The sequence below is a fragment of the Dysidea avara genome, chromosome 4 (assembly GCF_963678975.1).
Source record: "Dysidea avara chromosome 4, odDysAvar1.4, whole genome shotgun sequence".
NCBI classification, from domain to species: Eukaryota; Metazoa; Porifera; class Demospongiae; order Dictyoceratida; family Dysideidae; genus Dysidea; species Dysidea avara.
Window position 1 is genome coordinate 11,221,937 of NC_089275.1, and position 72,089 is coordinate 11,294,025.

The 72,089-nt window shown below is 36.9% G+C and overlaps 3 protein-coding genes and 1 long non-coding RNA gene across 4 annotated transcripts; all 4 read right to left on the bottom strand.

Moving 5' to 3' along the window:
• Positions 1 to 1,642: 1,642 nt before the first annotated feature.
• LOC136253550 (extracellular serine proteinase-like) lies at positions 1,643 to 4,555 on the bottom strand. Its single transcript, XM_066046218.1, has 3 exons — positions 4,529 to 4,555; positions 3,114 to 3,506; positions 1,643 to 2,930 (listed from the first exon to the last, which is right to left on the bottom strand). The coding sequence occupies exons 1-3, from the start codon at positions 4,553 to 4,555 to the stop codon at positions 1,782 to 1,784; spliced, it is 1,569 nt and encodes a 522-aa protein (XP_065902290.1). The 3' UTR covers positions 1,643 to 1,781.
• Positions 4,556 to 10,672: 6,117 nt separating this feature from the next.
• On the bottom strand, positions 10,673 to 11,043 carry LOC136252031 (uncharacterized). Its single transcript, XR_010699322.1, has 2 exons — positions 10,962 to 11,043; positions 10,673 to 10,918 (listed from the first exon to the last, which is right to left on the bottom strand). It is a non-coding gene; the product is annotated as an uncharacterized lncRNA (long non-coding RNA).
• A 20,840-nt stretch (positions 11,044 to 31,883) lies between these two features.
• On the bottom strand, positions 31,884 to 33,744 carry LOC136254072 (extracellular serine proteinase-like). Its single transcript, XM_066046730.1, has 3 exons — positions 33,671 to 33,744; positions 33,298 to 33,601; positions 31,884 to 33,149 (listed from the first exon to the last, which is right to left on the bottom strand). The coding sequence occupies exons 2-3, from the start codon at positions 33,592 to 33,594 to the stop codon at positions 32,001 to 32,003; spliced, it is 1,446 nt and encodes a 481-aa protein (XP_065902802.1). The 5' UTR covers positions 33,595 to 33,601; positions 33,671 to 33,744; the 3' UTR covers positions 31,884 to 32,000.
• Positions 33,745 to 49,126: 15,382 nt separating this feature from the next.
• LOC136254049 (extracellular serine proteinase-like) lies at positions 49,127 to 51,222 on the bottom strand. Its single transcript, XM_066046701.1, has 3 exons — positions 50,891 to 51,222; positions 50,514 to 50,808; positions 49,127 to 50,352 (listed from the first exon to the last, which is right to left on the bottom strand). Exons 2-3 carry the CDS (start codon positions 50,799 to 50,801, stop codon positions 49,204 to 49,206), a joined length of 1,437 nt encoding a protein of 478 aa, XP_065902773.1. The 5' UTR covers positions 50,802 to 50,808; positions 50,891 to 51,222; the 3' UTR covers positions 49,127 to 49,203.
• Between the last annotated feature and the right edge of the window lie 20,867 nt (positions 51,223 to 72,089).

The following is a 72,089-nucleotide window of genomic DNA, read 5'->3' on the forward strand; positions in this document are numbered from 1 at the left end:
TGTACCACAGCGTTTGAGTGCCGAGTCACTGAGTGATTGATAGTTGGGGCGCGCTGGATTGACATGCAAGGTTGACTGTATATTTTAGTAAAATTACGTTCACGTTGCTATTCTAAAAGTATCGATTGTGGTATACACTTTACAAATCACGCTTGTCCTTTGAACAGCTGCAAAATTCTAGTTTGACTTTTGACTTTCATTTTGACCGAGGACGAAGATCGGACTACAGGATATGTTGGCCCCTTGAGAGGGGCTTCTCCTTGGTTTGTAGTGCTGTGTAACGGGCTGAACATACGTAACTGAAAGCGAAGCGTAGTGGCCACTTCACTTTTGAGTCAGTAATGGATAGCTGGGGCGTACGTTCAGACGAAAACATAAACTCTGGTGCTCCTTTCTCTTGTTGTGTTAGCTTCACCAGATGTAATAAGTAAACAAACAAGTATAAGGAAAAATTAAGCTCGATTAGAGATCATAGACAAAAAGTTGGGGGTCGCCCTCATCTGCAGGGGCTATAGCTACTAGTAGATATTTAATGCCTAATTCAGTCATGGGTATAGACTGAATTGGGGATTAAATGTCCACTAGTATATAGGTATGGATGACCTCCCTTGTTCCCCTACCTTTTCTATGATCCCTAATCGAAGTTAAAATTCCAAATTTTTCAATTTACATCTGGCATGTAGCTAATCATATTAAAACAACTAACAGCCACATCATAACCTCACTTTCGTATAAACGGATCTAAGCAAAATTGTTGTGTATATATGTATATTAAGCTTAAAATTACTCTCTGGAACTCATGTAATTTTATCTTCCTTGTAGACAAGTAAACAGTCCAGCTGATGATACTAAACTTGTCTTGATATCAGATGTATAATTATCTTGTTTAAGCTTTTAACATTGTAGCTAAATTATGTCATTATGATCATTTGGAGCTTATTATTTTTGCGGCCATGATTCAATTAGATCACTACATCACTGATATTGGTTAACATGATCACTTGTAGTACAACATGGTCAGAAAGTTGACATATGCACACACATCCAATTTTGGTGATTTTCAAAAGTAGAGTTTGGAAAAAACATGGTCATGTCTCATTCAAGTCATTGTCATCACTATTATGTTATGCAGCTTCAGTTTTGATTTCCTAATTCAGGTGGCAACATCAAACTGCACAATATTAAAGTGTTTACTTATTTAATTGTGGTCAGTCAATGAATGGTTTATATACTTGAACCAGGTGGAAGGTACCTTCTTCCATCAACATTGTAATAAGAAATAGCTGCTATGATACAGGATAATGGTTTCTGTAGCAGGATTGTTAACTGAAAATAAGTTAATGCGTTCACCTTTTCCCTTCACCTATACAACTTCACCACCATAAAGTGTGCATATAGTTTAACCTATCATACATATAAGGTTAAATGTTTGACTTCAGAATTGTGTAGCTGTGGTTTTACAGATATTTGAACAACAAATGAGCTAGTATATGCAACTTGATGATGGGATATTTTGAATTAGTAGCTCACACACATTTTTCAGAACCTTGGAGCTATACTACAATACTAGTAAGTCATCAATGCGTTCACTATGAGATTTGCTTAACATTATAGAATCAATGAAAATGCCATGCCTAGTAAAACATCATCCAATTATTATTGATCGTGCTTTGATAAGCTATTTACATTAGAGATGATATAACTATATAAAGTTTAACGTAAGATGTTTGTACATAAGTAGAGGTGTTGTAAATAGCCTGCTTAAAGTTTAATTACAAAAATTAATAATTGATTGAAGTAAATAATGGTTGGCCATGAAACTCTTCACAGTTTATATAAGGTAAAACTCCTATGAACAGTAAACGATTAAGTGTAGTGCCAACAACATCATTGACAGCTGTCAGAGTATTGTGTTCACTTAGGAATTTGTATGCCTTACAGAATCGGACTCTTCCTCTGGATAAGTAAGTTCTTAGCATGTTTCTAATTTCTGTATTGGTTATATTTGGGCATTTCTCCAGTAGTAGGGCAACGGCTCCAGTGACTATTGGAGAACTCTGAGAAGTTCCTGTTCGAAACCTTTGACATGTGTTACATTCATCTCCATCATTAGCTGTTGAGTTGTAACAGGAGATGTTAGGGATACATATATCACTGCTGAAAACGCTATAGCCGGGAGCAAACACATCCACACATGATCCCATGTTGGTGATTAAACTTCTACCTTTAAATTCACCCATCAATGCATTATCATTCATGTCAGTAGCAGCTACATTGATAACACCATTGTAACCTGCTGGATAAACTTTACAGGAGTCATAGTCTAGTTTTCTAAAGTCATCACGACCATTTCCAGCAGAAGCTGCGACTACTACGCCATCATCTATTAATTCTTTCACAAATTTGCTAACACTAGCCATTATTGCACTTCCAGCAAGGGACATATTAATGATGGCTCGGGTTTCATTTCTGCTTTTTCTATGTTCACGTACACACATTAGTCCATCAAGGAGAGATGCCTCAGAAGCTCGGCCTCTGCAGTTTGCTACTCTAACAGAGAACAACGTCACACTAGTGGCTAGTCCAGTACCATTACCACCAACAAGACCAGCTACATGAGTTCCATGACCATTGCAGTCTTCTCCTTCACGTGTTTCATTGTCTATCTTGTCAATTGGATCACAGCCTGGATAATGAGCTCTACCATTAAATACACTGTGATTATAGTGAATACCAGTGTCCAGTACATATACATCAACTGATTTTCCAGTGTATTGGCTAGCAGTGTAATTCTGATCCAGTGGCAATGCCTGTTGGTCTACTCTATCCAAATGCCATCCTGGCTTGGCAGATGAAGCAGAATCAATTTCAGATACAAATACAATGTATTCATTTTCCTTTACTTCCAAAACTAATTTGTGATGTGTAACCTGCATAGAAACAACAATACCAGCAAACATGTAAAGGAGGCAAAAAATTGAGTAATAGAGTTTCACTTCTACTGATGATGAATGCAAAACCAGTACTTTATGTGTACACAGTTATAGCTCTGAAATAAATGTACCTGCATGTATCTTGCTAGTGGCAAATAATATATTATAACTAATTCTCACCCATTTTAAAGCCTTTTCTGACAGTTTTGCTGATAAGCATTTGATGTTAAGATATTCTGCAATTATCTTTGCTTCAAATTTTGCTCTCCTGTTGGATCTCCCAATCAGCTGCATAACAAAGTGCTGTAGTTGTGCATCAGTTGCACTGTCGTCAAAGTGGACAACATAAGTGCCAGTGTCACGTAAACTTTCATCAGCAGATCTTCTAACTCTTGCAACACCAGAAACATCTTGGAATATGACACAGCCAATGATCAGTGTAAAAATTAGGCTCTGGCAATATCTCATTGTTGAACTGCAAAGAATATGCATAAGTTGCCAGCTACTTCTTAACTCTGAGTAGTCGTAGTAGAGGTTGTTAATCAGCAATGTCTCCAGTGTGATTGATGTATACTGTACTCCAACAAGTCCTTTTATAGTGCACAATGTTATACCGCATGGCTTCCTGGTCCAATCCCAGGAAGATTGAATCACTAGAAAGTTGTTAAATGTTAATGCAAGCAAGTGAAGATTATTAATTTGGTAGAGTCCCTTAGCTAATACACCCTGTATTATTATGTCAGTATCTGAAACTCAGACATGCATGACAAGTATGTAAGTGTGTCAGCAACCAATCAGCAGCGTAAAAATGTAAATTAGTCAACCAGATGTTAGAGTTGTATGGTTGTATGTAAATGTATTTAAAGCTAATGATGAAATTGATGGCAAGCTTTACTACAACCAGCGTTACTTCACAAATGAAATACTTAACTTTGATAGTAGCCACTTTCATTTTTTGCGTGTATCCTATACATTTTCTCAGAACCAGCTGCAAGCACTGTGGCCAAACACAGACAAACTACTAACAGTTGCTGCTTAATAATAAATAATGATTGTAACATGATTTGACATCACACAAACTTTTTGTAGATACTGGAATTCTGCTTGGAGACATATACCTGAACAGGTATATAAAATGTTGAGATGACAAACATAGTGCATGCTTCACAGTACAAAATTACTTTTGGTGACACAAAACTTTCCATGTCTTTAACTGAATATAGTGAAGCTTTGTCACATTATTCTGCTATGTGAAAGCTTTAAACTGACCAATTGCAAGGTAATAGTTGCCGGATACCTTATTTACAAGATGTGCTGTGATATGTCAAGTCATGATTGTAAGACTGATTTGAAGTTACAAAATAATAAATAATTTGGAAAATGAAGATGATTTGCAGCTGTTTAATACACAGGGTAACTATTATTATTTTTAATTGGATGTGAAACCACTTGATGATCAAGATGCAGGTAATCGTATGTGGTACTTATTAAAAATCTGCAACAACAAACAAACAGTAGCCATTTCAGTGTTCACCTTCACAATATGTACAGCTACAACAGTAGCCTTAGTTGGTCATCATTAATTTAGTACATACCAGAGTCTCTACTGTGTCTGCTGCCATAGCAACTATTGTGAAGAAACTCTACAGCTGTATCATAATTAGCTGTTGATGGAACAGCAGTCACATTCAGAGTAACCCCATTTGTTTGGTTGAGTTGAGTTGTTCAAACACCGTTACACTTGTTCTATATAATAGAAACTACATAGCTACAAGTATATAATTTTCTAACTTCAAAACATGGGTGGAAGGCAGGTTTTCAGCTAATATATGTACCCAGTATAAGTACTACATGATGAAAATGTACATGCTGTCTGTTATAGCCTAACCTGAGCAGTGTTCATGGTGTATATACGTACATGTAACATTTCCACATATCAGCTACAGTAACACATTATAAATGTGATGCGGCGTGTACACAATCAAGTGCGTGAATTTTTCCTGCATGCATTTTAAGAAAATCCAATTTAAATTCAGCAGTGCAAATTTAAATCATATATGATTGAAAACAGGAGGTTGCATTGCATATTGTATACATTTATGGAAATCAGTAGTATTTATGAATATGTTACAGTACCTGGATGTGCTCTATAAATGTACTTCCAATGCACTGATTGACATGTATAGATGAGAGTGTTAAATGTATTATGTTGAGATAGGGACTTGTGATTAAGGTGTAAATACAGGGAGTCAGAAACATGTAACTAAAACTCTAGAATACAGAAAAATCCCCAGACCTGTTGGTGACTGGATCCACAGCAGCATGCCATTTAGGCATGCACCAAGGGAACCACAACAGCTGGGATCTGAAATCTTCTCTGCATTTAACCCATACTTAAATATTAACTTCTGCTATATATTTCTAATACCATTATAACATCTCATCTTCCATCTAGAAACCATTGCAGATATTTCTAATGTTTTGTACCAATATATTATATGTTGCAAGCAGTTTGGTAACAAGCACAACTTCCAAGTAGTTGTTCTAATATGTGTGTTTATGAACAAAATAGAAAATCATGACTGGCTTAATGAAGATATCAAAACCAAAGCCAAAAAATGTTGAAGACATTAGTGACTGGCTGTTAGAAAGCCTGCCATGTTTGCAAAATTCTATTTTGGTAATAAAAACATTGAAACACGTGGGGTAAAATGTTCATGCTACAGAATATATCACCCATAATTATTTTAATGTACACAGTGAATACATTTAAGAAAATGTTTCATAAGATGCTGTAATGAGTTTCCTTATTTTCTGCACATGAGTGAATGTACATACGCATGTGGAAAACATAATTACAAAGCTTAGTTTGGTCTTCATAATATAGACTTTTAACATCGTAGTTATAGAGATAATTCAGTACGTACACTCCAATATACTGTAACTCTAAGTATAATTATGTTATTTGTACACATAAAGCTCCAACATTCCACACCTCTTTTGCATGGTCTTCATAACAGAGAAGTAATCCTGGTTGTCCAGTATTGTCACTAAATTGGAACATTGCCATTAATGTGTTATTGGTTCACCCAGATAGCATTACCTTGATTGCATGAAATACTTGGGATGGATACTGATATTTGGCTGTAATTCAGTAAATTGTTTCAGTCATTAAGAATTCTGTTGAAGAAAATAATTGGCCCTACACTTCAATGTTCAGAAAGGTTTAAATAGCTTATTTATGTCCTTGTATATAGTGGTGTTTGTGTAGGTAAAACAGGCATAAAAGTCTGATTATTAACAATTATGTACGTACAATAGAATTAGATCCCTTTTAAGTTGTCGATGATGTAATGATGATGACTGCAATGCACATCTCCTTTGGTAAGGTATCCTGGGATATTCTGACATGTATACACAGAAATATCCAAAGATACGTAATGACAAATGTAGCTACCGCTTCAGGAAAGTATCTGCATGGAGAGTAGAGAAACCACCAGGGATAATCTGACATACACAGGCAAGATGATCAGTGAAGAGGGAACTCTTTACAAAAGTGTCCTAGGAATTCTGGGAAAGCCTGATATAATGGAAAGTAATTTGAGGAAGCGCAAACAAGGTAGGGATGTACACAAGCAGGATGATCACTTGATCAGTGACAAGGGATCCCTTTACAAAAGTACTGTATTCTGCCTGGGATACCCTGATATAATGGAAAGTAATTTGAGAAAGTATATGTGTATGGTGGGTTGTTGCTCAGTTGTCATGAGATACGTATGTTTGTTTAGTACAATAGAGTACACTGGGAATGCACAGAAGATTTTTTCATGACTGCATAAGGGAATGAACCTATGTACATATGTATGAAAATGGTTTTTAATATACAAAACTAGAACTAGGCCTTGAAACAGAGTAGTCCATTTTACATTTTATACTGATCTGAAACCATACTGTAGCTATGTTGCTATACACATGTACATATACAAATTTGCAACCTGACCATCACCCTTTGCAAAACTTAGTTGGAAGATACAGTACAATAGGGGCTAAAAGGGAGCTAGTTATGGCCGACAGGCTAGCTGTAGGCTAGTTTTAAACTGTGATGATGTGAAAGTTAGACTATAGCTAATAGCAAGCTGCATCACAGAATACAGTAGCATAAGCTCAAAATTATGTATACTGCAGTATTTGTGCATTATTCTTCAATCCATATAATTCTGTGCCAGCAAATAAAATGTTACAGCATTATTAACCAGTCCTGAGAAAGGGAACACCTTGCCATATAACTGAATCAGTCACATCTTAATTCATATAGAACTTAATTCATAATAGAACATAATACTGGAAATATTGTACGTAATAATAGAAGGTTTCTGTGATTTCAATAGAAATAGTGATTCAGAAGACAATGCTGCTTGTTAGACCAACAGGCTATACAAATTGTTTCAGGAAGCTTTCCAATATTGTTTACAAATAGAGAGAATCATTTTAGCTGTCTATACACACTATACATGTTTGTTGAACAAGAGATTAGCCATGTGGAACTGAACAGACATAATATTGATTGCAATCGGCTGTAACAGTTTGTATAAAATTGATATAACTCTGGTTGTTGCATTACGTGGCTAACAGTTGTTGCAACCAATGCATTGGAACTGTAAATATTATAAATATCATTGTTGATCCATGTAGTTAAAGTTAATTTATGGTCACCTAGCTGTCAAATTAGAGTCCATTGTGTCATACCACCCAATACATCAGTATTATTGCAAAATTGCACATCTTTAATGAGTAAATGAATGAAACAATGTATATACGTATCATAACAGTGTACACCTACAATGCCTAGGTAACCTGCAGGCACCTCCCTTACTGCAGCATACTTACATTCTTTTGTACCATTTTAATTAAGAAAACCTGTATAATTTTATGCACAAATTTTTATTAGAAGTTGAAGTAGTGAATACGGTTTGGTACAAAAGAGTTTGATAATTGTTTTGTCATCGATGTATACTAGCTATCTGTAAAATAATGATGCTTTAAAGTATATTTGATAATAGAAGCCAAAATGTGGCACCATCGATATCATTACACTATGCTACAGATAGTTTAATAAGGTTGGGTACTAAATATATGTATGTTATCGTGTAGTATAGGACACGCAAATGGTGTTGGTGAATGAATTCTTTGTTTCCAATGTTGTGTAGGACATTGGAAGGAATTAACTTATTTTTGTCTATCACAAATTAAACTTAGTTTATCAATGACAAAGTTTGGTGGAGACTAAATAGCGCATGTTTACTTTCATGTAGTTGTGTTTCACATAGGGCTGTGTGATATTGAAAAAGCCTATATCTAAGTTTTGATAACAAAAAAAATTTTATCGCAATAACGATATCTCGATAATGTAGTATTGTACTTTACAAGCACAGTTTGTGTATAATAACAATTGTTTAAGGCTAGCATCTCTCGGAAAATCATCCTTTTAGCATTACCACAGTTGATTGTGACCTTAATCACAAGAGTACCATCTGCCTGCTTTTAGTATCTTGAAATATCAATAATAGAAAATTCATTATCTTTATCAAGATAATGACTTTATTTATCGCACAGCTCTAGTTTCAAACATATTGCCTAAAGTTGATTTAGATTGCATGCTATAAAGATATGCATGCATAAAGCTTGCATTACTGTATAATATTACTGGTTCATTGCTATTATATAGGGGATATGTGGATAGTGTCACTGATGTGTGTGTACATGGCCTTACGTAATCATCTGTACATGCTCTATCTTCATGTAAACATGCAATTGTTTACAAATAGTATTGCGTGGGTTTATGCAGCATTGGTGTGTATGCAATAAATTTACATTAATAGTCAGTGAGATAATGAATGCAGTCAAAGAGATAAATATCAAATTCAATCGATTAATTGCCTGGTAAGTTAAAGTGTATCATTGCTCTTTGTGGTACTCTAATAGAACAGTCATAAAGTTGATTCGACTGCCTTAGAATTATGTCACTAGAGTGTGTTGCACCTCTATGCAAACCTTACCATTATTTTCCCACCCATAAATATGTTGAAAATATGTAACATACATAATGAAGTTTTCTTAGTTGATTTTTATACTGTTAGCACAAATAACCACCTTAATTTTCCATTAGTATCAGGGACTGCTACATGAAACACCAGGGCTCACAGGAATTGAATGAGGGGTGAACCACCTGTACATATTGGGAGGCCAAAGGGTGGGAAGGGAGGGGGAGGGGGAACTTTGGCAAAGTGGAGTTTGAGGCATATACAATTTAATGATAAGGTTTAAGTATTTTGTATCTTAGACACCATTTCCAAGTGGTTTTAAGGTCACTATGCTGGCTTTTTGGTCAGTTTATTTTCTTGTAAAGGTACATAGAAAGGATTTAACCCATACTACTCAGATGTGAAAATGTATGTAGATTTAACTGCATAATATAACTAGAGAACACTTCTCTCTGACACCTACATCTTGGAATTGGTGTGCTACTCCTTGCCTTCTCCTGAATCTGCCCCCACAATTCAAGAGTATAGTAGCCCCAGTATGGGGAATTTTCAGCAAATGTCCTCCTCCACTTGCTACTTTTCAAGTTACAGCTTTGCAAATACAAGTTATGTGCTCATTGTAATCAAGAGTAACTTCATTGTTATAACAGTATAAGATATATAGGGGTACTCTCTTGAGCTCCTGCTAAGTCCTCTCTAGCTTAATCAGGTATTAAACCGAAATACACATTCCAGATACTCTAGTAGAGCAGTCAATTACTGTTAGAAATGCTGAAGCCATTCAATCACAAGTTATTTCTCTGTAGTATGATATTTAAACTAACAGATGTGTGATATAATAGTGTCTATTTAGAAAATTGTTAGAGACTTAGTCTTAGGTTTCATACATTTCTTCAGTGAATTACTGCCTAAAGGTGTAAATAATATGTATACATCAGACAAACCCCTCAAAGTTATGATACTTTAATCCACTTAATAATTGTGCAAAACCTTTCATGATAAAAAATTTGTGTTCCTTTGATTTAGCTAGCTACACGGAACAAAAATTATAATACATGACTGCTCTATTAGAGTATCTTGATCTTGTGCAAAAGTGTAAAAATATTTTGTATAATTTCTTCATGCAAAAACTGTTTTACAAGGTAGTTTTACTGACGCTAAGTTGGGTTATCAGTTTTAATATTTCTGATAAATCACATATATTTCTTTTATTTACAAATGTTTAGTTTGTCTTTGTTCTTCATGTGGCAGCTGTTTCCATAACCTTGTTTATCATTATTGCTCAAAACTTACAAATACGCAAGCAATAGTTACATAGTTGTATACCCCAATATTCCATTTTCTAGTCCTCAAAGTAGTGTTGTGAATGCATATAATAGTGAAAATTGAAGTTAAAATTTTTGTTGTGTTAAGACAATTGGTGGCATCTTATTATAAGCTAAAGTTTACCATGTTAGGTATGCCACCTGTGAGATACAAGATGAAGATTATAGTAGTACACTTGTATGATATTGAGCATGAAATTGGTACTTAGATTCTGCATGCCATTGATGGTTTACAAATAAACAATTTGTATTTCCAAGGAAACTCTCTTTGTGCAAGGTCGTGTGAAAGCATGTGCGTACATGATATGGTCAACCAATTGTTATCTTTCTCACCATTGTGGTAAAAGCATGTTTATAAGAATATTGATATAAATTTGTTGTTTCTTTGTGATCTTCTTGTAAGCATACAAACTGCTACACCATATAATTGTAGTCACATTCATTTCCTTAGCTACAGTCTCGATGACGTCTATTAACAATAGACACTCCTTGGTTAAATCATGAACTTAAACCTGACAAATCCTATTAGTGTATATACATCATCCATATGTACAAGTATATAAAATGAGCAAGTTGTGGTGTACAGTGTCTACTTGGTTGAGATATATCTGAAGGCAAGCTATACATTTTATGGCACAAGTGACTAGTACACTATGGCATACCTTTATGCTCTTATATACAGTTGATTTTGGATGGAGAATCTCGAACTTATTGTCCATTACTACACAAGGGATTTCAATCCACTAGCTACAATTTTGTAAAATGTGTTTATGCAAAATTGAATGTATTTACAGCACAAGAAAAATGAATTATCAAAGCCATAGTATCCTTAATACCACTTGAATGATGTCAATTGTGTTACCTAGGATACTAATATCTTCAACCATATCATTATCATGTTAATTGAGTTTTTAGCTTGTCAGGCTGATATCATGATTACTATACAGTGCAAAAGACCTTTATATGAGCACTTTGAAATTAACATGCTTGCATAGCTCTTAGCAACGTACTACAGATAGTTGCTTTTCTTGTCTAATGAAAACTTATTGACATTAAAATCATTCCAATGATTTCTTGGCCACCACCTTTGATTTCCAGCCAAACTGTTTTTACCCTAGCTTTTGAAGGCTACATCTATTTCTCACAGTTTAGCCATTTTGGTGTAGATTTACACTAAAACGCTGGATTTCAATTAGCCTAGAAATGTCTGGAATGATGTAAATTTTCATTAGACAGAAAAGCAATGATCTTTTCGGTTTTCTAAAAACTGGACTTCAAAAGTTCAAATGTGGACAATAAAATTTTTTTGCACAACATGATATCATCAGCTTGATGTCTGACAAGTTAACAAAATTGATTAACATAAAAATTGTGTACAATGTTTATGATATGATTGAAGTTGGTAGTGTCCCAGGCAACACAGTTGATATCATTCCGGTGGCCACTATATCATTATAGTTAGTCTTTAGATATGTCTCAGCAAGTAGACACCACACCTGACAGCCTACTCACCTAATACACTTAAATGTACATTAGTACGTTAATTATAAGTGTTAAACTAATGATTTCAGTTGGAAGTAACCGAGGAATGAAAACAGGATGAAAACACATCGAGACTGTTGTGATATGAATACAATTGTATGGCGTAGCAGCAGCTGTTACGCATAGAACAATTAAGATCACAAAGAAACAATAGATTTGTATCAATATTCTTGTGAACACACTTTTACCACAATGATGAGAAAATAACAAGTGGATGACCATAACGTGTAAACGTGGGCTTTCACACGACCTTGTACAAACAGAGTTTCCTTGGTAATACAAATTGTGATTTTGTTCTACATGGTTATTTGTAAACCATCGCCGAGAGAGTTACAGTAACAATTTCATGCTAAACAGTGTACAAGGTACAAGTTAATCTTCTTGTATCTTACAGATGGCATATCTAACATAAAGTTTAGCTTGACTTGCTCATTGCTGATGATGACAATTTTTTGTCCTAAAGTTTCAACCACACAGACATATAAATTACAAAATTAATATGCATTACATATTACATATCTCTCATTTTAATATTACTACTGGACACTTGGCATGCAAAATTAAAATCACTTGTGATTAAACAGCTTCAGTGCTAGGGGGACAGGGACGTATCTAGGAGCTGGCAAGGGGATGGGACACCCACGTAAAGGGTCAGGGAGAGAATTTGTTAGCTATATAATGTTAATGCAGACACACTCTATTAGTTGCATGTGAGTGGTATAAGTGTAGTGTATAGTCAATGTTAAAAATCTTGAAATAAAACAAAGTTAATGCAATGATCTTTCTATTGGAGTAAGTGACTGCTCTATTAGAGTATCTTGATTGTGTATTTTAGTTTCATTAAGCTGGAGAGGTCTGCTTTATACTTTAATGAAGCTGGTTATATCCTTTATACAGTACCACGTATGCATAGCTAGTACTCATAAAGCTGCGACTTGAAAAGTAGGGGAGAACATTAATTTTGCATACTGAATTTGCTCTTAAAACTGGCAAGGGAAGTTGTGCACCAAGGCCAAGATGGAGACAGAACAGCTATACATGACATTAGCATACAATTTCACATCATTATTGCATTGGATATTAACCATTAATGTGTATAATACATTACAACGACTTTACACATCTATCGTGCATGAAATTATTTTGTAGTTATATGCAATTAAGCTGTAGAGGGTTGTTTGTGCCTTCTCCCCTCCTTACTGAAGCCAAATAGCATCAACTGACCAAAAAGCCATAGTGTCCTTACTTGAATGATGTCAGTTGTGTTGCCTAGGATGCAAATAACTTCAGTCATATCATTAACATGCATGTACACATTTAAAATTGATTTTTAACTTGTTTGACACAAGCTGCTGATGATATCACATTTAACAGTGGAAAGAACTTTGTAAAAGACAACTTTGACATTATAGTTTCCACATTGTGAACATTTGGTGTGTTTTTATTGAAGGTTACATGTGTATGCATCCACAGCTTGGCTATTTTAGTGTGGTGGGGACTATATATATGTAACTGAATTTGACAAAACAAGGCTTCGACGCACAAAGCTTTGTTAGGAGATATGGCGATTTTAAGGAATCATTGTGTAATAACTTCCCAGTGCCTACAGCTGTGCAAACAAAATTTGCACCAATTGTTCATCTGTTCACTAGCTATCACTGAGTGGGTGTATACATTTCTGATACCCAAAATTTGCCCTGTTTTGAGCAGCTTTTTTCGAGCGGGTAATAATATCACAGATGGTAGTAATAGGGTGGGAGGGTGGGGGTGGACGGTAGTAATAGGGTGGGAGGGTGGGGGTGGACGGTGGTCTTAATATACGGGTATAAAATGGAGTAAGAAGACGATTGGAATCCAGAGGCCAAGTTTGGGCTGTCCATGGCCCTCAAATTACTCCAAATTGACTGAGAACACTATTGGCGAGCTCTCTGTGAAGTCCCAGCTCACTACACACCATTATCACAAAGCCATGACCATTTAATGGTGCCAATCTCACACTCGTAGCTTTGACAGGGTCGGAAGAAAGCTGCTACAGAAACCAGACTTGCCAGTGCTGAAGGAAGTACAGTGTGAAATATGATAGTGTATTAGACCAGCAATCCATTTCTGGTAAAATCGTAAGTTTGATTTTGTGTGTGTGGAAGCCTTGTTATGTGAAATCCGGTCACATATATATATCTAATCCAAAACAGCCAAGCTGTAAAAAAAGTGTGCGGCCCTCAGAAAGGCTATGGTGAAAAAAGATGTGAAATCCAAGGTGGCGGCCAAGAAATGGCTGTGATGGTAGGTTAATGGTAAAAATTTTAATAATGACAATTTAGGTAAATTTTGTGATGCGGCACAAAAATTCACCTGAATTTTCGTTATTAAAATTTTTACCATTAACCTACCATCACAGCCATTTCTTGGCCGCCACCTTGGATTTCACATCTTTTTTCACCATAGCCTTTCTGAGGGCCGCACACTTTTTTTACAGCTTGGCTGTTTTGGATTAGATTTCATTTCTTTTTGTATTTGTATACCCCAAAGCCGGCCTATGGCCAGCTTTGGGACTTTTTTAACCTATGTTTTTTTTCTTTACTACAGGAAGAAGAAAAGATGAAGTAGATGTACTTTAAATATTTTATCAGTAAATGTACAAATTATATATATATACTGTATAATACATATGTGACCGGATTTGCAAAAAGGGGTCTTCCACACACATCCAATTTGCCAACTTTGACAATTGATAACTTCAGATTGGAAAGAGCTATTGCCTTGAATTTTGGGAAGTGGTGAGCACCACTATAGCTGAATACATGGTGAAATTTCAGGTTAATATGTTACTTGAACGCTGAGTTATGGTCTCCAACGGTTACAGAATTGGATGTGTGTGGAAGACCCCTTTTCGCAAATCCGGTCACATAATATTATATTGATTACAGAAATCTCCATGGTGGTTTCTTTGTAACTGAACACTCTACAAGGTGACTTCTTCTAATTGCTCTCTCTATAGGGTGAATTGTTTGTAGCTGAACGATCTACAAGGTAACTTCTTCTAGCTGATCTCTCTACAGGGTGATGTGTTTGTAGCTGAATTCTGTATAGGTGATTTGTTTGTAGCTGAGCTCTTTACAGAATGGTTTCTTTGTAGCTGAACTCTCTAAAAGGTAACTTCTTCTAACTGATCTTTCTACAGGGCAATTTGTTTCTGGCAGAATTTTCTACAGGGTGATTTCTTTGCAGCTGAACTCTCTACATGGTGGTTTCTTTGTAGCTGAACTCTCTACAAGGTAATTTCTTCTAGCTGATCTCTCTACAGGGAGATTTGTTTGTAGCTGAACTATCTACAAGGTAACTTCTTATAGCTGATCTCTCTACAGGGTGATTTGTTCGTAGTTGAATTCTGTACAGGTGATTTGTTTGCAGCTGAGCTCTTTACAAAATGGTTTCTTTGTAGCTGAACTTTCTCCAAGGTAACTTCTTCTAACTGATCTTTCTACAGGGTGATTTGTTTGTAGCTGAACTATCTACAAGGTAATTTCTTCTAGCTGATCTCTCTACAGGGTGATTTGTTTGTAGCTGAATTCTGTACAAGTGATTTGTTTGCAGCTGAGCTCTTTACAGAATGGTTTCTTTGTAGCTGAACTCTCTACAGGGTGATTTGTTTGTAGCTGAAATCCCTACAAGGTAACTTCTTCTAGCTGATCTTTCTACAGGGCGATGTGTTTGTAGCTGAGTTCTCTACAGGGTGTTTGTTTGCAGCTGAATTCTCTACATGGTGGTTTCTTTATAGCTGAACTCTCTACAAGGTGACTACTTCTAGCTGATCTCTCTACAGGGTGATTTGTTTGTAGCTGAACTCTCTACAGGTGATTTGTTTGTAGCTGAACTCTCTACAAGGCGATACTTCTAGGTGATCTCTCTACAAGATTCCTTGTTTCTAACTGAACTCTCAACAGGGTGATCTGTTCATAGCTGAACTTTCTACTGGGTGATTTGTTTGCAGCTGAACTCTCTAAATGGTGGTTTCTTTGTAGCTGAACTCTCTACAACGTGACTTCTTTCTAGCTGAACTCTCTACAAGGTGACTTGTTTCTAGCTGATCTCTCTACAGGGTGACTTGTTTCTAGCTGAACTCTCTACAGGTGATTTGTTTGTAGCTGAACTCTCTACATGGTGGTTTCGTTGTAGCTGAACTCTCTACAAGGTAACTTCTAGCTGATCTTTTTACACTGCATATTTGTTTGTAGCTGAGTTCTCTACAGGGTGATTTGTTTGCAGCTGAACTCTCTACATGGGAGTTTCATTGTAGCTGAACTCTCTACAATGTGACTTCTTCTAGCTGAACTCTCTACAGGGTGACTTTTTTCTAGCTGAACTCTCTATAGGTGATTTGTTTGCAGCTGAACTCTCTACATGGTGGTTTCTTTGTAGCTGAACTCTCTACATGGTGGTTTCTTTGTAGCTGAACTCTCTACAAGGTAACTTCTTCTAGCCGATATTTCTACAAGGTGATTGAGTTTTTTGCAGCTGAACTCTTTACATGGTGGTTGCTTTGTAGCTGAACTCTCTAAAAGGTAACTTCTTCTAGCTGAACTCTCTACAGGATGATTTGTTTGCAGCTGAACTCTCTACGTGGTAGTTTCTTTGTAGCTGAACTCTCTACAATGTGACTTCTTCTAGCTGAACTCTCTACTGGGTGACTTGTTTTTAGCTGACCTCTCTACAGGGTGACTTCTTTCTAGCTGAACTCTCTACAGGTGATTTGTTTGCAGCTGAACTCTCTACATGGTGGTTTCTTTGTAGCTGAACTCTCTACAAGGTAACTTCTTCTAACTGATCTTCCTACAGGGTGATTTGCTTGTAGCTGAATTCTCTACATGGTGATTTATTTGCAGCTTAACTCTCTACAAGGTGACTTCTTCTAGCTGAACTCTCAACAGAGTGATTGATTTTTTTTGCAGCTGAACTCTCTACATGGTGGTTTCTTTGTAACTGAACTCTCTACAGGGTGATTTGTTTGTAGCTGAACTCTCTACAGGGTGATTTGTTTGTAGCTGAACTCTCTACAGGGTGATCTGTTCATAGCTGAACTCCCTATAAGGTAACTTCTTCTAGCTAATCTTTCTACAGGACGATTTGTTTGTAGCTGAGTTCTCTACATGGTGATTTGTTTGCAGCTGAACTCTACATGGTAGTTTCTTTGTAGCTCTACAATGTGACTTCTTCTAGCTGAACTCTCTACAAGGTGACTTGTTTCTAGCTGATCTCTCTACAGGGTGACTTGTTTCTAGCTGAACTCTCTACAGGTGATTTGTTTGCAGCTGAACTCTCTACATGGTTTATTTCTTTGTAACTGAACTCCCTGCAAGGTGACTTCTTCTAGCTGATCTCTCTACAGGGAGATTTGTTTGTAGCTTAACTCTCTACAGGTGATTTGTTTGCAGCTGAACTCTCTACATGATGGTTTCTTTGTAGCTGAACTCTCTACAAGGTAATTTCTTCTAGCTGATCTCTCTACAGGCCGATTTGTTTGTAGCTGAACTCTCTACATGATGGTTTCTTTGTAGCTGAACTCTCTACAAGGTGATTTCTTCTATAGCTGATCTTTCTACAGGATGATTTGTTTGTAGTTGAACTCTCTACATGATAGTTTCTTTGTAGCTGAACTCTCTACAAGGTGATTTCTTCAATAGCTGATCTTTCTACAGGGTGATTTGTTTGTACCTGAACTATCTACATGATGGTTTCTTTGTAGCTGAACTCTCTACAAGGTAACTTCTTCTAGCTGATCTCTCTACAGGACAATTTGTTTGTACCTGAACTCTCACATGATTGTTTCTTTGAAGCTGAACTCTCTACAAGGTGATTTCTTCTAGCTGATCTTTCTACAGGGTGATTTGTTTGTAGCAGAACTCTCTACAAGGAAACTTCTTCTAGCTGATCTCTCTACAGGGAGATTTGTTTGTAGCTGAACTCTCTATACATGATTTGTTTGCGGCTGAATTCTCTACATGATGGTTTCTTTGTAGCTGAACTCTCTACAAGGTAACTTCTTCTAGCTGATCTCTTTACAGGGTGAATTGTTTGTAGCTGAACGATCTACAAGGTAACTTCTTCTAACTGATCTCTCTACAGGGTGATTTGTCTGTAGCTGAACTCTCTACAAGGAAACCTCTTTTAACTGAGCTCTGTACAGGGTGAATTGTTTGTAGCCGAACTATCTACAAGGTAACTTCTTCTAACTGATCTCTCTACAGGATGATTTGTTTGTAGCTGAACTATCTACAAGGTAACTTCTTCTAGCTGATCTCTCTACAGGGTGATTTGTTTGTAGCTGAATTCTGTATAGGTGATTTGTTTGCAGCTGAGCTCTTTACAGAATGGTTTCTTTGTAGCTGAACTCTCCACAAGGTAACTTCTTCTAGCTGATGTATCTACAGGGTCACTAGTTTGTAGCTGAATTCTCTACATGGTGGTTTCTTTGTAACTGAACTATCTATAAGGTGACATCTTCTAGCTGATCTTTCAACAAGGTGATTTGTTTGTAACTAAACTCTCTACAAGAAAACTTCTTCTAACTGATGTCTGAACAGGGTGAAATGTTTGTAGCTGAACTCTCTACACGGTAATTTGTTTGTAGCTGATCTCTATACAGGTTACTTATTTCTAACTGATCTCTTGAATTCTGTTCAGGGTGACTGCTCTATTAGGATGACTGCTCTATTAGAGTATCTCGATCTCGCACTTGCTACACCAAGTTGGATTTCGTGTTATAACTCCGTGGCTTTAAGTCTGATTCTTCTACACCATTGAAGAGCCTTTCTAAGATGATAACTCCATCTGTACAGCGATTTTCAAAGCATTACCCCAAGTGGTTTATCTGGTAGGCGTGGCAAGCATAATAATAATAATAATAAAATTAAAAAATTAAAAATTAGCTAATCTCGATTGCGTAATTGTTACACACTGTTGATTTTTTCGCTGTATCTTCCTGGTTTTTAGCTCGATTTCTTTCAAACCACAAAAGGTTTGAGGTTCAATAGTTAACCTATTCACCCACCGATTTCAGCTTCTTCCCATACGCGGTTTACCCTGTAGGCGTGACAACATATTTGTGTTATTTTTCGTGCATAATCGCTCATAACTCTTTTCCTGTTTATGGTATTCCAGCCAAAGTTGGTACAGAGATGCGCCTTTATACCCCCCTTCTGTGTGCCAAATTTCAAGGCAATCGGATATCGCGTTCGCGTTTTATAGCAGTTTTTGTAAGTGTGCGAAAAGAGGAAGAAAAATAAGAAGAAAAAAAAAACGAAGAAACTAAGCCAATTTTTGAAGTCGCATATCTCAGGAATGCCTGAAGCGATTTCGCTTAAATTTGGAATGTGGAGTACTGAAGTTGGCGGAAATGTACACAGCAAAATTTGTCTTGTTTCATCAAGGCAGCACAGAGCTACGGAGGTGCGAATATTGCGTTTTCTTTCTTCCTGTCAATATACTCACGGGGTTGCGCGCCGGCTTCTTGGGCCGCACGACACACTACCGTGTGTCTTGATATATATGCAAGTATCTTAAGTTTCAAATGTACACATTAAAAAGTTCTTTCCAATGTGTAATTGATATTATCATACGTATCTGCTTGTGTCAGACAAGTTAAAAAGTCATTCAACATAAAATAAGTATAATAATATATTATGTTAATGAATGTTTGAAGTTGTTTGTGTCCAAGGCAACGCAAGTGACATCATTTTAAGGCCACTAAGGGTATTCAATCAGTTTTTTCTTATAAGATACACTTGTACAAGTACAAAAATTAGCTTAATTAGGTTACCTACATCTGCAGATCTATAGCGGACATAATTTGGTAAAAGTAAGGAAACAATGGAGTTCGATCCGCCTACACCTGCAAATGCATGAGTGGACATTAATTTGGCAAAAGTAAGGAAACAAGGAGTTCGCCTACACCTGCAAATACACGAGTGAACATTTAATTCGTAGTCATGGGATTAAAAATGTCCCCTATAGTATATTGAAGTGTATTATGTGACCTCCTTTGTTTTGTTACTATGATCCCAAGTCAAACTTAAAATTGCTAAGCTTTCCTTGTAGCTACTTGTTGTTTGCTATTTTGCAGTGATGGTTCTAGATTAGACCTATTCTAAATGTTGCTTTTCAACAAGCTATCCCAGGGTTATGAGCACCCTTAGCATTGACATATTAAAAGTGCTAGCTATATAAACTAATAGCTAATTGATCAATTTGTAAATCAGTGAGCAGGAGACACCTGACCATCAGCTATAGTGCAGAGTCAAGTGCTCTTGACAGCCTTAATGTGATTTATCCTTTCAATATTGCTTTGCTCACTAGGGGAGAAACTTCACTGTTGAAATTTATATGAAATTTGTTGGAAACATGAAACGTAAAATTTATATTTGAGGCCACATAAACTTAATTATTAGTTTCTCATCCTCCTGTACTCAAAATAGCAGTGTGGGAGGGAGGATTTTTATTTTATAGCTGAATTAGCTAGCTAAAATGACTCAAAATGCAATTTTCTTATAGACTGATCCACCTAGATACCAACTATAAAAGGTACTAATTGGCCTCTCTTAGCCACCAGTGGTGCAAAAAACGGCGATGCGGGCGGGATATCATGGCCTATGGCCAAATTTCAAATAACTACTGTTTCCAAAATGAATGACTCCTTGCGTGCATTGTACGTATAATGTCAGGCTATGGGCGTAGAAAGCAGAGGGGCCATGCCTCCCCTCCTCCACACACACACACCAGGCCCGTAGCCAGGGACTTGAAAGGAGGGTTCTTTTTGACCAAAAGTGGACCTTTAGTAAAGGTCCAAATATTGTGACTGTTCTATTAGAGTGGTTGACTGCTCTATTAGAGTATCTCGATCTTGCATTGCATTTAATCCATGCAATGAATGAGTTACTCGAAGCGCTTAATTTAGTTTCTTATTAGTGGTATCTAGTAAACTGTAGCTAATGGACTTTTGCTCCTGAAAATTTGGACTTGTATACCAAAAATTGTGGACCTTTTTTCCAAGAGGGCGGTTCTTCAGAACCCCCCGAACTTCCCCCCCCCCCCCTGGCTACGGGCCTGCACACACACACACACACGCTAGCTAGCTATTCTCTTAAGTTAGCGATTTCCAACCAACCAATTTTTCACACATATTTTTGCTACGTAAATTACACACCTTCAATAAATATTTCACAAGCTGCCGTTCCAGTTAGTGGTAGTCAGTGCTTCGTACTTCGCAATGCACTTTACTGGATTAAAACCCATGCGGTATTTATTGAAATATGTCAAATCAAAGTCTGAGAAATAAAAATCCCCATAGGAATCTCATACAAATAATTGAGTACGAAGGAATACGGCACCGATGATAGCCAAAGTTTCCTAGTGTTTCCGCGTGAATCTGTGGCAGATGAGGACGAAGTGTTCCTGGGCAAACCGTATATACTGATTTCAATTTTTCCGTGTTTTTTTCATTGGAGGATGATTGACGTGACGTTGGATTAGCTACAACGAACTTGCCCTTTTAAAGATAAATCGCTATCTAACACTGTTCAGAATTCAGCATTATGCACCTATCAATGTATTGCCCCACTACCCCCCCCCCCCCCTCGGGCATATATGGGGCTATAGTGGGGATTTGACACAGCCGAATGTCAAATGCCCCATAGTAGGGCAAACCTATCGTGTCAAATCCCCACCGTTGGCCCCAGTTGCAACGCGGGATTTGACATAGCGAAGGAAGTTACAACAAAAAATATTTGGGTGCTTACTGAATGATCGTCAAATGCCCCACAGTGGGGCAGCAGTTTCATGTCAATTCCCCCTGTAAAGCCCCACTTACGCCCAAGGGGGGGGGGGGGGGCAATACATTGATAGGTGCATTACAATCACCCTGGGCTTCAAGGCATCCTTCTGCATCGATGCAAGTATAGTTTGAAGGTGAGCAGTTTGTTGTCTTGCGCGGAATTGCAATAAAAGCTTCAAGGTTGAGCATAATCTTTTCAAAAGTGGAGACTGGCATGTGATACCAACCTTACATGGCTTCACACTTACCTGATGTTGTATTCTGGTGTATTTACTGCTGTTTTATCCATTTTATAGCAGCTTCAGTGATTGTAATTTTGGTCAGAAACTATTTATAATTTCTCTTTGTAGTATAGTGATATCATTGTGTTATATAATAATTATTATCCTAAAGCTGAATAATGCGGTCCAAACAAATCTATTTTAATAATAATATTGGTCTTATATTTTGTTATGTGATTGTCATGTTTCTGAAGTATTTGTTAATTGTGACTTGTGATGCCATGTTATATAATCTAATCAAAAACAGCCAAGCTGTAAAAAAAGGTGCGGCCCCCAAAAAGGCCATGGTGAAAAAAGATGTGAAATCCAAGGTGGCGGCCAAGAAATGGCTGTGATGGTAGGTTAATGGTTACATTTTAATAACAACAATTCAGGTGAATTTGGTGCCAAGACCAAGCGGCACAAAATTCACCTGAATTGTCGTTATTAAAATGTAACCATTAACCTACCATCACAGCCATTTCTTGGCCGCCACCTTGGATTTCACATCTTTTTTCACCATGGCCTTTTTTGGGGGCCGCACCTTTTTTTACAGCTTGGCTGTTTTTGATTAGATATCATTTCTTTTTGTATTTGTATTCTGCAAAGCCGGCCTATGGCTGGCTTTGGGGCTTTTTAACCCATGTGTTTTTTTCTTTACTACAGGAAGAAGAAAAGAACTTAAAGAAGAATTTTAGTACTTCAATTATTTTTGATTTTATTAGTAATTATACAAATTATATACATATATTCATTACATGCCCATTATTCCCCACAGGATATTTTTTTGCAGCTGATCTCTCTACTGGGTGACTTGAAATGTAGCTGAACTATAATACAGGATGGTTTCTTTGTAGCTGAACTCTCTACAAGGTAACCTCTTCTAGCTGGTCTCTCTACAGGGTATTTTGTTTCTAGCTGAACTCTCTACAGGTGATTTGTTTGCAGCTACTGTAAACTCTCTACATGGTGGTGTCTTTGTAGCCAAACTCTCTACATGATGGTTTCTTTGTAGCTGAACTCTCTATAAGGTGACTTCGTCTAGCTGAACTCTCTACAGGGTGATTTTTTTGTAGCTGAACTCTCTGCAGGGTGATTTGTTTGCAGCTGAACTCTCTACATGATGGTTTCTTTGTAGCTGAACTCTCTACAAGGTGACTTCGTCCAGCTGAACTCTCTACAGGTGATTTGTTTGCAGCTGAACTCTCTACAGGGTGATTTTTTTGTAGCTGAACTCTCTGCAGGGTGATTTGTTTGCAGCTGAACTCCCTACATTATGGTTGCTTTGTAGCTGAACTCTCTACAAGGTAACTTCTTCTCTACAGGGTGATTTGTTGTAGTTGAATTCTCTACAAGGTGGTTTGTATGAGGCTGAACTCTCTACATGGTGGTTTCTTTGTAGCTGAACTCTCTACAGAGTGATTTGTTTGCAGCTGAACTCTCTACATGATGGTTTCTTTGTAACTGAACACTCTACAAGGTGACTTCTTCTAGCTGATCTTTCTACAGGGTGAATTGTTGTAGCTGAACTATCTACAAGGTAACTTCTTCTAGCTGATCTCTATACAGGGTAATTTGTTTGTAGTTGAATTCTGTACAGGTGGTTTCTTTGTAGCTGAACTCTGTACATGATGGTTTCTTTGTAGCTGAACTCTTTACAAGGTGACTTCTTCTAGCTGAACTCTCTACGGGGTAATTTCTTTGTAGCTGAACTCTCTATATGATGGTTTCTTTGTAACTGAACTCTCTACAAGGCAACTTCTTCTAGCTGATCTTTCTACTGGGTGATTTGTTTGCAGCTGAACTCTCTACATGGTAGTTTCTTTGTTGCTGAACTCTCTACAAGGTGAATTCTTCTACCTGATCTCTCTACAGGGTGATTTGTTTGTAACTGAACTCTGCACAAGTGCGTTTTTGTGGGTGATCTCACTGCAGGTTGATTTGTTTGTAGCTGAACTCACTAAAGGGTGATTTCGCTTGTAGCTGAACTCCTTGCATTGTATCTAGTTTCTAGCTGATCTCTCTACAGGGTGATTTGTTTGTAGCTGATCTCTCTACAAGTTGATTTGTGTGTAGCTGATCTCTCTGCAGGTTGATTTGTTTGTAGCCGATCTCTCTACAAGGTAATTTATTTGTAGCTGAACTGTCTAAAAGGTGATTTGTTTGTAGCTGATCTCTCTGCAGGTTGCTGAACTCTCTACAGGGTGATTTATTTGTTGCTGAACTCTTTACATTGTGTGTAGTTTCTAGCTGATCTCTCTACAGGGTGATTTGTTTGTAGTTGATCTCTCTACAAGTTGATTTGTGTGTAGCTGATCTCTCTGCAGGTTGATTTGTTTGTAGCCGATCTCTCTATAGGGTAATTTGTTTGTAGCTGAACTCTCTATAAGGTGATTTGTTTGTAGTTGATCTCTCTGCAGGTTGATTTGTTTTAGCTGAACTCTCTACAGGCTAATTTGTTTGTAGCCGATCTCTCTACAGGGTAATTTGTTTGTAGCTGAACGCTCTACATGGTGGTTTCTTTGTTGCTGAACTCTCTACAGGGTGTTTTGCTTGTAGCTGATCTCTCTACAGGGCAATTTGTTTGTAGCTGATCTCTCTACAGGGTGATTTTTTTGTACGTAGCTGACCTCTCTTCAGGGTGATTTGTTTCTAGCTGATCTCTCTACAGGGTGATTTTTTGTAGCTGACCTCTCTTCAGGGTGATTTGTTTCTAGCTGATTGCTCTACAGGTTGATTTGTTTGTAGATGAACTCTCTACAGGGTAATTTACTTGTAGCTGAACTCCTTACTTTATGTCTAGTTTGTAGCTGATCTCTCTACAGGGTGATTTGTTTGTAGCTGAACTCCTTACATTGTGTGTAGTTTCTAGCTGATCTCTCTACAGGGTGATTTGTTTGTAGCTGATCTCTCTACAAGTTGATTTGTGTGTAGCTGATCTCTCTGCAGGTTGATTTGTTTGTAGCTGATCTCTCTACAGGTATTCCGTTTGTAGCTGAACTCTCTTTAAGGTGATTTGTTTGTAGCTGATCTCTCTGCAGGTTGATTTGTTTTAGCTGAACTCTCTACAGGGTGATTGCTTGTAGCTGAACTCCTTACATTGTGTCTAGTTTCTAGCTGATGTCTCTACAGGGTGATTTTTTGTAGCTGAACTCTCTTCAGGGTGATTTGTTTCTAGCTGATCTCTCTACAGGTAGATTTGTGTTGATTTGTTCATTACTGATCGCTCTAAAGGTTGATTTGTTGCAGCTGAACACCCTGCAAAGTGTTTTGTTTGTAGCTGATCACTCTAAAGGGTAATTTGTTTGTAGCTGAACTCTCTCCACAGTGACTTGTGTGTAGCTGAATTCTGTGTAACTGAATTCTCTAGAGAGTGACTTAATTGTAGCTGAATTCTCTACACAGTGCATGACTTGTTTATAGCTGAACTTTCTTCAGTGTGACTTGTAATGTTCTGAATCTCTATAGTGATATATTTGCTTAACTCACCACATGGTGACTGTCTTCTTGCTGAACTGTCTATAAGATCAACTGTTTGCAGCTGAACTCCCTACAGAATAACTTGTGATGTAATAAAATTATATAATGGAGTAAATAAATTAGCCGAACACTCTATTAGGGTGACTGTTCTATTAGAGTATCTCGATCTCGCATTTGCTACACGGAGTTGGCGTTCGAATCATAACTCAGTGGTTTGTAATCCGATTCTTCTGTGCTACTGCAAGGACTTTCTATGAAGATTATTCCAGCTATACACCGATTTTCAGCTCATTGCTCTAAGCGGTTTGCCTAGTAGGCGTGAAAACTAATACTTTTTTATTCATAAAAATCGATCGCGTAATTGTGACACAGGTTGGGTTTTGTGTCATATCTCCGTGGTCTTTATCTCGATTCCTTTCAAACCACCAAAAGGCACTCCTACGATGGTTACTCCATCTACATAGCAATTTTCAACTCATTCCATGAAGCGGTTTACCCTGTAGGCGTGACAACAAATCAATCTTGTTTTACGCGAATAATCGGTCATAACTCCTGAACCATTCATCGGATTTGTACCAAATTTGATGCTAGGATTCGCCTTTGGACTCCCTTTCTGTGTGCCAAATGTCAAGGCGATCGGAGTACGCGTTTGCTTGTTATAGCAATTTTTGCAAGTGTGCGAAAAGAAGAAGAAAAAAAACGAAGAAAAAAAAACGAAACTTTGGCAGCTCGTATCTCGGAAATGGCTGGAGCGATTTCCTTCAAATTTGGAATGTAGACTCCCTTGGCTGGCGGGCAACTGTGTAGCAAATTTGGTTCCAATCAGATTAGTGATCACCGAGATACAAAGGTGTGAAAATGACGTTTTCGTTCTTCCTGTCAATATACTCACGGTGTGGCACGCCAGCTTCTTGGGCCGCACGACACACTACCGTGTGTCTTGATACTACTGATTTTATAGTTATCCTTGAAAATGCATTGGGTACCTGTGTATACTTAGTATTACACAATATACACAGTTTTATTTGTGAATCACTTGCTTTATGCATGTAATATTCTGAGTGGTCAGTCTACAAAGAAGTGGTCACTCTTGAGAGGTTTTACCTAGCTCATATGCTGTTCTCCATAAAATAGTTATTTGGTAAAAATTTCATGTCATTAGTTTCCTATCTAGATTTATGACACTTTGAATATTGTGCTTGGTGCCATGCGATATATGTAAAAAGCATTGAAAATACTGTACACAAAAATCATCACACTGTCAACTTCTTTTCTTTGTTTATATCGTTTGATAGGAACCACCAATTGAGGTGGGGTTGCACTAAAATGACCCTGAAAAATAGCACAATATTTGTCATACCAATGAATGCATGGAATGTTAATTGTTTAATTTAGTTGGAAATCTCTACTTAAGTACTCAATTAACTGTCTACTTACCATGTCCCAATGTTTCAGATTATTCTTCTATTCAATTAGCAATCCATAAAGAGTGCATGAAACTATTATAGTACACACAGTGACTCCTGGGAAGCACTTCAGATCAACAATTGTGACAAGTGACTCTAAAATTAATTTTCGTAGAAGCAATGTGACTTCTGCGCAATGTTGTTTGTTTGTGATTTACTTCTATGGACTGACATAGAAGTAAATTACACAAGTACGAATGCAATGGTGGAAAGATTCAAGCATGTCTTTGCTACTAAAAAATACTCTGAAATGCAATCCCGGCAGAAAGTTAAAAACATAGCTATTTCTGGGGGAAGGGGGGACCATGCTCCCAGACCCCCTAGTTTAGCATGCGAACAGCTTGTATTTTATCCTTACCATTGTCTGCTTCCCCCACATCTCAATCACGAAGCGCTTGCTGCGCCTACGTGTCAGGCTGAACTAGTGATGTCTAGCCAGAAAAATACACCAAGCCCATATTTAACATCATTGCCAAGCAAGGATGGTCATACAGCTAGATACTAAACTCTAAGAATGTATTACATGCAGACATATGGGTTCTCACATGGGGAGGTAAATTTATAAGGCAACAGAGTTCAACAATGAAGAGAACACTGTTAAAAGCTACCAGCCATCCAATGATATGCAATACAGCATAGGAAAGCCAGCTATATAGCTATTGGAGTTAAGTTTAGATACTGGGCCAGAGGGTGAAAAGCCCCAAATGGTACAATCACACACATACAATTTGCTATATATACTGAGCTAACTAATAATTACAACAGTTAAGATTAACTAAGTAAGTATGTAAATTCATCTATGTCTCTTGATTCCATAATATTTATTGGTAAATTAATTTCCAGTCTTTAATTGGTGTCGTCATCTGGCAAATTAATTATAAATGTGTTGTATTTCTAAAACATTTGTAGTGCACACAGCCACAGAAGTTGAAAGATTCTGACATATTTTGACACCAATCTTGAGTCTCTAATGTCTTAATAAAATAAACGTTACAATTATTGGCAAAAACTCAAGTTAGTGTAACAGAGTAGTAGGAACCATTCCCTCAAAAATAATTATGTTAGAGCTGATTTAAGGATGCTAACAAAGCTTGAATTGCAAAAATTATTATTATTATTATTAAGACTTTACAGCACAAGTGCTGAAGGTCTGTAGGACTCCTGGTTGTACAGCCTGTTTAGGTCATTACAGAAAGTACAATATGTTTGAAAAGGTGGAGAAAGGAGAAAAAAATCCATGACTGGACCTGGGCAGCCTATTACACAAAGGTGCATTTAATTCTCACCTTCAGTAAAGAATGGGGGAAGAGTGGTGTAGTAACGGTCACTTTAAGGACTGCAATTGCCCATCAGTTTTAAGCAATAGTTTTAACTTCTCTAAGGTAAATTGAATTTTACTCCATTCTTTTTTTATCGATACGTAGTTATATAGCAAAGTCACTTTTTAATAATTATTTTGGCCAAACCAGTCTACAACAGTTACACAGTATGTTGTATTGGAATTTACCACATATGGAATCAGCTAATCTTCAAGTTCATGACTGCTATATTAGAGTATATTACAGTAATAATATGTAGGACAAGTGCACTCCTATGCAACAACAGAATAGTTTAATGTATTGTTCCTATCAGTGAACAAAAAAAACTGTTTCATATAGTGAGGATGACAACAATTCCAATAACACAAGTCATCTTCACAATTCCTATCACTAGTTCACACGCCAGTGTTACACTCCCATACACCACATGTTTACCATGAAAGTATTTGATGTTAGGTGATAAGTATGTGAATGTTAGTGGCCTTAATAGCAGTAGTGAAGTGGAAACCACAGATGTGTATGCCACAAAAGAAGGAGGCAAACACCACGAATGATACAGTGACTGATGAGTTCATATACTTTCCTTGGATATCTTGCTGCTAATACAAATGACATGTGGTGACAGCAACTGTCCTCTATATCTACACTGACATCACCATCATCAATGCTATCAATCTGCACATGCATTGTGGTTGCAAACGTTAATCAGTAACACCTTCTGTACACTCTGGTGATAAGCCTGCTCTCTATAGCAGTTTTTATCATATTTTATTCTATATAAATCTATAGGCTGCCTTGCACTGATGAGAAAGTATGCCAGTTTAAAAAAAAATTGCATTCCGCCACATGTAGACCTTGTAGTCAACAACAAGTCACACTTTTGTGACCTTGTCCCTATAATAATGTTCTTTTCAGATTATTATCATATTTCAAGTGTTTAGCAATATTTGGGTTGAATTACTGAACATAAAGGACTAGTCTCAAGTAGTGAAGGATTTCCACTCTTCTCTTACTATTGTGTTTTTGCTTCACATTCCTTATAAAAGGAAAACCTTTTCTTTGTAAAAGCAATCCATTTAATTCATGGGTGGTCATAAATACTTGTGGTTAAAAACAAAACTCACCAAAGCCTTTCATGTATAACAGCAATGTGTCAATTAGGTACTTATAGGTTTTCCAATTAGCACAACTTGATTGCTCATAATTTATCTTGTGTTTAAAGTGGTAACACGAACCTTTGTGGCTGTTACATAACACAATTATGTGGCGAAGTTGTGATACATAAAAGACATGGGAAGTTATGAGTTGTCAAACTTGGATATCTGAATACACTATATATTAGACTGGTTTTGTCAGACCAAGGCATGCACATGTAAACCACTTTCACACCCCAGATCAAAGGAGCTGTCTGGGCTTAACCCATGCAATAACTTCTAATCTAACACTATCACCAACCTAGGCCTAAAATTCATGTGATTTGTCTGCTATGTCATTGATTTTTGTATACTTAATGTGTAGTTTCTGTTAGTAGATTTCCAAGTTAAGTTATCCATTTTAGTCCATAAATGGATGAATGAAAGTTCGTGTATTCTGAACTAATATCTGTTGTATGGTGGCATTAAGGTTCAATTGTGATTTAGTATGCTAGCAGTATATCATTCTCACCGCAGGATATTATGTTGATGGTCAGGCAAGTTTTTATTGATTTCCAATGTTATATTTAGATTTGTGGTGTTACTTATGTACTTGGATTTGTGGTGCTTCTTGTTGTTGTTGTTTTTTTAGTGTAGATTTTGCAGTGATTTGATTTGTAATCTATTGTAGATTTCCAGTGTTATAGATTAATCAGTTGCTCCTTTCTGACACTCAGTAATAGGGGAAAGACGTAACTGGTGCTTTGAACATTCTTACAACTTGTTACCAAGGGAGATCTACATAATAAAAAAAATTAATACAGCAATTAATGAAAATGTAGCAAATTAGCTAGTATGTCAATTGGAATGAATCAAACTTGTCGACTTCAACAAATCCAACAGATGATAATTAACCTATAGACGCCACTTACGTACTCGACCACACTAACACTGCATGGTTATTTTAGTAATAACTTCTAAAGGAATAAAATCTTAGTCCAGTCTGTCGTTGACCCTGTAGAAACCCATAAATGCATGTACAATACTGTACATACTAATTACACTATTGATGTTACCCAGTCAGACATTACAGTGGTTATGCAATAGACATAAACATGTTTTAGAGTTACATAACTATGTACCATCTTACATCTGTTCATGAGATAGTCTGCTATAATGTTGTAGTGGGTACCTATGTACAAAATACCTTTTTTATTGAATGTGATCTCATGGACAACTTTATGCCTGCGCAAAGTTGTTGGTACAATATCCCTGTATTAACTACTTTTATACACGTGCAGTCTGAAGAGGAAGACAATGACCAATACTACTGTACATACAAATAAGACGATGTGTAGTGAAGCTGCATACAAGATACATATCTTTTTAAATGATCAAGGTCTACTATAATGTCTGGCAGGATTGAAATTTGTATGAATTCATTTGAACTAACTTTTCTATCTGTCAATCAGTATGGTGACATGGATCTTACATGAACACACGATGCATATGGCAATCCCACAACTTTTATGCATGTGTGTGTGTGTGTGTGTGTGTGCGTGTGCGCGCGTGTGTGTGTGTGTGTGTGTGTGTGTGTGTGTGTGTGTGTGTGTGTGTGTGTGTGTGTGCATGTGTGTGTGCGTGTGTATGCATATGTACATTGAGTACTATTCGTGATAACATCATTAATGATAATTTCAGTTTAAAAACATAAATACTTAAAAATATGTGGCTAGCATATGTGTATATACACATGTATTATGTATACTCATTATCCTTGGCCAGCCATAAGTAACCACCTGCATCCCTTTTCCACGTGCTACTACTATTTGAAAGCTCAATTGGTACTTATCTACTTACAATCACCATAGTTTGACTATACCATCTAGACACTATACTGTACCACACACATTGTACCAAATTGGAAATATATCAGTTTAATCAAAATGTTAACAACACTTAGCAGCTTTTGTGTGGTAAATGTAAATGAATTATGTAACTGAGAGACTTGTTTACTGGGTTAAAGTTGTGATGAAAATACACTCATTGTTTAGGTATCCTTGTTTATGTTTAATAAATATCATCACTCCCCATTGCAGGAATAGCTCATTGCTATAGCCGGAGAGTGACTACATGTTTACCTACACCTAATACACAATACCCACGCATGCATACTTTCCATGTTCCTTGTGTCACATCTACACAGTCTATTATACGTATATCACATAGAAGCACACTTGTATACAAGTGTTATTCTCTGTGCAGAAGAAAGGCTTGACCTTATCAATGTCAATCATCACCTATCAACAGCTCTTTGTCATCAGTAGAATCAGGCTAGAGGTGTACATATGATCAAAAGTGAACTTGCAGCAGTGTGTTTGGACAGGCCATACTGGCATTTAGACACTCTCCCGATACAAATATTATGAACTCTTGGTTTAGTTAAGATGTGGAAGCTTCACGAGTCAACCCATTTGTTTTATTCTTTTTTAATTTACATTTCCTGGAGTTTTTGGTAGCACCTTTTTGTTTTATTACCTAACAATATGTGCATACTATTCAATCTTAAATACATTATTCCATCAGTTGATAACTCAAATGCATGCAGCTATCATCACACTATATGCACATTATACACATTTGCATGTATGATTATAAAGAGCATCATATACATATCAGTATGTGATTGGAGTAATCAATGGTTCACCATGAAACTCTTGGCAATATACATAAGGTAAAACTCCTATGAATAGTAAACGATTAAGTGTAGTGCCAACAACATCATCAACAGCTGTTAACTCTGAGTGGTCACTCAGGAATTTGTATGCCTTACAGAATCGGACTCTTCCTCTGGAGAGATATGTTCTTAACATGTTTCTAATTTCTGTATTAGTTATATTTGGACATTTCTCCAGTAGTAGGGCAACAGCTCCAGTGACTAAAGAAGTACTCTGAGAAGTTCCCATTCGGAACCTTTGACAGGTGTTACATCTATCCTCATCATTAGCTATAGGGTTGTAGCAGGTGTTGTTAGGGACACACATGTCGCTGCTAAGAATGTTGTAGCCAGGAGCAAACACATCCACACATGATCCCATGTTGGTGATTAAACTTCTACCTTCAAATTCACCCATCAATGCATTATCATCCATGTCAGTAGCACCTACATTGATAACACCATTGTAACCTGCTGGATAAACTCTACAGGAGTCATAATTTAGTTTCTTAAAGTCATCACGACCATTCCCAGCAGAAGCTGTGACTACTACACCATCAGCTATTAATTCATTTATAAATTTTCTAACACTATCCATCATTGCACTTCCAGCAAGAGACAGATTAACAATTGCTCGGGTTCCCTTTCTGCTTTTCCTATGTTCACGTACACACATTAGTCCATCTAGGAGTGATACTTCAGAAGCACGACCGCTACAGTTTGCTATTCTAACAGAAAACAAAGTCACACTAGTGGCTAGTCCTGTACCATTTCCACCAACAAGACCAGCTACATGAGTTCCATGACCATTGCAGTCTTCTCCTTTTTGTGTTGTGTTGCTTAACTTGTCAATTGGATCACAGCCTGGATAGCGAGCTCTACCATTGAATACACTATGATTATAGTGAATACCAGTGTCCAGTACATATACATCAACTGATTTCCCTGTGTATTGGCTAGCAGTATATTTCTGATCCAGTGGTAATGCCTTTTGGTCTACTCTATCCAAGTGCCATCCTGGCTTGGCAGATGAAAGAGTGTCATTTCCAGTACCCAATAAAATGAATTCATTTTCCTTCACTGAAGCAACAAATTTGTGATTAGTAACCTAAAAGAGCATCATTGCACACTTAGTCATGTGATAACACAAACAAAATACCATATACTCTACTATATACATTTGTACTGATAATGAATGCAATTCCAGCCATTCAGTAATACATTAGCACTGAAATCACTTTACAAATCATCCTCACCCATTTTAAAGTCCTCTCTGATAACCTAACTGTTAAACAATTAATGTTAGGATATTCTGCAACTACCTTTGCATTCAATTTTTCCATGCTGCAGCCTCTAATCAATTGTTTAACAAAGTGTTGCTGTTGAGTACCAGTTACATTGGCCTCAAAGTGGACAACGTAAGTTCCTGGGTCACGTGATTTTTCATCAACAGATCTTTTAACTCTTGCCCCGGCAACACAAGAAGTACCTTGGATTATGACACAGTCAAAAACCAGTGAAAGTACTAAAATTCTGTACTGGAAATAACTCATTGTTGAACTGTAAGTAGTATATACAAATATTCCATTAATTCTATAGCAATATAGGCCATCATTAGTGCATACATACCTTCAGAGATCAGCATTAACTAATCATTTGCAAGTAAAGCGGATAATCGGTATTCACTTAATCGACAATCTTTCTAGCATTTGATGTTCACTGCACTCCGGCACATACTTTTATAGTGCAGAGCAATTATTATGGCTTCATCAGGAAGCACCATGTGTACAAATCATAAAAAATTTAATCACATGTACTCATGTCAAGAATACCACTTAATTAGTTTGCAGTCATTGATAGCACTTTAAGCATGTGCACTGTATTATCTCACCTGGGGTGATATAATGGTGAGCTATACAAAACAGTCTGCACTGTCTAATAGACAGTTTGCTGCTGCCAAATATTGGCTTCTACTGCCTCAATAGCAGTATACATAGTCAATTCTTGTGAAATGCATTTATATAGTGACAGTACGAATTTGATTCAATAAACATGGTTAAGAACATGACATACAAAAACAATTGATGCATGCAGAAATTACCATTGAAGACTGATGTGATGTTTTAAACAGTATTTGACCTGATTTCCACTGCTTATGTTTTAAAGTACCAACCCTGAACACAAAAGTTTGAAAGTTTACATCAATGTATATGTAGCACATCTACACCAGTACACCTCATCACTATAACTGTACCCTTTATGTGAGTCATATATCAATACATACCAACATTCTCTACTGTATGTAATGCCATAGCAACTATTTTGAAGACTACAGTAATAACAAGCTGTTGATAGTAACAGCATTATATGTAACATGCTAATCCCCACCAGTACATGGTGGAGTTGAGTGGCAGCTGTCAAATATTAAGAATCACACTCAGATATAAGTAAACTATGGAAATTTCATCACAGAAGGACATTAATATCCAGAGATAAATATACGTAGTAGCTTTTGTGTCCTCTAAGTCCTTTATTTTCTGTATTACCACTGATACACTGAGAATGCATAAAATTAATATTATGTTAATAGGGGTTGGTGATATGTGTGTGCGTGCCTACTAATTTCTCATTGCTTTGCAACTGATACAAACAGATGTAAAACTACATTCTTGTCAGAAATTCTATCCGATTAGAGACCTGTGAAGCTTGTAAATGTAGCAGGAGTAAAAATGCAAAAGACCTTTGACCCAGTGGTGGCTCGATCCATTATCAACATGCTGTCTAGCACAGTATAAGGCCACAACAGCTGGGAAATGGAACTTCTCTGCATTCAACCTAAACTGAAACACATCTACAGCTAAGTAGGGTCTAACAAAGTTAGACTTCAATCGGGTCTATGTATCAATCCTCAAGTACTGCAGAGGCATATTTTTTCTTCATTCATTTGCCACAACATGCATGGTGGTTTTATGTTAGCGAAAATTTAAAGGCGATAATTGAGGACATCAAGACACACGGTAGTGTGTCGTGCGGCCCAAGAAGCCGACGCGCAGCACCCGTAGTATATTGACAGGAAGAAAGAAAACGCAATTTTCGCACCTCCGTAGCTCTGTGCTGCCTTGATGAAACAAGACGATTTTTGCTGTGGACACTCCCTCCACCTTCAGCACTCCACATTCCAAATTAGAGCGAAATCGCTTCACGCGTTCCCGAGATATGCGACTTCAAAAATTGGCTTTTCTTCCTCTTTTCGCACACTTACAAAAACTGCTATAAAACGCGAACGCCATATCCGATTGCCTTGAAATTTGGCACACAGAAGGGGGGTATAAAGGCGCATCTCTGTACCAACTTTGGCTAGGATACGATAAACAGGTAAAGAGTTATGATTGATTATTCACGAAAAATAATACCAACATGTTGTCACGCCTACAGGGTAAACCGCGTATGGGAAGAAGCTGAAAATCGGTGGGTGAATAGGTTAACTATTGAACCTCAAACCTTTTGTGGTTTGAAAGAAATCGAGCTAAAAACCAGGAAGATACAAGGAAAAAACCAACAGTGTGTAACAATTATGCAATCGAGATTAGCTAATAAAAAACAACTACTTGCCACGCCTATACCAGATAAACCGCTAGGGGGAATGCTTTGAAAATCGCTGTATAGATGGAGTAATCATCTTAGAAAGGCTCTTCAATGGTGTAGAAGAATCAGACTTAAAGCCACGGAGTTATAACACAAAATCCAACTTGGTGCAGCAAGTGCGAGATCGAGATACTCTAATAGAGCAGTCATCCTAATAGAGCAGTCACCCTGAAGACAATTCAAGAGATCAGCTAGAAACAAGCAACCTGTATAGAGATCAGCTAGAAACAAGTCACCCTGTAGAGAGATCAGCTACAAACAATTCACCCTGTAGAGAGATCAGCTAGAAAGAGTTACCTTATAGGGAGTTCATGCAACTATGGAAAGGGATAGTTCAGCTAGAAGAAATCACCTTGTAGAGTTCAGCTACAAAGAAACTACCATGTAGAGAGTTCAACTACAAACAAATCGCCCTGTAGAGAGATCAATAGAAGAAGTTACCTTGTAGAGAGTTCAGCTACAAAGAAACCATCATGTAGAGAGTTTAGCTGCAAACAAATCACCTGTAGAGAGTTCAGCTACAAACAAATCTCTCTGTAGAGAGATCAGCCAGAAAAAGTTTCCTTGTAGAGAGTTCAGCTACAAACAAATCACCCTGTAGAGAGTCAGCTAGAAGAAGTAACCTTGCAGAGAGTTCAGTTACAAAGAAACCATCATGTAGAAAGTTCAGCTACAAACTAGTGACCTTGTAGAGACATCAGCTAAAAGAAATTACCTTGTAGAGAGTTCAGCTACAGAGAAACTATCATGTAGAGAGTTCAGCTGCAAACAAATCACATGTAGAGAGTTCAGCTACAAGCAAATTTCCCTGTAGAGAGATCAGCTAGACGAAGTTTCCTTGTAGAGAGTTCAGCTACAAACAAATCACCCTGTAGAAAGATCAGCTAGAAGAAATTACCTTGTAGAGAGTTCAGCTACAAAGAAACCATCATGTAGAGAGTTCAGCTGCAAACAAAACACCTGTAGAGAGTTCAGCTACAAGCAAATTTCCCTGTAGAGAGATCAGCTAGAAGAAGTTTCCTTGTAGAGAGTTCAGCTACAAACAAATCACCCTGTAGAAAGATCAGCTAGAAGGAGTCACCTTGTAGAGAGTTCAGTTACAAAGAAACCATCATGTAGAGAATTCAGCTACAAACTAACGACCTTGTAGAGACATCAGCTAAAAGAAATTACCTTGTAGAGAGTTCAGCTACAAAGAAACCACCATGTAGAGAGTTCAGCTGCAAACAAATCACCTGTAGAGAGTTCAGCTACAAACAAATCTCCCTGTAGAGAGATCAGCTAGAAGAAGTTTCCTTGTAGAGAGTTCAGCTACAAACAAATCACCCTGTAGAAAGATCAGCTAGAAGAAGTTACCTTGTGGAGAGTTCAGCTACAAAGAAACCATGTTGTAGAGAGTTCAGCTGCAAACAAATCACCTATAGAGCATTCAGCTACAAACAAATCTCCCTGTAGAGAGATCAGCTAGAAGAAGTTATCTTGTAGAGAGTTCAGCTACAAAGAAACCATCATGTAGAGAGTTCAGCTGCAAACAAATCACCTGTAGAGAGTTCAGCTACAAACAAATCTCCCTGTAGAGAGATCAGCTAAAAGAAATTACCTTGTAGAGAGTTCAGCAACAAAGAAACCATCATGTAGAGAGTTCAGCTGCAAACAAATCACCTGTAGAGAGTTCAGCTACAAACAAATCTCCCTGTAGAGAGATCAGCTAAAAGAAATTACCTTGTAGAGAGTTCAGCAACAAAGAAACCACCATGTAGAGAATTCAGCTACAAACAAATCTCCCTGTAGAGAGATCAGCTAAAAGAAATTACCTTGTAGAGAGTTCAGCAACAAAGAAACCACCATGTAGAGAGTTCAGCTGCAAGCAAATCACATGTAGAGAGTTCAGCTACAAACAAATCTCCCTGTAGAGAGATCAGCTAGACGAAGTTTCCTTGTAGAGAGTTCAGCTACAAACAAATCACCCTGTAGAAAGATCAGCTAGAAGAAATTACCTTGTAGAGAGTTCAGCTACAAAGAAACCATCATGTAGAGAGTTCAGCTGCAAACAAAATACCTGTAGAGAGTTCAGCTACAAGCAAATTTCCCTGTAGAGAGATCAGCTAGAAGAAGTTTCCTTGTAGAGAGTTCAGCTACAAACAAATCACCCTGTAGAAAGATCAGCTAGAAGAAATTACCTTGTAGAGAGTTCGGCTACAAAGAAACCATCATGTAGAGAGTTCAGCTGCAAACAAAACACCTGTAGAGAGTTCAGCTACAAGCAAATTTCCCTGTAGAGAGATCAGCTAGAAGAAGTTTCCTTGTAGAGAGTTCAGCTACAAACAAATCACCCTGTAGAAAGATCAGCTAGAAGGAGTCACCTTGTAGATAGTTCAGTTACAAAGAAACCATCATGTAGAGAATTCAGCTACAAACTAGTGACCTTGTAGAGACATCAGCTAAAAGAAATTACCTTGTAGAGAGTTCAGCTACAAAGAAACCACCATGTAGAGAGTTCAGCTGCAAACAAATCACCTGTAGAGAGTTCAGCTACAAACAAATCTCCCTGTAGAGAGATCAGCTAGAAGAAGTTTCCTTGTAGAGAATTCAGCTACAAACAAATCACCCTCTAGAAAGATCAGCTAGAAGAAGTCACCTTGTAGAGAGTTCAGTTACAAAGAAACCATCATGTAGAGAGTTCAGCTGCAAACAAATCTCCCTGTAGAAAGATCAGCTAGAAGAAGTCACCTTGTAGAGAGTTCAGCTACAAAGAACCATAATGTAGAGAGTTCAGCTGCAAACAAATCACCTGTAGAGAGTTCAGCTACAAACAAATCTCCCTGTAGAAAGATCAGCTAGAAGAAGTTACCTTGTAGAGAGTTCAGCTTCAAAGAAATCACCCTGTAGAGAGATCAGCTAGAAGAAGTTACCTTGTAGATTATTCAGCTACTAACAATTCACCCTGTAGAGAGGGCATCAAGAAGAAGTCACCTTGTAGAGTGTTCAGTTACAAAGAAACCACCATGGAGAGTTCTGTAATAAATATATGTATTATATATATAATTTGTACATTTACTGATAAAATCAGAAGTATTTAAAGTACATCTGCTTCATCTTTTCTTCTTCTTCCTGTGGTAAAGAAAAAAAAGACAGGTTACAAAAGTCCCAAAGTTTGTGGTATACAAATACAAAAAGAAATCAAATCAAATCCAAACAGCCCAGCTGTAAAAAAACAGTGCGGCCCTCAAAAAGGCTATGGTGAAAAAAGATGTGAAATCCAAGGTGGCGGCCAAGAAATGGCTGTGATGGTATGTTAATGGTAAAAATTTTAATAACGGCAATTTAGGTGAATTTTTTGCCAAGACCAAGCGGCACAAAAATTCACCTGAATTGTCGTTATTAAAATTTTTACCATTAACCTACCATCACAGCCATTTCTTGGCCGCCACCTTCGATTTCACATCTTTTTTCACCGTAGCCTTTTTGAGGGCCGCACTGTTTTTTTTACAGCTGGGCTGTTTTGGATTAGATGTTACATAGCTGAAGATAAATTGCCTAGAACTCATCTACAAATAATTAATTTTGCACAGGAAAACTATTTATGGTTGTGTTTGTTTACTCAGCAGAATTTTAAAATCATTTACGACTTTTGTTTGTATCAAAATTACTTTTCCACTTCAAATGAACGTTTATCTAGAGCGTCATTTGAAACTAGTATTTTAATGTTGCTTGTAGTCAGTAAAAAGTCTCACCTAAGCCCTTTTTAGTGAACAACTTTAACCTGCCCCTATCATATTATTTTTACGTATCCTGTGTATATACAGTATGACCCATGAAAGGCAAAGCTCAATTGCTTTATAAAACATTTGTGATATTCTCTTACATTGCAAGTCTCACCTCAGTCCATATTTAGTGGCCACTTACACGTTGTCCCTATCATATGTTAGTTATCAAATAAATAACAGATGTGTACAACATGATGATTAGCATTCCACATTCGTGGACTGCGTACACAAATAGCAGCAAGTGTCACAACTATTTTACATAGCAAGTGCTATAGTTTTACAATATGTGACTGGGCCTGCAATAACAGGGCATGTGGGCACATAAAAATTGCCTACTTTTTCAAACTTCGATGTGTCATAATTTTATATTCCATTATTGCTTGACCATGAATTTTCAGCACTTAGTAAACATTTAGTTTGATTTAAAGTATAAGTTACAGAATCGAAATATTCCATCCCAGATCTTAGATATGAGATGTTATGTGTTGAGGTGTAGCTTGTGCCCACATGCCCTGTTTTCGCAGGCCTGGTCACATATTGTTTATCATACAATATGTATTTTTTGTTTTTCCATGTATAAGTGTAAAGAATGGTGTGTTTTTACCTAGCCTCTGTCAGAGCAAAATCGTTCAAGTGGAAAAAAATTATGTATCAAGTAGCTTTTAGTAACTGCCAGTGGCACAGAAAATAGTTGATGTGAGGGGGGCTGACTGGAGTATAGAATTTCTAGCAGCACGGTGCAGCCCCCAGAAGCTGTAGCCATTTAGTTTTCATGGTGTCTCAAAGTTCACCCAAATTAAATATGCATAGGTACAATTTGAATTTTGAAACATTTAACATTTCAACTAAACCACCAACTTATATATGTATTATATTTTCAGACTTGTACATTGTGTATGATACATTGTGTATGATACATAGTCAACGGGTGACCTCTGACTGCATTACTTGCTGAGGAGAGTGTGACAAAATGTAAATATTGTATCTAGTGTCACTAGCACATTGTGTCATTGGGGGATGTTAGAGCATCTAAAAGTTGCTGCTGTATTTCTTAGTGAAGAAAATATGTTGATTTTCTAGTATACTGCCAATTGTACATGGGATGATTACAAATCTGTCAATAATGATGATTCCTGCTGTGTTAAGGAGTTCAAAACAAAGTTTTCTGTTGCCTTAAAACAAAGATGGGAGCTTGACTATTGAAACCTTACTAGTACTATCGAGTGCTGTTGATTCGAGGTTTTGTAGCTTGAAGTTTTTGGATGACGAGCTGAAGGGTGATATTAGGCTTAAAACTATAAAGTTGATGAAATAATTGATGAACCAGTAGACATGATCCAGTTCAGTCGCCATGCAAGAAGACGCACTTGACATCCTTCTTGAAGGAGATGATAACGCCTGAAGATGAAAGCGTGGTTCCCGGGAATGTAAATCCCTTGCAATGGCAGAAGATTAAAGCTGTTTTGGCAAAGTTTTAGAATTAGAATATATTAGCGTTACTGGCAATAGGGTAAATAAGTATATACAGCATTTATAAGCAGTACAAAAAAGCTTTAAATGCTTGGAGCTGCTTGGTACAGTGGTAATGTATCAACTCTCAATTCTCAAAGTAGGAGGTCGGTGGTTTGATTCTCACTGTGGGAATTTTTTTTTCATTTTTAGACCATGTTTATGAACATGTTTTTATGAAGCACTTGGACTGCCCAATTAGGGTATTTGAGTGTTCTATTAGAGTATATCAATCTTTTTCTTGATTTTCAGCTCCACTCCAAGAACAAAGAGGGGCTCAGCCCCCAACTTTGCCCCCATCCTTATGGTAACTGCTTTTTAAAAAATAATACTTATAAGTTATTAGGAGTGTGCAGTGGCATTAATAACCAGTTGTGTTACTATAAAGAAGCTCTTAATGTTGTTTGCTCACATAGTCCCCCCACCACTTGGCTTACAATTTGAGCATATGCTAGACATATGTATTTGATAGGTCACAACACAGTTTAAATGCTATAAAATACGTATACATCCAATGCCAAATGATGACATTATGGACTAATGTAATTAAATCAAAAGTTTTCAATAGGCACCCATGATTTGCTTCTACCACTTTGCTCAGTATACAAATGCTGTAACTCAATTTCAAACTTGATTTGTAATAAACGGTGCTGCTACCTGAGATCATGTGCCTGTTTTTCATCACAACCTGCAGCAAATATAATGTGAATTGTCAGTTTCACAATGCTATTATACAGGTATTAATGAGAACAAATCAAAAGTGTATAGATGCTTTATATATTAGAGGAAGCCACTGTCAATTTTATACTCAACAAATACCCACAGGATGCATGTAAATCTTTGAACAACAGTCTCTTTTAATTTCAGTTTTAAATTCAGCTGGAAGATCTATTGAACTGCTGCTGCATTTGTCTGCCTTATTCCGTTATGTGAATTACAGCTCTTTTAAAAATGTCTGGACCATTGCTATACCATCCAGCTAGTACATAGTCTCAGAGGCTCAAAGGTGCTATGCAACTCCCTCTAGTTTTTTGGAAGAGCTTTAGTAAGCTGCTTGATTAGCTGCTGCTTTAATTCAGTATACCAACATTGCTAGAGAGTAATATTTGCTATGAACTATTACTGCTAGGTAGCTACACTGACGTTGCAGTTACTATGTTCCAGAGTGAAACCCCAGCCCCTTTTAAAAAGTCTGCATCCACTCCCTGAGTCTGTTTAAAGTATCCTTTAGTATGGCATTTTCTTAGGTGTTAGTGTAGGGATATTATGTGTGATTCTCACAAAGATGATCACATAAATGTTTCTTGGGGATTATGCAGACAATGTGGAGGAGGGCATAAAACTATATTCTCAGTTGGTGTGGCCTAAATTACTTGTGGTTACAGGGTGAAAGTCAATTTGTGAATTGCGTAGTCATTGTGACTCAAATGTTTTGGCACATCTGACTATACAGATTTATATAACACAACACCCTAACAGTGTGATAAGTGGTGGATCAAGGCATCCTAATATAACAACCTCATTGTAGTACGTATAAGTGAACGGGTCATACAAATTGTAATATAATGCATAAAAGTATTACAGTTATGCCGGCATACTGGCTGTTTTAAATAAATTCCTATGAATTACTCTTAAATATTTCATTATACACAACATGGTATGTAGTGTAATGCAAATTCCATGTCATGGTAAATTTGTTAATTTTGTGCGTGCATGTTTGAAGTGTGTAAAGGTATATGTAACAAACTCCATGTTTTGTTGGCCTTCTTTAACACCATGCATAGGAAACCTCAATTTAATAGTGACACAAATATGTAGCTAACAATTCACAAAACACAAAAAACTTTCAATTTTGATTAAAAAAACAACAATTTCAACTGTCAATATTAGCTAAAGCTTATTGGTGTGACTTAATTCACAACATTTAGGTATCTACAAATCTGCTGTATTGTAAATTGCTTAAATGTACTCACCCGTATGAAAGACGTACCACAAATAGTTGCACTGAAGCCACTGGGTTCATATGGTGCAAACAAGTGTAGTCATTTGTCTTCTATTGTCCTTTATGTTCAATTGTGCATCGCTGGAATTTGCATACCATTTGTGGTATCATAACTCATCCTACATACATAAGTAGCTACACTACAGCGTACCGTAAACACCAAATCCTTTTCCCTACTACTGTACATGTAACTGGATATACAGTAATATTGTGATATTTAACAAATCAATACTCACAGTGAAATGTATGCAACATATTATACAGTCTTTTTGATGGCATATCAGTCTCAGAGTGTCAGTCTCAATTAGAGAACAATCATTAAATCATTTCCACATAAACTATCTGTGGTTTGTTGCCCAAGCAACTAACAGGCTATAGCTTCCATTGGGTGAGCTGTCAACATGTAACACCAAGTGTGACCATCTGTCACCTGTTTGCATAAGTGCACATCATAATAAAATTCCAAAATCTTAATATAGTAACAGGTCAGGCTTTGCTCATCATTATCATTACTGTACGTTATGATTTTTTGGTGCTTTACCAGGATCACTGAACCTCTCAGGTAATAGAGGACCTAAGCTTGTGAAGTTAATGATATCAAAATTTCCCACCCCTCCACCCTGATAGCCTGCTTTCTTATATTATGTTGCTTCTGGTAACTGAGGTATGGGAGCAAATTGTTGAATAATTAAAGTTAATATCTGCCTAGTCCAAGGCTGGTGTGTGTGTAGGTTATCACTAAATTCTAACTGTCATTAAATTAATGTGTCACAACTGAATGTACTAATCTTTGTAGCAATTGTATGTTTGCAATGTTGTTGCTGAATATTGTTGCTGCTGGGTTGATGTAAGTAATACTGGATGTATTACATAAGTAAAGTTTGCTGTGAGTGATAACACATACTCATTGCCTATTTAGGCTGGTGTGTCATACCTCAGTTGCCCTATATACCTCCCCCAAAGAGTTATATGTATAATATATGTCTGTATATTTGGTCTGTAAAGTGATGTATTGTAATATGTCGTGGTCGCATGCAGTAATGTTATAGAACTTGGTGTGGTGGAAGGGTAGGAAAGCATGCAGTAAGGTGTCATGGTATGTTTGTATGTGCTCAAGTTAGCATGTTAATGTATATAGACATTGAAAATAGTTGGTCTTTGGTGCTTGTCATGAATATTGCTAATCACAATTTCAGTTTCAAAGTATACACAGTACATGGCTGTACCATGTATTTTAATTGTGACCATGTGCATTCTTACAAAACCATGAAATACTAAGTATATAATAAAGCAGTAAACAAACAGATCCATCGTGACCGGATTTGTGAAAAGGGATCTTCCACACACATCCAATTTACAAACTTTGGCAATTCATAACTTGAGATTGGAAAAAGGTATTGCCTTGAAATATGGTCAGCAGTGAGCATCTACATACATTTATGGATGGAGGAATTTTCAGTTTTGTGACTTTCTTGAAAACAAAGTTATGACCATCCAAGTTTATAGAATTGGATGTGTGTGGAAATCCCTTTTCAGTCACATATGCAATCCTTCCATACATACAGTACTTACCATACTGGTATATATTATATACTTGCTTTGAACATTGTGATGAATTTGTGCCAACAGAATAATGTGCATTCTTATTATCCCAGGGGACTATATACACATTCATTTATCAGTAGGGTAATAACTAACATTAGTCTCCATGTCAACGACGATTGGTGATATAATTATTATGTACAACTGCTTTAATTTGTCACATAACTCTTGTTGATCAACTGTTTAAAAACTCAATGGGTATACTTATCAACTAATCATCACTGTTATTTGACTACCATCTAAACACTATAGTGTACCACACACATTGTGATAAATTGTAATGATAATTTTTTCACAGTAGTGACACTTGTAGATTTGTGTAGAGTTCCTATCAGTAGCCACATAGTATTGTTTTTACATTCAGGCCCATATATAGCTTGACCATTTGTTTACCTGCACCTAATATGCAGTATATAATTCTTATAAATATGACTTGTTAAAATTAATATTGAATGCTCATCAAAGTACATATGTACTCATGTAGTGCAATACACACAGTAATGTGCATGACTTGGAATTTTAACTGGCTTTGTGATTTTAACAGCAGTAATAATCCCAAGAAATTCAATAACACTGGTTTTTGAAAAAAAATTGTGACTATGTTGATGATATACGTATGAATCGAAACAGTAAACCTGTGTACAGAAATAATTTGTTTGTGAATATCATTTTTTTTTGTTGTGGTAGGAAATGTGATCTAAACAAGTCATACACTTGAACTTGTACTGTCGGAGAATTTGCACTCTGACCGTATCGTATTATTCTTTTTTTTATCAAAGAAAGGGTATGTATGGTTATAAGTACTTTATGTCCATCCATGGTCTGCAGATAGTCTATAACAAGTCTCACCCAAACCCATTTTAGTAAAGTACTTGTACCCTGTCCCCATCATATCTTCTTCTTGTATCCTAAATAAGTCCTATGAAAGTCAAAGCTTGTTACTTTCCAAATATTTGTGGCTCTTTTATCTTTTATTTATGAACTTATGTGGATCACATTTTGTCCTACAACTTAATTTACAAGTCTCACTTCAGATGTTTTAGCCACAACCACGCGTACTTTAACCCTATTAAATGTTCTTTCATATACCAAACATTAATTCCTCTGCCATACATGTATAGATCAATTATGACCTTACAAGATAATGTAATACTGCATAGTTGTAACATGGGCAAAAGTGAGTTGTCCATAGATACTATGTTCTTCATACCCTATCTATGATTTGCCTGACATGTATGTTCAAAGCCCGAGGGCTGTGGGCATACATGCCAGTTAGGTAATCACGAGTGCCCATGTTACAGCTAATAGACGGGTTGCCTTTTTAAGGCGTGGTCGTTTTACCGTAAATTTTCCACATACTTTCCGAGTTCGCTAAGTCAAAAATGTATTACGGCTATTGGAGAAAATGAACGTTTCGGTTAACTTTAGCAAGCAAGAGTTAGCCAGCCTTCAGAACAGAAAGTATGTTATAGAGAAAGGTTCGAGCTATAACATATCCAACGTGTAAGGTGAAGGCTGAACGAGAAGATGATTTTCTCTCAATCTTGGGTTTTTGGAAAGCGATAAAACTCGCTGAAAACATTCTTTGTAAGACTTTGCTACTACTTAGAATCATAGAATGGATGATTTTAACTCATCTTGTACCTTTGAAGAACCAAAAACGTTTGTTAAACTATTTTTAAAAATGGTTTTTTTGTTGACTTCTTGACCAACATTGTAATCATGCGTAAAACGGAAAGTCGCGTTTTCTCGCGTTACACAAGGGACACGCCCTAAATAGGCAACCTGTCTATATGTAGCACTTCCATTCAAGCTGATAGCCTTGATGCCATTACGAGTGCAACCAGTGGATTCGTTATATGCATACCTGAAGATTCGATTATGGTTAGGCAGCAAGTAACGTTGTAGCTACGATTATTGTAATAAACGGACGAGTCCTATGGATATCATGGAAAAGTCGTGTAGGGAAAGTTTTGTGGAATTTACAAGAGTTTTAATGCTTTCGCGTTGTTTAAAGATCACAACGTTAAATACCTAAAGGAGTGAGCTTCGTTATAGAGTGGTTAACTCGTGTCGTCCGTAATGTGGGCGTGTCTGCATTCAAAATACGTGGCGAAGTGCTTGTGAATGCGCTGCCGGTAAGACTAGTTCTCACCTTTAAGTAACATTTGCCAACTTTTAGAACGGCAAGGATACTGAAACTCCTTCATTTGAGTGCTTCTTGTGGCAACACTTCAATTTGCGGTAACCATCACGTGAGCATTAACTTATTCCCACAATCAATTTCGGTTTGACCTTGTATAAAACAGAGGGAGGTACCACTACCTCATCCACACAAGGCCATGCTTGCTTTGATGAAAGTGGCTTGCTCTTTTAGAAATGTAACCACTTTCCCAGGATACATTTCAATGTACACCAGTGTACATTTAGATATTTCCCTGTAAAGAAAGAGGTATACATGGCAAATGTATCCTCTGGAATTCCTTTGATCTGAGGTATGAAAGTGTTACATAATAATTATTATAGCCCCATGCAGCTAAACATAATTATGATTATTGTTAAGCTTATAATGTATATACTCTTCTTAACTAGGGCTGAAACGACTCAAGTTTTTTTAAAAGTATTCCAGTACTTTCTAGAGTTAATGATCGAGTACTCACGAATACTAGCTACTCCATTTGACATGTTTTGTACTGATCATGACTTTAAGCAGTTTTATAGCTTTTTCAAGTACATGTAACAACAATGATACACACACTGTATTAAAGTACTAATGCTAGTGTTCCTGTGAAGAAATTATGCCAATCAAACCCTATATCCTCCATTATGTCACCCCCTGATGGCAAATGCATCATGTAAGCTGGGTCATGTGATCTTAATGAGTACTCAAGTAACTATCCAAGTACTAAAAATTCTTGACAAGTACTCGAGTATTTGCAGCATTTGTTTCGGCCCTACTCTTAACGTGCACCTCTCAGATGTCAGGAAGTCCAAAATCAATTTATGTACATCTGGTATGTAAGTAAATCTATAGCCACATAATTGACCAGTCTACATAGCTTCACTTATAAAAATTAAAAAAAATGTAATTCATTGCAATGCAATAAATTGAAGTTAACATGCCTTGATGTGGGCATACAATAAATACAGTGCAAACCTACATACCATTCCACAGTAAATGAAGCTAACATGCTTTAGGAATAAAATAAGAGAATGCAAACCAACCTTCGTGTTTTGTCATAGCACCATGATATGCTTGATCCAGGTTAGAATGTGAACCAATCTTGTGGGATAAGTGAACTTGATGACATCAAAATGATTAATTGTTTATACATAAACTACTTTGGCAGGTTTAAGATAACAAGATCTCTCCCAAAACACTGTTTGCAGACAGCTGATGGTACTCAAGAAACGTGTTTTGAAATATAAAAGGTTGTTTTTATTATGAGTTAATAGCCTTTATAACTAGTGGTGTGGTAAAAAACTGAAACTTTCTGATTGACTGTTGAACCATATCTAACGTTCTGCAAGCACCTATTAATAGTCTGTCAGTTTCCAAAACCACAGAACACTCATAATACTTCTTGAATGATTGATACAATTCAGTTAGAAAACAATAATAATGTACGTATATTACTGTAATGTAGTAAAATATTAAGCTAACCTAATTACTGCATTATTATCATGGTATATCGCATTAAGGAAGTTGATGTGTGCTTACACATTGGCACATAAGTAATTATAAAACAAGCTAAAGCACAACATTAGACTCATTCTTCTACCAAATGTTTGTCTGTCTTAATTTCAGGATACCAACTTTTGCTGCATGGTTAGTGGTTAGGTACCTGGCCTTGAGCAGACACTAACTTTAATTCTCTATTTGGCCTTCACTACCAACATGTATGTAATTGGTAGTAATTTAATGATGGCAGCAAAGTATGCTGACTACTGAGTATATTATAAAGAATTTCTTCATAATGTGTTGTGGGTGAGACAATGGCATATTACAGTGGTCACTGCATGGTAGTTTATTTGAACGTAAATCAATTTAAATATTTGTAGTGGCTTTTATGGTTTTTAAAGTAGTATTGTTAACCAGAAATGTTTTACACATTAAATTTTCTCTTTAACCTATGTAATATTATGCAGTTTCTTATGTACAGTGTGTCACTTAATCCATTAATATCCACTCATATGGCATCACTATCAGATACCTGTAACTATGTGGCTACAGTTTGCTGATACATTAACAATAGTGCTATGAACATGTTAAACCAATTAAAAGTTTACATAGCAATGTATTTAAAGTGTAATGAGCCAGTGTATACAACCTGTATGAGATATACACTGATAATATTTGAGTTATTGGCCCACACTGATGTTGGGAATCCAAAATATCATTGGCATGTTGTTCAAAGTCATTATTCATCAATGCTTTGGCCAAGAGACTTGTACTTATATTGTCATCCAATCGGTTTTATTGAGTGCAATTCCATAAGTAGTATATAGGGGGTGTATGTTGGAGATTGTTATCTTAAAGATTTATACAATAGCGTCTTATATTATGCACCATAGCTATACAACAAAATGTATAAGTGTAATTACAAACTTCATTTTGAGAAATGTCACTTTATTCCTCAATAATTAATTGAAGTAAATAATGGTTCACCATGGAACTCTTCACAATTTATATAATGCAAAACTCCTATGAATAGTAAACGATTAAGTGTAGTGCCAACAATATCGTTTACAGCTGTCAGAGTAGTGTATTCACTCAGGAATTTGTATGCCTTACAGAATCGGACTCTGCCTCTGGATAAGTAAGTTCTTAACATGTTTCTAATTTCTGTATTGGTTATATGTGGGCATTTCTCCAGTAGTAGGGCAACAGCTCCAGTGACAATAGGAGAACTCTGAGAAGTTCCAGATCGAAATCTTTGACATGCATTACAATCGTCTCCATCATTGGCTGTAGAGTCGTAACAGGGGATGTTAGGGATACATATATCACTGCTGAGGACACTATAGCCGGGAGCAAACACATCCACACATGATCCCATGTTGGTGATTAAACTTCTACCTTTAAATTCACCCATCAATGCGTTATCATCCATATCAGTAGCACCTACATTGATAACACCATTGTAACCTGCTGGATAAACTCTACAGGAGTCATAATTTAGTCTCTTAAAGTCATCACGACCATTCCCAGCAGAAGCTGTGACTACTACACCATCAGCTATTAATTCTTTCACAAATTTGCTAACACTATTCATCATTGCACTTCCTGCAAGAGACATATTAATGATGGCTCGGGTTCCATTTCTACTTTTCCTATGTTCACGAACACACATTAGTCCATCAAGGAGAGATGCCTCAGAAGCTTGGCCTCTACAGTTTGCTATTCTAACAGAAAACAAAGTCACACTAGTGGCTAGTCCAGTACCATTTCCACCAACAAGACCAGCTACATGAGTTCCATGACCATTGCAGTCTTCCCCCTCTCGTGTTTCATTGTCTATCTTGTCAATTGGATCACAGCCTGGATAATGAGCTCTACCATTGAATACACTGTGATTATAGTGAATACCAGTGTCCAGTACATATACATCAACTGACTTCCCAGTGTATTGACTAGCAGTATATTTCTGATCCAGTGGCAATGCTTGTTGGTCTACTCTATCCAAGTGCCATCCTGGCTTAGCAGATGAAAGAGAATCATCTTCAGTACCAAATATGACATAATTATTTTCCTTCACTTTCACAACCAATTTTTGATGTGCAACCTATAATACAGGTACAAAGGTGAGTAATGAAGGCATTTGTTTAAGTCCTTAGTTCATGTAATATACACAATTTCAAGTATTGTAAACACATTAGCACTGAAACAATAATAGTATAGGTATAACTGCTATATAGGTGGCATAATATAACTAATTATTCTCACCCATTTCAATGCTTTGTTTGATAGCTTTGCTGTTAAACAGTTTAGACTAGAATACTCTGAAATTATCTCTGCTTCAAACTGTGCCCTTCTATTGGACCTCCTATTCAGCTGCTTAACAAAGTGCTGTAGCTGTGCATCAGTTGCACTGTCCTCAAAGTGGATGATGTAAGTTCCTGGGTTACGTAATTTTTCATCAGCAGATCTTTTAACTCTCGCAACACCAGAAACATGTTGGATTATGACACAGCCAAAGATCAGTGCAAGAATTAGGCACTGGTAATATCTCATTGTTGCACTACGTATATGAAAGGAATATGTAGTAGATGCTAGCTCTTAACTCTACAGTAATCTATCTGTAAGTTGGCACTAGTTCATACCTTCAGATCAGCAAGACTATATATCACTGACTAGTTGTAGTAAATCAGCAATGGTGTTATCACTGACTAGTTGTAGTAAATCAGCAATGGTGTTATCAGCAATCCCTCCACTGTGCTTAATGTGTACAACACTCTAACAAGTCCTTTTATACCACAGCAAGTATACTAGTATGGCCTCCAGGAAGTACCCTAGAGTGGCTGCATTCTGGTATTCTTAGAATGCTTATTGCAAAGTACTTCATCCCTTATGTGGATGGTATTAGAGTTACATAGCTGATACAGTATCAACACTTCAAGCAAGTAGTTGTGTTAAGGCCAAATGATGACTTCTAAATTCTTTCAACACTAGACCAATTACCATACAAAATAAAACATTTATGTATGGATGTTTTTGATTGATAAGACAATACATTCACACTAGCAATGGTCTAATGACTATGATGCAGAGTTTTGTAAGCTAATTACATATCTGTGTGCAAAATTGAGCATGGAAATCCATGGATATTAAATGATTTTTTTTGTTCAATAGTGTTGACTATTAGAAAGTAGGCTACAACTACACCATTGGTTTTAGGTGGGTAGTCAATTTATTCTTGGATAGGTGAGTCAAAAACCAATATCACTTCCAAATTTAGACCAGGTGTTTAGAATCTTTCACATGTAATGAAAATTAATGTTCTTATCACCTAAGATGAATAAGTAACAAGACCAGAACAAAGTGTGTACTTGATTACAACAAGTATCACCAAGCACAGAACCACAAATTAATTATTAGTGGTATTTTTTTTTTGTCTTGTACACACTATATACACACTCAGTCATTATTATCAACCATCTTGCATATTTAGTACATGAATGTAATTATGTAAGTACTGCTCCTATAGTAGTTTTTACTAGTTATATAATTGTGTGTAACACAGTACTTGGTACTGAGTTATTAATTATTATCAGAATTAAAACAGCTGCTTGAACACTTGATAGAGAGTAACTGTTAAAAATACTGTATTGGATGACACACACATACACAAGGTAGTGCCACACTGCACATGATTACTTGGTAACTGTATAATGTTGGTTTTTGATTACTCACTGTTGTTATTATATATAGCACTGCCAAGAAACACACAAAGTACATCATGTGGTGAAAATTGTGATAGAGTGTGTTGTTGTATTCAACAAACATTAAGTAAAAGTGCAAAAGCAATTGGTTTAAAAATGTGCAGTCAATAATACGAATATCATACATTAGTACATAATACTGTACCAGACCCTCTTTTATGTCTGCTGCCATAGCAACTATTGTGAAGGAAAGCAGGCTTATATCTAGTTGTTGGTGAAACATTAAGTTTAGTTCAGAGTTACGCACTGGTTTAATCAACTTGCACCTATCAATCATCAACTCAAGCATGAATGGATATAATATGTACTTAACTAAATCATTCTGTTCAGCTCTTCTTTCTTCGTTGGTTATATCACTGTTGTTAACACCAGAACTTTAACAGTAAGTAATACATTATTGTCTGTCAAACTGCGAGAGATTCAATAGCTAAATAAGGATAGTCACAGGCTTACTAGGAAAGAAACCTTGTGCATGGAAACCTATAAATAACTTATTCACTTCTACGCAACACAGAAAGAAGTAGACTGTACAAGATACATTTGACTATTTATTTTGACATTGATACATGCCTATAATTGTATGTGGCTGGATTTGTGAAAATGGCAAATCCAATTAGCCCTCTTCACACACACATATCCAATTTGCCACATTCATAACTCATAAAGTCGTTTCCTTGAAATTTGGCCAGTAATGAGCACCAACATAGCTTAATAGATGGAGAAACTTTTAGGTTAAATGTTATGTTCCTTTATCACTAAATTATGGTCTTCCAAGTTCATAGTGGATGTGTGTGGAAGACCCCTTTTGCAAACTTATATTTGCTAGCTAAAAATGACTCAGAATGCAGTTTTCATAAACTGATCTAGTTACATGGTTGAAAGTTGCTAGATGGTTGAGTAATATAATATTTCTATTGGCAAAAAGAGGCTTGAATGGTGCACACCTAACTTGTTAATTGGGTGAGGCCTGGTTTCCTGCTGATAAAGTTTTGCATTTCAGCATAGGTATATAAATGATACATGTGTTTGTCTGTTGTGCTCAAACTTGAGTGGAAGTGCGTACAATATGTAGTGTTTACACAATGTCCATGTCAGCCATTTAGCATGTGTATTTTAATTTGGTGCTCACAAACATGTACATACACTGTATAAGAAGAAAACATACAATATGAAAGTATTATGACTGGCAAAATCATGCATGCTTGTTTTAAGGAAAACAGAGGGATTCACAAATTTATGAAAGTCAGACCCAACCTTGTAGTATCAAGAGTTCATAATATATAATATTTAGGAGAGTATCCAAAGCTGTATTGCCACTTCAAAACGCACTGGGTAATAATGTTACGTAATAGTCGTCATCACCAAAGGTGTTAACTTGCTTCAAGAGCTATAAGGACCTTGAAGTGCTTGCAGGTCTTCGCTTTGGTATATCAACGCCTATCAACAAGTCTTTCATGGCGAAGCCATGTGTTGGAGTTTACTGAAATTACACTAAAATATTCGGATATAGCTATTACACAATGTTGCACAATTAATACGCAGTGCGTTGGATACTCTCCTAAATATATATATTATGAACTCTTGGTAGTATTAATCAGCTTTAGTACAATATTTTCCTGTGCTCTATGTGCATTTCAGCAAGGTTTAACTCTGTAATTTATACAGCTGTATTTGGTAAGAGCACTACAACTACAGTTACACTTTGCAACTATATATCTATCCAGAACTTTGCTTTGTCATGGATGAGTACAATTTACTGTTAAACCGACACTGTAGAAAGTGCTATGTATCGTATGTACAGTTAAATAATGTGTACCTAAATTCATTGTTAAACACCTTATCACCATTACTTTGTGGAGCTTTTTTGGAATAAAGTATGCATATATATGTTGGGATAGAATACAGCTTACCAACATGGACACAAATAAGTCTATGTCTTGTTGTGAATGCGTATACAGCCCACAACTCAAAGTGCTATTGTGGAAATTAAGCAGACATAATCAACAAGCCCTAGTTATTTTGAATAAGAGCAAAGAGCATATGATAAGGACAGGGTACAGGTACTCACATAAAAAGGAATAGGTTATATTAGAGTTGTAATTGACTGCACAAAATAATACTATACATGTGAAGATGTTTTGTAAAGTAATAAGTTAATTATCTTTCAGAAGGAGTAGGAGAAGAAGATTTGACAGGGACAGGGTACAAGTACTTACTAAAAGGACCTTGTTGTTGTCTATATCAGATCTGCAGACAAGGATGAACATTGAAACACTATAGCAAGCACACTTTTCTACTTTCTGCTCTAGATAAAATACAGAAAAATGAATACAAATACTTAGCTAGCTAGCCAGTGTGTACTTGCTGTAACACATTTCACGCAACAGATTCAGTCTGAAGAATTAAAGTGAGTCTGTTTAAAACATGTTATATGCACATGCATGGGCCCATGGAGATGTTTAAGTAAACACGATTAAGGAAAAAATATATTACACATTTACAAGTGTAGTTTGGCATAAATTAATAATTAACACTGGATTTCAATTACTTGTTCATTAGCCCATTGATACACTACCAGGTACCTCATTGGTACTTCTGTGTGTATAATTATAGTGATTACATACAACAGTATAAATAGAGGCAATACCAGAACATTGACATAATTATGTTGGCAACTTAAATTGTGACTGGGCCTGCGAAAACAGGGCATGTGGGCACACAAAATTTGACTACATTTTCAGGCTTCCATGAGTCATAACTTTTTATGACATCAATGCTATAAAATTAGACTATGTTCAAAATTTATAATTCAAGTTACAGAATGCAAATACTCCATTTCAGTATGGAGATATGGCTTATTGAATCACAGGGTATAGTTTGTGCCCACATGCCCTGTTTTAGCAGGCCCGGTTACAATTTTCTTATTCTCTTCACAATTTCCCCTAGTAATCCTTTTCTACTACACTCAGCAAATGTGTTAGCATAATTATTATAAGTGCCAGCATTAGCTATGTACGTATACTGCGTTCATCATAATGATGGAGAACAAAGACTTATTCATTTCTAAATAATCAACCAAGAGGAGTTGTATCCCTGTTAAATTAAAATTATTTTAATGACTGTCATGTGTTTCAGATGCTAACTTTATCTTTCTACTATTTTCAATGTCATTAGTTTGTTACAGTTGTCAAATGCAGCTCAGGAATTGTGTTTAAAATGTGTACATTCTTTACTACTTAGCTATAAAGTCTGTGAACTATCATATGGGTGCACCGCTGGATTGTTAAGCACATGAAGATCATGCATAATCTAAATTTACTGCTGTTAACGTACACACCCATATGCCAATAAGGTTTGGTTGCTAACGGCTGATAGAGAAACATTATTTTGAAACAAAGTACAATGAAATTTTCCCATCTGACTGGTTTCATAGCAACAGTTTTACAGCTGGGTCAAAAAGCAAATTCCTACATATCATATTGATAACTACCATAAGCAATACAAAAGAAGCCAACTGTCTCAATGTATGGCAGCATTTCATGCATACAATTGTAACTATAGTAATATTAGTAGCCATGGAGATACTATTATAGATCGCATGCACATGTCAAATTCGTCATAAACATCACACATCTCAGTACTGAACTTAATACAGTATCTGAATAAATTGTATTTTTTTGGTATTAAAATATTCATGAAACTGTAAGGCCATGGCATAATGGAATAAAATGTTATAATTCATGAAAGGTTTTATATGAAAGGAGGGAACTTACCTGCACTCCCTGTTGTGCAGTGAAAACTTGGCATCAAATTATGTTCTTGAAATTCTTATGAAAGAAGGAGCAGTGGTACCAACCTAACATTGGCATCCTCCAATGATAATTTATTGATGGACTGCATTGCCTAGCATTTATGACTCGTCCAGTGGCTAAAACATGTAATGGACTGGAAAATTGATCCACTAATGGACTGGGAGAAACTTGCTCAAACGATATGGTAGGTTACTGTATAGCTGTACAAAAACAATATCAACTGCCCTCAAACAAACCTCTGAACATATAACCTTGAAACATGCTTGAGCCAACCAATCATGAATAATACATACGTTGTGCCATTGTGCCATGTAAATATGGTTATATCCATGAGAGATCATGCTAAATGTTAAACTACAAATTTGAAACTAAAATCACTGAAATCATTGCAATGATCATAACTGTGACAACCTCAGAACACCAAGGAAAATTATTTCAGCCTGAATCCATATCATCACTTATAAACAACTCCAATAGCTAATAGCTATAATAATTGCTGAATCATTGTATTGTTACTTTTGTGGAGTCAGGCTCAGATGTGGCAGTAAAAAGCAAAATCGTACATATATTGACAAGCCCTACCCTACTATAAGCAGCACAAAAGAAGCCAACTGTTTTATTGTTTTCATGAAATCAAATTTACCAATTGATTCATACTAACCACCAATTAAAACTATACTGTTCATTACCCACCTCTAAATTCCTCGATTTATAGGTAAAGAGATGGTGTTGTCAGAGTAAAAATGCTCCATGACAATTTTTACTGTTGTTAAGATACATGCATGAGGATTTGATAACTTTTAAAACTTAAATGATGCCTACTGTTTGGGCTATCATAAGGAAGGCATAGCAATCATACTATGGCATCCCCTAGTTATAGACACTTAAACAAGGATGCAAGCTGGCAGCTAGTTAGGCCAAAGAATTAAAATATTCTTTCCTTCACAGACGTGTGACAGATAAATACTTTCAATATGGATACAGCACAGCAAAAACCTACACACCATCATGAAACAGAAAGCATGTGATTTCAAGAATTACTTTAAAGCATGCACAATGGTACCATGACTATTACCGTGTATTCATTGCAACATCAATTTTAAGGTCATCTTACCAACATCACTCAAATGTTTCATTTGAATGTGGCTTTTCTTTGATTTAGTTTTACTACAAAAGGCTGTAGTATACATGGGTTGCTTGCGGTGTGATAACAGATATTAAAACCATTATTTTGTTATACAATTCACAATGCAAGTCATGATCAGTTATGTATTGTTGTGCCTTCATACAAGCAAGAAAGTATCTCTCTTCAGTGTTTAGGTGATGGTGTCTCTTTATGTCAAACTCTTTATTTCAATCTTACTCATAATTTCCTTTATATTGGTTTTTCGTTGTGCAATATTATACAACATGAGGGGCAACACACTTATTGTACAACACTACTTCATTCATTTATTAAGGCTTTACAGCACAAGTGCTATAAAGTATGCTTGAAAAGTTGCAGAAATTCATGGGCAGCCTCAAACTTGCACCCATCAGATTAATGCTCGAACACTTTCAGGAGTCTGCCGGGCGGTCAGGATGTATTCTCCTTGTCAATTTCATGCATATGTATCCATAGGAACTCTATAGAGAGTGACTTATCTCAAAGTACCCTACAACCAAGGGTTTACTTGGTAACACTAGGATGGTAAAAGGCCAGTACTATATACATAGCTACGTACACCATACAGTGTCTTCTTTATAAGACCTAGTGTAATATACTTTGTCAAATACAGAATATGGTTTTCAGGTACAATCGTACATGCAAAGTTCCATATAGTTACAAAGTTTACAAGATCAATCATACAAAGGTACGTATATTTCTCTCTGTGCTAACCATTTTTGTGAAGGTATTGCTGCACTATATGTACAATACCACTTTTAAAGATTGATTTCATTAAGACAATGGTTGTGCAGTCAAATAAACCTGTAACACATGAGAATAGTATGTGAACCTCAGCAACTTAATTATTGACATAGCCTAGCTCACAGCATAAGACCTTCAGCACTTGTACAGTACTGCAAAACCTTGATCAATAAATAACACAGCTTAACTCTATTGTGTGCTTTCATCTGCTAATGGAAATGTGCACACATTCCTTAACCACACCATGGCAAGTATTAAACTCTTTTGTGAAGAGTGCAAGCTGAACTTCTTATTGTTCTAGAATAGAGTGCAATTATCCACAACAGCTAACAAGTGCACTTTTATGCAGCCATTCATACTAAGAGCAAAGTCAGTTCAACTAAACAGTGTAGTCTTCATAGTATTATCAACCACTTGTATAAACACATACAGTACCATTCTAGGACTGAATTTAAATTGTATATTCACCAGCTGGTTTGCACACATTGAATGTCAATCAACTCCTGCTAACAGCTGGGTTTCCAATTTGATATATAGCCATAATATAATAATATGATGTGATTTGGGTTGAGGCTAAAAAGCCTGTGCACCCATGATTTGGGCTGAGGCGACACCCATTGCAGGTAATCATGCAGAATGGTACAGCTTGTACTATTGTATAGAAGTAGGGGTCATGAAAGCCTGGAGTATTTTTTCAAATTACTACTAAAAATTGGCCTCACTTTACAGCTTGGCTAATCAATATTATATATATATATATATCTAATCCAAAACAGCCAAGCTGTAAAAAAAGAGTGCGGCCCTGTGAAAGGCTATGGTGAAAAAAGATGTGAAATCCAAGGTGGCGGCCAAGAAATGGCTGTGATGGTAGGTTAATGGTAAAAATTTTAATAACGACAATTCAAGTGAATTTTGTGTCAAGACCAAGCGGCACCAAATTCACTGAATTGTTGTTATTAAAATTTTTACCATTAACCTACCATCACAGCCATTTCTTGGCCGCCACCTTGGATTTCACATCTTTTTTCACCATAGCCTTTCTCAGGGCCGCACTCTTTTTTTACAGCTTGGCTGTTTTGGATTAGATTTCACTTCTTTTTGTATTTGTATACCCCAAAGCCAGCCTATGGCCGGCATTAGGGCTTTTTAACCTGTCATTTTTTCTTTACTACAGGAAGAAGAAAAGATGAAGCAGGGTGATTTCTTTGTAGCTGACCTCTCTGCAAGGCGATCCTTCTAGCTGATCCCTCTACCGGATGACTTGTTTGTAGCTGAACTCTCTACAGGGTGATTTGTTTGTAGCTGAACTCTCTACAAGGTAACTTCTTCTAGCTGATCTTTCTACGGGTGATTTGTTTGTAGCTGAATTCTCTACAGGGCGATTTGTTTGCAGCTAAACTGCTGAACTCTCTACAATGTAACTTCTTCTAGCTAAACTCTCTATGGGTGGCTTGTTTCTAGCTGATCTCTCTACAGGGTGACTTGTTTGTAGCTGAACTCTCTACAAGGTGATTTGTTTGTAGCTGAACTCTCTACAAGGTAACTTCTTCTAGCTGATCTTTCTACAGGGTGATTTGTTTGTATCTGAATTCTCTACAGGGCGATTTGTTTGCAGCTAAACTGCTGAACTCTCTACAATGTAACTTCTTCTAGCTAAAACTCTACGGGTGGCTTGTTTCTAGCTGATCTCTCTACAGGGTGACTTTTTTTGTAGCTGAACTCTCTACAAGGTGATTTGTTTGTAGCTGAACTCTCTACAAGATAACTTCTTCTAGCTGATCTTTCTACAGGGTGATTTGTTTGTAGCTGAATTCTCTACAGGGCGATTTGTTTGCAACTAAACTCTCTACATGGTAGTTTCTTTGTAGCTGAACTCTCTACAATGTAACTTCTTCTAGCTGAACTCTCTACAGGATGACTTGTTTCTAGCTGATCTCTCTACAGGGTGACTTGTTTGTAGCTGAACTCTCTACAGGGTGATTTGTTTGTAGCTGAACTCTCTACAAGGTAACTTCTTCTAGCTGACCTTTCTACAGGGTGATTTGTTTGTAGCTGAATTCTCTACAGGGCAATTTGTTTGCAGCTGAACTCTCTACATGGTAGTTTCTTTGTAGCCGAACTCTCTACAGTGTAACTTATTCTAGCTGAACTCTCTACGGGTGGCTTGTTTCTAGTTGATCTCTCTACAGGGTGACTTGTTTCTAGCTGAACTCTCTACAGGGTTATTTGTTTGTAGCTGAACTCTCTACAAGGTAACTTCTTCTAGCTGATCGTTTTACAGGGTAATTTGTTTGTAGCTGAATTCTCTACAGGGCGATTTGTTTGCAGCTGAACTCTCTACATGGTAGTTTCTTTGTAGCTGAACTCTCTACAATATAACTTCTTCTAGCTGAACTCTCTACATGGTGACTTGTTTGTAGCTGAACTCTCTACAGGGTGATTTATTTGTAGCTGAACTCTCTACAAGGTAACTTCTTCTAGCTGACCTTTCTACAGGGTGATTTGATTTTAGCTGAATTCTCTACATGGTAGTTTCTTTGTAGCTGAACTCTCTACAATGTAACTTCTTCTAGCTGAACCCTCTACAGGATGACTTGTTTCTAGCTGATCTCTCTACAGGGTGACTTGTTTGTAGCTGAACTCTCTACAGGGTGATTTGTTTGTAGCTGAACTCTCTACAAGGTAACTTCTTCTAGCTGAACTCTCTACAGGATGACTTGTTTCTAGCTGATCTCTCTACAGGGTGACTTGTTTGTAGCTGAACTCTCTACAGGGTGATTTGTTTGTAGCTGAACTCTCTACAAGGTAACTTCTTCTAGCTGACCTTTCTACAGGGTGATTTGTTTGTAGCTGAATTCTCTACAGTGCAATTTGTTTGCAGCTGAACTCTCTACATGGTAGTTTCTTTGTAGCTGAACTCTGTACAACGTAACTTCTTCTAGCTGAACTCTCTACAGGATGACTTGTTTCTAGCTGATCTCTCTACAGGGTGACTTGTTTGTAGCTGAACTTTCTACAGGGTGATTTGTTTGTAGCTGAACTCTCTACAAGGTACCTTCTTCTAGCTGATCTTTCTACAGGGTGATTTGTTTGTAGTTGAATTCTCTACAGGTGATTTGTTTGCAGCTGAACTCTTTTACATGGTGGTTTCTTTGTAGCTGAACTCTCTACAAAGTGACTTCTTCTAGCTGATCTATCTACAGGATGACTTGTTTCTAACTGAACTCTCTACAGTGTGATCTGTTAATAGCGGAACTTTCTACTGGGTGATTTGTTTGCAGCTAAACTCTTTGCATGATTGTTTCTTTGTAACTGAACTCTCTACAAGGTGACTTCTTCTAGCTGATCTCTCTACAGGATGACTTGTTTCTAACTGAACTCTCTACAGTGTGATCTGTTCATAGCGGAACTTTTTACTGGGTGATTTGTTTGTAGCTAAACTCTTTGCATGATTGTTTCTTTGTAACTGAACTCTCTACAAGGTAACTTCTTCTAGCTGATCTCTCTACAGGGCAATTTGCTTGTAGCTGAATTCTCTACAGGGTGATTTATTTGAGCTGAACTCTCTACATGATGGCTTATTTGTAGCTGAACTCTCTATTAGGTACCTTCTTCTAGCTGATCTGACTACAGGGTGACTTGTTTGTAGCTGAATTCCCTACAGAATAACTTGCAATGTAATATAATTGAGTAAATTATAAATGCAGCTGAATGCTTTATTAGGGTGACTGTTCTATTAGAGTATCTCGATCTCGCATTTGCTGCACCTAGTTGCCTTTCGAATCATAACTCAGTGATTTGTAATCCGATTCCTCTGTACTACTGCAAGGACTTTCTATGATGATTATTCCAGCTATATACTGATTTTCAGCTCGTTCCTCTAAGCGGTTTGCCTGGTAGATACGAAAACTAATAGTTTTTTTATTCATAAAAATCGATCGCGTAATTTTGACACAGGTTGGGTTTCGTGTCATATCTCCATGGTCTTTACCCCGATTCCTTTCAAACCACAAAAAGGCACTCCTACGATGGTTGCTCCATCTACATATCAATTTTCAACTGATTCCTCCAAGGCGTTTACCCTGTAGGCGTGACAGACCTTCGACCTTATTTTAAGCAAATAATTGGTCATAACTCCGTGAATGGTCATCAGATTGCTACCAAAGTTGGTACGGAGATCCGCCTTAATGAGCCCTTTAAGTGTGCCAAATTTCAGCCAAATCCGAGCACGCATTCGTGTTTTATGGCGAATTTTGCGAAGTGTGCGAAATGAAGAAGATGAAGAAGGAAAAAACGAAGAAATTAAAACGAAATTTTGTTCGCTCGTATCTCGGAAATGGCTGAAGCGATTTTCTTCAAATTTGGTATGTAGACTCCCCTAACTGGGCGGCACGTCTCCAGCAAATTTGGTTCCAATCAGATAAGGGATCACAGAGCTACATAGGTGTGAAAATTGCGTTTTCTTTCTTCCTGTTAATATACTCACGGTGTGGCGCGCCTGCTTCTTAGGCCTTACGACACACTATCGTGTGTCTTGATATAATATATTAATACAACATCAATATTGTGTCCTGTAGAAAAACTCCAATAGCAGCTTGTGGTATATTATTGATATACTACAGCAAACTAGCCAATAGAATCAGTATATCACTTGTACATTTGATATATGCATTTGATTGGCTAAAATTTTTTTGATAGTGTTTACAGTTAGGTATGTCCGACTTGACAACTAGTGGTACCATAGTAACCAATACATGTTACCTAGCAACAACATTGTTGCCTAGCAACCGTTGCTATGCAACCACCACTAATCTAAAAATGCTTTTGGCACCATAGCAACGGTTGCTAAGCAACTGCCAAAAGGTATATAACTAGGTCAGATTTAAATTTTGTTGCCTAGCAACAGTTGCTATGAATTGTTGGACCAATTTTCAAGAAGATTGCAGGCTGCAATACATGTGCATACTCCTTCAGCATGCCAATCACAAGGTATTAACTTACCAGTACTAATAATGGTATAAAAACATGAGAAATTGCTGTTACTGCTTCCAAGTAGGAGACGAGATGTTGTATTAACATATTATACTACAGATATCATGGTATTCGAAATATATACCAAAAGATATACATATTTAGGAAAGGGTGCCATAGTGCGAGGCTTCGCCTCGCACTATAACATCTTTTCTAAGTTTGTATATCTTGTGGTATATATTTCGAATACCATGATATCTGTAGTATAACATATACATATATATATATATATGTATAGATCAAGTGAATATATATGTATATGTATATATATATATGTATATATATATATATATATATAATATATATATATGTATATATATATATATATATATATGTATATATATATCTAATCCAAAACAGCCAAGCTGTAAAAAAAGAGTGCGGCCCTGAGAAAGGCTATGGTGAAAAAAGATGTGAAATCCAAGGTTGTGGCCAAGAAATGGCTGTGATGGTAGGTTAATGGTAAAAATTTTAATAACGACAATTCAAGTGAATTTTGTGCCAAGACCAAGCGGCACAAAATTCACTGAATTGTTGTTATTAAAATTTTTACCATTAACCTACCATCACAGCCATTTCTTGGCCGCCACCTTGGATTTCACATCTTTTTTCACCATAGCCTTTCTCAGGGCCGCACTCTTTTTTTACAGCTTGGCTGTTTTGGATTAGATTTCACTTCTTTTTGCATTTGTATACCCCAAAGCCGGCCTATGGCCGGCATTAGGGCTTTTTAACCTGTCATTTTTTTCTTTACTACAGGAAGAAGAAAAGATGAAGCAGGGTGATTTCTTTGTAGCTGACCTCTCTGCAAGGTGATCCTTCTAGCTGATCCCTCTACCGGATGACTTGTTTGTAGCTGAACTCTCTACAGGGTGATTTGTTTGTAGCTGAACTCTCTACAAGGTAACTTTTTCTAGCTGATCTTTCTACAGGGTGATTTGTTTGTAGCTGAATTCTCTACAGGGCAATTTGTTTGCAGCTAAACTGCTAAACTCTCTACAATGTAACTTCTTCTAGCTAAACTCTCTACGGGTGGCTTGTTTCTAGCTGATCTCTCTACAGGGTGACTTGTTTGTAGCTGAACTCTCTACAAGGTGATTTGTTTGTAGCTGAACTCTCTACAAGGTAACTTCTTCTAGCTGATCTTTCTACAGGGTGATTTGTGGTGGGGACTATTCTACGGAACGGAACGGAACGGAACGGAATGATGGACTAAACCACGGAACGGAACGCTTTCTCAAACTGAAGCTTGCAACTTACCATTGCTGAAAACTTCCCTTATAAGTTAGCAGTGGCATCTCCAGTGGGTGGTTAAACATAAGATAAAAAGAATTAACGGATCGATTGTGGTTTTTTGTTGGTTGTCATTAGTAACGAAGTATTATTGTGGGATGAGCTGTATCAGTGATGTTCATCCATACGGAAGGGAACTTTATGTGAGCTGTTAGACTTTAGAAAACAGTCTGGGTCGGTCTTTCAAGTCATAAGTCAGTGTATAAATAAAGAAAGCAGGAAGATACTGGTAACAGGAAAGAGCCAGCTGAATTAAAACTTGAAGAATTTTGTGCAGTGTGTGAGGAGCAAATATTTTGGCAGACCGCAAGGAGGGTATATTCTGCAAACATCACTGAAGTGTATGCATGGAGTTATTTATATATTAACAGCTGGTGCAGTGGACTAATGCCGTATTCAATAGTGAGCTGATTTTATCTGTTGCACAATTCAAGATGTGTCTGACTGCTAGCCTTGAATCAGGCTAAATGTCAAAACTCCAAGATCAGCCAAATCTCTATTATAAGCTGCATGTGAAACCATGCCCGTAGCCACCAGGCAAACGTGATTTGGACCAGGATGTGTGTGTAATTTCAATGTATCTAGTCAGACCTGAAATGGAACACTTACATTAATTACATACCACCTAAGAATCCTAGGATTTCTTAAGTGTAACATTTCACATGCTTCACTTCAAACAAAACAGGTTAAATTTGTTCGTCTATTTTCAAGTGATTCCCAGTCCAGCTGGTCCATGAAATTACAATGGGATCACATGTATTTGTTACAGTGCGGGCTGTCCTGTGTTGGATCTACTCTAGAGTTGAGATTTCAAGGTAGACTCACTGCCAATGTACTGACACTAGTACTGTTGTAGCATGTTTAAGTGGAGGACAAATGAAATAGTAATGCTAGATTATTTATGTATACAAATTTTTCATAATGAAATTGATATCCCATTTTGATTTGTACTTCCACTTTGCAACATATTCAAGAGCAAGAAGCTACCACACTTAATCTCCAACCACTGTCATTAATTAACCAAGATCTCACTAGTCTGTAATTCACCTTACTGTAATGATTTTATTGATTCATCTGTATGCTTTCTTCATTTCCTTTGAAGTTGTACAAGAGCGCATAATAAGGTGGAGAGTGTCTAACTTGAATGCATTCACCAAACACCCTGCTTAAAGTAACACCTCGGCCTTATTTCAGAACAAAGGCTTTACCTTCTTCAGCAACTCTAATCAACAGTTTTCTATCCCCCAGTAAAGGTGTTGATTTGATGAAAGGTGAACTTTACACAGGGTGTTTGTACAGGCCATACTGAGAGTTAGACACTCTCCCCCATACAAATCAGTATTACGAACTCTTGGTTGTACAGTATAGGTAAACAAAGATAAGTTTCTCTCCCATCTTATTCTAGGATTTCTATTGACAAGGAAAATTCAATTATTTGTATACAGGCTCAAAATTGAGAAAATATAAAGAAAGTGAATTAATATTATACAGTCAGTTTGCTTTTGGATATTTAATGTCTCCAACCACAACAAAAATTCGATGAATCCATGCATCTCATCACTGGTCGTCTGAACATTCTGAAAGTGATACCTCACTCAATCAACCATATATTCTGTTTATTAGACTGAATAAAGTCATGATTACCTAAACAATCAATTAATGTTTTATAATTATCCTATTCCATTTTCCTGGAGGTTCCACTGATAAAATGCAATTTCAGCAATGATAGCAGCTAGCCAAGCTGCAAGTTGATTCAGAAAGCATTCCATTCTGTAAAATAGACCCCATCCAGAATTCAACTCAGTACTCAGGCTGAGATATCTGACAATAGTCCACTACTCTGTTAATGAATCATTGATGTTCACACAATATAGCCTCCTTGAGGTATCTGAATGTTTGCTCCTCACACACTGCACAAAATTCCTTTAGATTCTACTTAGACTGAGTTGATTCAGCTTGTCACCATACTTGTTTCCTTTGTAGTGTAGCTATACACATACTGATTTATGCCGATTAGAAAGGCTGGGCATCAGACTGTACATTCTAAAGTCAAGTAAGTAAAAATAACTCACATACTAGTAAAAACAAGTCATGCATTAAGTTCCCTACTTGATATATCCGAAGATGAAATCACTGAGTCAGCTATTCCCACAATTAGTACTTCGTTACTAATGACAACCAACAAGAACCCACAATCGATCCTTAAATTCGTTTTATCTTTCTTGGGGTACGTGCTGGAAGTGCCACTGATAACTTGTACAACAATGGTAAGCTGCAAGCTTCAATCTGAGAAAGCATTCCGTTCCGCAGTTTAGTCCATCATTCCGTTCCGTTCCGTTCCGTTCCGTTCCATAGAATAGTCCCCACCGTGATTTGTTTGTAACTGAATTTTCTACAGGGCGATTTGTTTGCAGCTAAACTGCTGAACTCTCTACAATGTAACTTCTTCTAGCTGAACTCTCTACAGGATGACTTGTTTCTAGCTGATCTCTCTACAGGGTGACTTGTTTGTAGCTGAACTCTCTACAAGGTAACTTCTTCTAGCTGATCTTTCTACAGGGTGATTTGTTTGTAGCTGAATTCTCTACAGGGCGATTTGTTTGCAGCTAAACTGCTAAACTCTCTACAATGTAACTTCTTCTAGCTAAACTCTCTACGGGTGGCTTGTTTCTAGCTGATCTCTCTACAGGGTGACTTGTTTGTAGCTGAACTCTCTACAAGGTGATTTGTTTGTAGCTGAACTCTCTACAAGGTAACTTCTTCTAGCTGATCTTTCTACAGGGTGATTTGTTTGTAACTGAATTTTCTACAGGGCGATTTGTTTGCAGCTAAACTGCTGAACTCTCTACAATGTAACTTCTTCTAGCTGAACTCTCTACAGGATGACTTGTTTCTAGCTGATCTCTCTACAGGGTGACTTGTTTGTAGCTGAACTCTCTACAAGGTAACTTCTTCTAGCTGATCTTTCTACAGGGTGATTTGTTTGTAGCTGAATTCTCTACAGGGCAATTTGTTTGCAGCTGAACTCTCTACATGGTAGTTTCTTTGTAGCCGAACTCTCTACAATGTAACTTATTCTAGCTGAACTCTCTACGGGTGGCTTGTTTCTAGTTGATCTCTCTACAGGGTGACTTGTTTCTAGCTGAACTCTCTACAGGGTGATTTGTTTGTAGCTGAACTCTCTACAAGGTAACTTCTTCTAGCTGATCTTTTTACAGGGTAATTTGTTTGTAGCTGAATTCTCTACAGGGCGATTTGTTTGCAGCTGAACTCTCTACAAGGTAACTTCTTCTAGCTGACCTTTCTACAGGGTGATTTGTTTGTAGCTGAATTCTCTACAGGGCGATTTGTTTGCAGCTGAACTCTCTACATGGTAGCTTCTTTGTAGCCGAACTCTCTACAATGTAACTTCTTCTAGCTAAACGGCTTGTTTCTAGCTGATCTCTCTACAGGGTGACTTGTTTCTAGCTGAACTCTCTACAGGGTGATTTGTTTGTAGCTGAACTCTCTACAAGGTAACTTCTTCTAGCTGACCTTTCTACAGGGTGATTTGTTTGTAGCTGTATTCTCTACATGGTAGTTTCTTTGTAGCTGAACTCTCTACAATGTAACTTCTTCTAGCTGAGCTCTCTACAGGATGACTTGTTTCTAGCTGATCTCTCTACAGGGTGACTTGTTTGTAGCTGAACTCTCTACAAGGTTAATTTGTTTGTAGCTGAACTCTCTACAAGGTAACTTCTTCTAGCTGAACTCTCTACAGGATGACTTGTTTCTAGCTTATCTCTATACAGGGTGACTTGTTTGTAGCTGAACTCTATACAGGGTGATTTGTTTGTAGCTGAACTCTCTACAAGGTAACTTCTTCTAGCTGACCTTTCTACAGGGTGATTTCTTTGTAGCTGAATTCTCTACAGGGCAATTTGTTTGCAGCTGAACTCTCTACATGGTAGCTTCTTTGTAGCTGAACTCTCTACAATGCAACTTCTTCTAGCTGAACTCTCTACAGGATGACTTGTTTCTAGCTGATCTCTATACAGGGTGACTTGTTTGTAGCTGAACTCTCTACTGGGTGATTTGTTTGTAGCTGAACTCTCTACAAGGTAACTTCTTCTAGCTGACCTTTCTACAGGGTAATTTGTTTGTAGCTGAATTCTCTACAGGGCAATTTGTTTCCAGCTGAACTCTCTATATGGTAGTTTCTTTGTAGCTGAACTCTCTACAGGGTGATTTGTTTGTAGCTGAACTCTCTACAAGGTAACTTCTTCTAGCTGATCTACTTTTCTACAGGGTGATTTGTTTGTAGCTGAATTCTCTACAGGGCAATTTGTTTGCAGCTGAACTCTCTATATGGTAGTTTCTTTGTAGCTGAACTCTCTACAGGGTGATTTGTTTGTAGCTGAACTCTCTACAAGGTAACTTCTTCTAGCTGATCTTTCTACAGGGTGATTTGTTTGTAGCTGAATTCTCTACAGGGCGATTTGCTTGCAGCTGAACTCTCTACATGGTAGTTTCTTTGTAGCTGAACTCTCTACAATGTAACTTCTTCTAGCTGAACTCTCTACAGGATGACTTGTTTCTAGCTGATCTCTCTACAGGGTGACTTGTTTGTAGCTGAACTCTCTACAGGGTGATTTGTTTGTGGCTGAACTCTCTACAAGGTAACTTCTTCTAGCTGATCTTTCTACAGGGTGATATGTTTGTAGCTGAATTCTCTACAGGGCGATTTGTTTGCAGCTGAACTCTCTACATGGTAGTTTCTTTGTAGCTGAACTCTCTACGATGTAACTTCTTCTAGCTGAACTCTCTACATGGTGACTTGTTTGTAGCTGAACTCTCTACAGGGTGATTTGTTTGTAGCTGAACTCTCTACAAGGTAACTTCTTCTAGCTGATCTACTTTTCTACAGGGTGATTTGTTTGTAGCTGAATTCTCTACAGGGCAATTTGTTTGCAGCTGAACTCTCTATATGGTAGTTTCTTTGTAGCTGAACTCTCTACAGGGTGATTTGTTTGTAGCTGAACTCTCTACAAGGTAACTTCTTCTAGCTGATCTTTCTACAGGGCGATTTATTTGCAGCTGAACTCTCTACATGGTAGTTTCTTTGTAGCTGAACTCTGTACAATGTAACTTCTTCTAGCTGAACTCTCTACAGGATGACTTGTTTCTAGCTGATCTCTCTACAGGGTGACTTGTTTGTAGCTGATCTTTCTACAGGGTGATTTGTTTGTAGTTGAATTCTCTACAGGTGATTTGTTTGCAGCTGAACTCTTTTACATGGTGGTTTCTTTGTAGCTGAACTCTCTACAAAGTGACTTCTTCTAGCTGATCTATCTACAGGATGACTTGTTTCTAACTGAACTCTCTACAGTGTGATCTGTTAATAGCGGAACTTTCTACTGGGTGATTTGTTTGCAGCTAAACTCTTTGCATGATTGTTTCTTTGTAACTGAACTCTCTACAAGGCGACTTCTTCTAGCTGATCTCTCTACAGGATGACTTGTTTCTAACTGAACTCTCTACAGTGTGATCTGTTCATAGCGGCACTTTTTACTGGGTGATTTGTTTGTAGCTAAACTCTTTGCATGATTGTTTCTTTGTAACTGAACTCTCTACAAGGTAACTTCTTCTAGCTGATCTCTCTACAGGGCAATTTCTTTGTAGCTGAATTCTCTACAGGGTGATTTATTTGAGCTGAACTCTCTACATGATGGCTTATTTGTAGCTGAACTCTCTATTAGGTACCTTCTTCTAGCTGATCTGACTACAGGGTGACTTGTTTGTAGCTGAATTCCCTACAGAATAACTTACAATGTAATATAGCTGAGTAAATTATAAATGCAGCTGAATGCTTTATTAGGGTGACTGTTCTATTAGAGTATCTCGATCTCGCATTTGCTGCACCTAGTTGCCTTTCGAATCATAACTCAGTGATTTGTAATCCGATTCTTCTGTACTACTGCAAGGACTTTCTATGATGATTATTCCAGCTACATACTGATTTTCAGCTCGTTCCTCTAAGCGGTTTGCCTGGTAGATACGAAAACTAATAGTTTTTTTATTCATAAAAATTGATCGCGTAATTTTGACACAGGTTGGGTTTCGTATCATATCTCCATGGTCTTTATCCCGATTCCTTTCAAACCACAAAAAGGCACTCCTACGATGGTTGCTCCATCTACATATCAATTTTCAACTGATTCCTCCAAGGCGTTTACCCTGTAGGCGTGACAGACCTTCGACCTTATTTTACGCAAATAATCGGTCATAACTCCGTGCATGTTCATCGGATTCCTACCAAAGTTGGTACGGAGATCCGCCTTAATGAGCCCTTTAAGTGTGCCAAATTTCAGCCAAATCCGAGCACGCATTCGTGTTTTATGGCGAATTTTGCGAAGTGTGCGAAATGAAGAAGATGAAGAAGAAGAAGAAGAAGAAGAAGAAGAAGAAAAAAACGAAGAAATTAAAACGAAATTTTGTTCGCTCGTATCTCGGAAATGGCTGGAGCGATTTTCTTCAAATTTGGAATGTAGACTACCCTAACTGGGCGGCACGTCTCCAGCAAATTTGGTTCCAATCGGATAAGGGATCACAGAGCTACATAGGTGTGAAAATTGCGTTTTCTTTCTTCCTGTTAATATACTCACGGTGTGGCGCGCCGGCTTCTTGGGCCGCACGACACACTATCGTGTGTCTTGATATATATATATATATATGTATATATATATATATATATATATATATATATATATATATATATATATATATGTATAGACCAGGTGAATTTGATGCCAAGACCAAGTGGCACAAAATTCACCTGAATTGTCGTTATTAAAATTTTTACCATTAACCTACCATCACAGCCATTTCTTGGCCGCCACCTTGGATTTCACATCTTTTTTCACTGTGGCCTTTTTGGGGGCCGCACCTTTTTTTACAGTTTGGCTGTTTTTGATTAGATATAGTGCAACCGGGTATAAACCTCCAAACTTATTTTACTTCATCGCCCACGCATTTATTTCTATATGCCACTAGATACATTCTATAATGTTTTTATCCTTTCATGTGTTGCTTTGCTTGTTAGTATTTCATATTTTTTTGCTTTTTTGTGGTTATACATATTTGCAGTGTCTCAGAGCATACTTTTATAAATTGTGGTTTTCAACAAATTTCACAGAAAAATCAGTAATCTGACTTTACGATGTCATAAAACAAAAACTAAAAAGAAATTTACAAAACCCCAGCTACAAATGTTAGGCAAGTCTATCTCCTTTCAGAAAATAATGAGTATATGTAAAAATTTTAAAGTATGTGAAACTAGATACATTTTTTCGAAACCCTATGAAAATCACAAAAATCACCATAACTTACTTTTAAAACATTTTTTTAAAAATCTGGCACTACAAACTGTCGGGCTTGATGCGACCTTTCATCTACTAGAAAATTATTGAAAAACTCAAAAGTATATAAAACTAGATATGAAAAAACCAAAAACCATAAATATACCATTTGCAAGATAATTGTGGTTGTTGCCATGGTAACCTTTTTACAAATATGTACAGATACATGAGTATAACCATGTGCAAAAAACAGAATTAAGATGTGTGGTGTATGTCTCAAGTTATAACCAGAAACATGAAATTTAACTTTTTGGAAGTACATGCCCGGTTGCACTATATCACTTCTTTTTGTATTTGTATACTGCAAAGCCAGCCTATGGCTGGCTTTGGGGCTTTTTTAACCCATGTGTTTTTTTTATTTACCACAGGAAAAAGAAGAGAATTTATAGAAGATTTTTAATACTTCAATTATTTTTGATTTTATTAGTAATTATACAAATTATATACATATATTTATTACATGCCCATTATTCCCCACAGGATATTTTTTAGCAGCTGATCTCTCTACTGGGTGACTTAAAATATAGCTGAACTATATACAGGATGGTTTCTTTGTAGCTGAACTCTCTACAAGATAAATTCTTCTAGCTGATTTCTCTACAGGGTGATTTGTTTGCAACTAAACTTTGTACATCCAC

What these genes read in the sequence shown, in the direction of transcription:
- LOC136253550 (XM_066046218.1), bottom strand. Translation starts at nt 4,555, where the DNA reads ATGGCAGCAGACACAGTAGAGACTCTG. An exon ending in CAGACACAGTAGAGACTCTG is followed by an intron (nt 3,507 to 4,528) that starts GTATGTACTAAA and finishes GTTGGAGTACAG; the next exon opens with TATACATCAATCACACTGGA. An exon ending in CAGAAAAGGCTTTAAAATGG is followed by an intron (nt 2,931 to 3,113) that starts GTGAGAATTAGT and finishes GTTTCTATGCAG; the next exon opens with GTTACACATCACAAATTAGT.
- LOC136254072 (XM_066046730.1), bottom strand. Translation starts at nt 33,594, where the DNA reads ATGAGTTATTTCCAGTACAGAATTTTAGTACTTTCACTGGTTTTTGAC. An exon ending in CAGAGAGGACTTTAAAATGG is followed by an intron (nt 33,150 to 33,297) that starts GTGAGGATGATT and finishes ATGCTCTTTTAG; the next exon opens with GTTACTAATCACAAATTTGT.
- LOC136254049 (XM_066046701.1), bottom strand. Translation starts at nt 50,801, where the DNA reads ATGAGATATTACCAGTGCCTAATTCTTGCACTGATCTTTGGCTGTGTC. An exon ending in CAAACAAAGCATTGAAATGG is followed by an intron (nt 50,353 to 50,513) that starts GTGAGAATAATT and finishes CCTGTATTATAG; the next exon opens with GTTGCACATCAAAAATTGGT.